The 72,089-nt window shown below is 40.5% G+C and overlaps 1 protein-coding gene across 1 annotated transcript; it reads right to left on the bottom strand.

Moving 5' to 3' along the window:
* Window positions 1-11,707: 11,707 nt before the first annotated feature.
* Window positions 11,708-67,035, bottom strand: GALNT8 (polypeptide N-acetylgalactosaminyltransferase 8; the record flags this gene model as incomplete). Its single annotated transcript, XM_081310772.1, has 11 exons — window positions 11,708-11,857; window positions 19,550-19,717; window positions 20,822-20,917; window positions 21,402-21,539; window positions 23,029-23,214; window positions 36,898-37,081; window positions 37,623-37,820; window positions 38,897-39,080; window positions 43,398-43,564; window positions 60,562-60,865; window positions 66,825-67,035. 11 exons carry the CDS (start codon window positions 67,033-67,035, stop codon window positions 11,708-11,710), a joined length of 1,986 nt encoding a protein of 661 aa, XP_081166898.1.
* Between the last annotated feature and the right edge of the window lie 5,054 nt (window positions 67,036-72,089).

Raw genomic sequence — 72,089 nt, 5'->3', positions numbered from 1 at the left:
AGATTCTCATGAAGAGCTTCCAGAAGGAAATATTGACCTGCCAATACCTTGATTTTACCCCAGTGAGATCCATTTCAGACTTCTGACCTCCAAAACTGTAAGATGATATATTTAATAAATAAATATAACTGCAAGATGATGGGCTCATTTTAAGCCACTATTCAGGGTCATTTGTAACACATGCAGTCAAACTAATCTCGGCCCTTTTAAAGGTTCCAAAGGAGACAGCTGCTGTTCATTTGTTCACATTAACTGAACGTCTGTGTGCAAAGAGCTGTGTAAGGACCTGGATAGATTCAGGGCTGCATCAGAACAAATCCTGACCTTGAGGTCTGTCTTTCCAAGGAATTGGAGTGAGGAAGTAGAGCAGTGTTGTCTATCATTAAAAGAGAGTAGAAAAAGAAGGAAGGAGCTGCATAGAAAGGAAAGAGAACTTGAACTTGTTGCTGGAAGGTCTCTCTTGACCAACAGAAGCATAGAGAAACAGTTAAGGAGGCTACTTGTCCCTCCAGTATAAGGTGCCTTTGAAGGCAGTCCATTGTGGGCTCTGGATCAGGCTGTCTGAGGAGCCCAGAGCATCTTACATATGGAAAAAAAGCTGTCCTACCGGTGACAAATCTGCAGAAGACAAGGAAATCAGGATTATGGAATTGCTAAAGTCAGAGTCACTCTTATCCAATCCCATTATTCTACAGATGAATTATCAAGGCTAAGATAGAGGAATCTCACCCTCATTTCAAAGGCCATGTCCTTGATTCAATCTCTGTGGTGGCAGTCACCACCGGTGTCATACTTAGTGTGTTTGTGGCTGCCTAATCCCATTGGACTGTCCATTTATCAAAGGCAGAGGCTAAATCTGATCCATCCTTTTACTCCCTTTAGCAGTGACAGTAATCAAAACCCGAACATTTGTTGAATGAATGGATGTAAGATCCTAATAGGAAAAATCAGATAGACTTCCCAAATTGAGGAAAGAGAGAGAAATAGCATTTTTTCCTCAGTAAATATTTATCACACAAAAGAAAGTTCAGTTTTAACAAGTTGATTCAAAGGCATGCTTTTTGTTTATTTCAAAAACCATATTTTCCTATTCTGCAACATTCCTGGAATCCCAAGTTGTGGTCCTCATCCAGTCCCTTACCACTTGTGTGACCTTGTAGTGGTATGCTAATTGTTGAGAGCTTGCTTTCTTCATTGGGAAAGTGTGGATAATAGAACCTATCTTATCAGATTGTTTGGAGGATGGCAAATAATATTTGCACAGTCCCCCAATGCCTAGCACATAGTAGATGCCCAATAAATGATAAACCTTCAGAACATCCTCCTAGGTTGGGGTTCTACCCTTTGCGCTCAGCTGGGAAGTGCTGACTCCATCAATATAGAGCTGCTCTAACCTGCCAGGTTCCCTCTGGTACATGCTGCAAAAGCAGAAATCTCCATCCACCCTCCTTCTGCTTGAAGCTGCAGCCACCTCTGCTGTCCTGACAAGCTGAGGGAGTGCCCTGATCCTCTTGAAGCCTATGCCTGATAAAAGATTCACCCAGCCATTATCTGCAGAGATAACCTAAAGTGCAGGAAACTCCTGTCTCTCAGCAGATGACTCCCCTGCATCAATATGTAGTTGAGTCACTAGTGAGGTTGGATTTTGACATAAAATGTTAAACTAAAAAGTCAAACCACTTGTTATCCCAGCAGCCAGAAGGCTGAGGCAGGAAGATCACAAGTTCCAAGCAAGCCTTAGCAACTTCAAGGTGCTATGCAACTCAGTGAGATCCTGTTTCTAAATAAAAATACAAAATAGGGCTGGGGATATGGCTCAATGGTTGAGTGCCCCTGAGTTCAATCCCTGGTAGAAAAAAAAAAAGAGCTACAACTATATATAAAGTATGCTTCTAATCTTATAAAAATGTAAATATATCCAGATACACAGGTTCAAAAGAGAAAAACAGGAAAGAAACAAATATGTAATTATTACCTCACTGTGGTAAAAGTATGTATTTTTTTGTGTGTTCTTATAAATCATTTTTTTAAATTTTTTGGTTTTTTTTTACTTTAGTTTATTTATTCATTCTTTTATTTATATATTTATTTTATGTGGTGTTGAGAATCGAACCCAGTGCCTTTTATACATGCCAGGCAAGCGCTCTACCACTGAGCCACAAACCCAGCCCTATGCATGGTTTTTACTGGTTGATTTTGTGCTTATGTATTTTGGAAATGTTTAAAATTTGCATTTTGTTAAATTTACAAAAACAAATGTAAGGAGACTTGCTTGTCTGGCTATTCCTCAGAGAGAAGGCACCATGAAAAACAGTTCAGTCGGCTGCTTTGCTTACTTACAGGCCCAACATCAGTCTCTCCTGGGGCTCACCCTGATTTCTTGCTTGGCTTTTTTTTTTCCATCCTGCCAAATTCACTTTGGCTGTCTTTGCTCCAATTCCACATATCTGTTCACTCATAGTCACCCCCTTAGAACAGTCTCAGGGCTCGCTCTTGAACAAGCAGCGCCATTTCTCCTCATTCACTTCCTCTAATCCCCTCTTCCTCAGGAGGCCTCCAAGGCCTGAGGCCTGAAATGGGAATTTTCTTCCACCCCCTGCCAACTCCATCCCTGATTCCCCCTCGTCCCACTTTTGTTTGCGTATCATTCAACTGGATTCTGCCAAAAGTGAGATAAGAAAAATGAAAATTAGGACGGTAAGTGGGAAGAGTAAAAAAAAAAAAAACAAAAGGAGGAGAGGAAACCTGTAACATTCAAAAGAAACAGGACTAAATTTGCATAACCTTGGTGTATCTAGGCCACTCTTCCAGCAACTCCAAACTCTCCGAAGGCAACAAGGCAACAAGGGGTTCTCTTTTTTTTGGCCCCTGTAGTTGGAGGCAGAAGAGTGCGCATCTGAGGGTAAACAGTCTTCAAAGAAAAACAGTGTATCCAAAGGTCCTCTCTGACAGGACCCAGCCTCAAGGCAGGCAATGATTCCCCTTTCCTGTCCCCAGAGCCACACCTCTGGTGAGCGTATTTGCCTTGGCCTTTCACATTCTCTGACTCATGGGTTTAATTAAACTTTCTGTCTATGTGTCTTTTAATACACTCTTTTTATTAATAATACCAGCTGTGGCTTTAGAACTGACTTGCACACCACCCAGAAGACTAGAGGCCCATTTATAATCTGGAACATCAGGGGCATGATGACCGTGTTAAAGGCCTTACTTATTAAAACAACATTATAAGAGAATCCCTAATTCTGTACAAGGTTTTATTTTTCAGACCTGGGATATTTGTCTCTCTCCTTGTTGCTATTTCAGGGAAAAGAGCTGCCAAATGGAGTTTTTCCGTATTGGACTTAAAAGGGGGCAGGGGCTGAAGCTGATCCTTATTTTAACATCGGTGCCAACAGCGGGCCTGAAATAAGTGTTCACAGCCAGATTTTTGAATTCCAGTAACCAGGAGCCCATTATGAAAAGACTCCTACAAATGTCTCTCCCTGAGGCCTCTGGCCAACTACAGTGGAAAGCTTTGAACTTGTCTGGAGCCAAAAAGATCTGAGATGGCATGGAGACAGACAGGGTGCTGGCCAAGAGCTCAGTGGGCTGAGCTGGTCCAAAGCGGATCTCTCTCCACAGCTGAACTTGCCAGGGTGCTCCAGTCCGGGGCTGGGGCTGCGTTTCAGAACTGTTGCCTGTTGATTGGACCACACTGCATTTAGGGGGAGGTTGGCCAACTGGTCTACTTGCCTGAAGAGGCCCAGTCCAGACAGAGTCGCTCTCCCTTGGCTGCTGTCTTAAGAACCTCCCCTCCTTGACTTTTGGAAGTAGCCCTGGAAGCCTTTTTGCTTCACCCCAAACTCCTCTGTGAATAAACAGGATGCTTGGAAAAGCTCAAGATGGCCAGGGTTGGCTACGTTGGCTATTGACTCTCACTTGGAAAACAGCAGTGGTAGGTTCTCTGAAACTGCTTCCAGAGGCTCTGGATACTGCCCAGACATCTCAGATTGCTGGAGCCAATCACTCTTGCTTTGTATCTCTCTTTTTCTCTCTCTGAATTTGAACTGGCTACCGAAGTTCATATTGGTAGAGGTGAGACAGACAAGATGCAATTTGCTTTTTTTTAAAACCATACTACTTTTATTTCTTTTTAAATTAATTTTTATTATGCATTACAATTATAATAATAGTGGGATGGGATTCAATGTGATGCGCTAATACGTGCACATAGCATAATTGAGTCTGTTTTGTTCCTTCCTCCCTTCCCTTTGTCTCCTTCCACTCCTCTTCTGGTCTCTCTTCTATTTTCATGTGGATGTTTCTTATAAGATCTTAAGATCCCTATTCCCAAAGGGATCAGAGAGAAAGGTGAGTTCTGTAAGTGGAAACCTTACTCCCTTTACAGATCTCAAGGCTGCAGTAGGACCCCAAAGAAGAATCCCCTGTTCCTGTTCATGACTGAATTTCCATTGGACACTGTGTTCATGTGTTCCCTATTGTTCCCGCTGAAAGATGCAAACAGTGGACTATCCTACTGATGAGTGCAGCAGTGCTCCCCTGGAGCTCCGTTAATCCTACACACAAAGGCCTTAACATCAGAGGAGGAGTAGGATAAGGGAAAGCTCAGGCACAGGGAGACAGCCACCAGAGCTCTCCCACAGGGAGGGGAATAAAGGTAGTGACTGCCCCAGATAGAAGCCTCCTCCCATGGCTCTTTCACAGCTTGCCTGCCTGGCTAATGCCCAGGCTTAGCTATGGCCATTTTCACACAGACCCATTCTTTGCTGCTGCCAGAGCTCCTTGAGGGTGATCTAGGGCCACAGGATCCACCCCTCCCCTTCTGTCACCCTCAGAATCTGCTACTTGTTCTGGGGCTTGCAGGTACTTTTGCTGGCCCTGCTGGTCCCCACACAGCTACACCTCCAATCACACCCATTCTTCAGTGTCCTACAGCACCCATGCTGGCTTTGCATGGCCCACTCTGTAGTCCCCAAACCAGTGCTTCTCAGTCCTCTCTGTCAACCTCCTCTATAGCCCAAGCCAAGCTGTGGAACTCAGGAGTGAAACATTCCAGTTCAGAAGAGCAAACAAGACCTGGCAGCGACCACTGCTAGGGCAGCAGCACTACCCAGGGCCAGCCACCCCACCTTTCTTGTGCACCTGATGCAGTGTAAACAAAAGAGTCCCCATGATAGTGACAGAGTCCAAATTAAGAAAGCAGAGCATCTGTGCCTACAGTGGCTGCACCTTGGAATCAGTGGCATTTGAGGCAGACAGATTCAAACACACATTGGTAACATGGCAATTACTATGCCTAAGGATGACCAACTGATGAGCTTATGACTGCTTTTCTCTTTGTATTCCTGTCCTGGTTTCTGAAAATAGTGACCTTAATCTTAAAATGCACCTGTGTCCTGATCTTGTGTTTAATTTGACTTCAATGGATTCCTTCAAACTATGTCACTTGCAAAGCTTTAAATCTCAGAAGATTATAAAGCTTTTTTCTGTTCTCCCAAATCTTCAACTGATTTTTCTTGGAATTTGGGATTTGGAAAAAGGAATTTTGTGCACATACTGGGAAGGCATTTTTATAGGGAAAGACTAGACAGGATGTGCTATAGGCCATGGCAAGGCCCCACGGGTTCTGGAGGGGAGATAAGGAGATTATAAGGAATAGTGGGACTGGGGGGACAAGGCCCCTGTGTGAACAGGACAGTCTCATCTCCTCCACGGAGCTTTGACTAGAAAATGTACTTGAAGCAGAGCCACCAGCTCAGTTCATGAAGAACTTTTAAAGAACAAAAGAAGATCAACAAGTTATTTTTCAAAGGACAAGTCCTGACCTAGCCAGTATAATCTGTTAGAAAAGGAAAACATTAGAGAATATTGGCATAACTGCTTTCACCAATTAAAGTTAAACTATACATATTTCTTGTCATAAATTTGACTCTTCTGCCTGGGATTTTCGTTGTTGTTTTAGGTACTTGTTTTCTACAGAGGACAATAGCTCTATGGTTATATTGAGCAATTTGGTTTTTTTGCTTAAGGATGATAGACTTGCAAATTGCAGTCTTCTGGCAGGGTGGGTGGTAATGGGGATTGAACCCAGAGCCCTCTGCATCCTCTGCCCTTCTTATTTTTAGATAGTCTCACTAAATTGCCAAGGATTGCCTCAAACTTGCATTTCTCCTGCCTCAGCCTCCCAAGCTGCTGGGATTACAGGTGTTTACTAATGTACCTGGCTAGCCTTTTAATCCTGAAATAAATTCACTCCTTGAAATTATATTTGTTAAAATGTTTAGAGGAGAAAAAAACTGTGATTTTGAAATTATAACTTATAGTCATGAGTTGATTTTACCTACAAATTCAGGTGATAATTAACTCACTATGGTATTATCCACCTAACTATTTTAGGGAATCTCTATAAAAGGACTTTACAAGTTTTCTTAAATCTAGGAAATTAGCTAATGCACATTTTACATTGTGGAAATGTATTATAAGTACAATAAAGGGACTCTGTAAGAGATTAAATCTGCTAGAATCTCCATTTGTTACGATTCGGCCCTCAGCCCTTCCTCCTTTAGGTCTCACATGGATGAGAAGTTGTGCACCCTGAGGTTGGGATACGTAAGCCCTGATGCAGATGATGCAAAGGATCTGAAGAAGGACAATCAGGCACATGATGGCAGTGCCTGATAGGCCTCCTTTGGAAAAGTGACAGAATCCTGGGGTGATAGCTGCTGTAATAAAGAGAATGGCAGATCCAAATTGCTTCCCTGGGGTTCCTGCTTGAAGTTGGGTTGGGAAAGAACAAAAACAGTCGCATTGTCACTTTGGTTTGGGACAGGTGGAATGAAAAAAGGAGCCACGCCTTTCAAGAAGAGAGAGCCATGTTGTAAAGTGAACTGTGGCTCCCCAAGACCTCCAGGCATAGTGTCCCCCTGCGGCCCATGAGGGAAACATGAGGCACAGGCTTCAGAAAAGCCAGAGGTAAAAGAGGATGGAGAGAAAAATGAGCATGGCAAGACACTCCAGGGATTACCACTGTCTGAGTCAGAGGGAGGGAATGGGCAGGACCACGGTTCCAGAAATCCAACTCCTAGTAACAAACACAGAAGGACTTCTCTGTGGGGATTTGGTGACCTTCTCTGTGGGGATTTGGTGACCTTTGAAGTTCCAGCGTCATCAACAAGTTTAACACCTGTCAATGTTTAGATAGCGCTAACTTATGTAGGGCTCCATCATTCTCAAAAATGAAAGGGGGTGGGGGAGAACAATTAGTGAATCAGTGAATAGGGATGATAGACTTGCAAATTGCAATCTTTTGGTGGTTACCAAGGGAACAGTTTCCTGACTGGGGTAAAGTCCATCACAGAGACAACCCTCACAAGTCCTGACCCATGAGGGCTGGAGGTAGCAGGTGACCAGAGGAACAAGTGATGGTCAGACTTTTGAGTGAAGGAAGCTATCCCACACCCTCCTCCTCATAGCTGGCCTGCTGGACCAGAGCCTCTGGAAAGTGGGGGCCTCAGGTCTGTCTGACCATCTAACTACATATGTGAGAGAATTACAGATTTCCCCTTAAGAACAAAAGACACCAACGTTGGATTAAGCTGCTATTTCTTAGATTAAGCTAACTGTATCCCCAGTTAGTGGGAAGGGATATTTAATGTACAGGAGTCCTTCCTGATCCAAGGGGGATACATTCTAAAACTCTCAAGAGATACCTGGAACCGTATTAGACATTTTTTTCCCTATATATTCCTATGGTAAAGGTTCTTCCTTACAATAGAATGCCAATTTAATAATTGTTAAAGGGATTATCAAATTAGGAAATCACAACTCGGCATGCACACAGTTAAAATTGTTTAAAACTAGTGGGTGATGAGAAATGGGAAAAGCATATATAGACATTTTTTCCCTATATATTCCTATAGTAAAGTTTAATTTTAAAACTAGGCACATGAGAAATTAGCAATAATAACTCATAACAAAATAGAAGAAGTATAACGATACAATGTAATAAAAGTTATTTCAAACTTATGAATTTTTATTTCCAGAATATTCCATTCAATACTTTTGGATCCCCATTGACCTCAGATAATTGAAACTGTAGAAAGCAAAACCGTGGATGAAGTTTTGCTTTCAACAGTTTATCTAGGTAGGCAATTTTTTGTTTGAGTTTGTTTTAAATTTAAATGTGTTTTATTTTAAAATAATGTCAGACTTAGAGAAAAGTTGTGAGTACCCAGTACAAAGAACTCCTGCATACCCTCTACTATGTTCAGCCAGTTTCACTTACCTACATTTGTTTTACCATACCCTGCTTGACCTTTCATCCACATATGTAAAATCTGATCATATCCAACCCCCAAATCCATTCAGTGATTGTTTCATAAAATCAAGGACATTTTCTTATATAGCCAGTGTACAATGAAATAACATAGATACAGTATTATTATCTCATCAACCAACCTGATTCCAATTTCAGCAATTATCTTACTGCTGTTCCTTATAACTGAAAGGGGAGAGAAATCCCCTCTGGTCCAGAACCGCACATCACATTCAGCTGCTGTGTCTCTTTCATCTCCTTTAGTCTGAAAGCCTCTCAGTACTTCTTCATCTTTCATGACTTTAACATTTTTGAAGCATACAGACTATTTCTTTTGAAGAATGTCTCTCAATTTGGGTTTAATTGAAGTTTCACAAAGATTATAAGTTCAGGCTCTGCAGGAATAGCCTAGAAGTGATGCTATGTTCTTGGCACATCATATCAAGAGGTACAAGCTGTCCATTTGTCCAGCTACTGATGTTTATGTTGACTGCTCAAGTAACATGGCATATGCCAGGTTTCTCACCCATAAAATTACTATCTTTCCACTGCTGTAATGGATAAATATCTTCTGGGAAGTTACTTTAATTATATATTTTTGTGTACATACATTTGTGGTGTATGTTTTTCCCATTTCTCATCACCCATTAGTTTTAACATCCATTGGTGAGTCTTGCCTGAAACAATTTTAACCGTGTGCGTGCCAAGTTATGATTTCCTAATTTCATAATCCCTTTAACAATTATTAAATTGGCATTTTATTGTAAGGAAGAACTTTCCCTACTCCTCATTCATTCTTTTATTCATTTGAAAGAACTCATGTATTCTTATCTTATTCTTTGGCTATTGTGATCAACATTAATTTTAATGTTCAAATTGTCCCAGATTTAGCCAGTGGAACCCCTTTCAACTTGGTTACTGTGGGTTGTAACATATCCTACCATTCTTTGAGAAGTTCCTTTCTTTCAACACAGGAAGATATTAGAGCCAGAAACTTAAAATTAGCTATTTCCCTAAGGAGTCCTAATTCTAAATATTTAGAAACGAAGGACTGAATGTCGAATGCTAGGTATGCTCGGTGTATGTGTGTAAGTGCAGAGAAGTGTTCATCTAAAGTAGAGATATATGGCTAGATTCACTTACTTTTGTTTATAATCCATTTTTGGTTTCTATATTTGATTTTTATGTATTTTTATTTTGAACATATGAAACATGATTCTAAATGTCAAATCCACAGGGAAAAAATTCTACTTATGAGAATGCCACTCCCCCCCGCATCTCTTCTATCCTGTTCCCCAGTCCTTGGCACCCTGTTCCCAACCACCACCATCCATTGTAACAATCTCAATAGTTTCTGGGTTATCCTTCTCAGGTTTTATTTTGCAGAAAAGAACAGACACATGTATATTTTCTCCTTATTTTCTACCTAAAAGATACATACTTATAGATGCTAGTTTTCTTTTTTCACTGAGCAAAATATACACGAAATCACTCCATATCAGTTCAGAGAGATGCTCCTGGTCCTTTTTACAGCCACCTAATACCCCACTGTGTAGATTTATTTAGCACCCTCTGAAGTTTGGGTACACAGTTTACCTCCAACATGTTTCACAAACACCCAGTACTGCAAAGAATTAGATATTGCCAAATACCAACTGAGATTGTGCCATTTTACGTCCTCCCATCAACACGAGACTGCCAGTTTCCACATTCCTCCCATGGAATGTGCTGTTGTGTTTTTTGTTTTGTTTTGTTTTTTTACTTTTGCCAATTTAAATGAAAAATTATCTCAGTTCACTTTTAATCTTCATTTCTCTGTTAATGAGGTCAAATGTTTTTTTATATATGTAAACCTAGTGTATCTTTTGCCTGCTTTTCTATTGCGTACATGCTTTTTTTTGAGAGAAAGAGAATTTTTAAATATTTTTTTTTTAGTTTTCAGTAGACACAACATCTTCATTTCATTTTTATGTGGTGCTGAGGATCAAACCCAGCGCCCCGCACATGCCAGGCGAGCGCACTACCGCTTGAGCCATATCCCCACCCCACGTACATGCTTTTTAAAACCTTTGCTCTCAATTTTATTTTCCCTTCAGTTTGCCAGGAAGAAACCAGAAGTAATACATTTGCTTAACATTTAATTTTTAACACAATAGGATCTTATTCACAATAATTCTTACTTGTTGATAGTCTTGTGTTTGTTCACTGTGAAGTTTTGATCAAGCTGCATACTTATGATACACTTCTAAATCTTATTTTTAAAAGTCTTAGCCAATTTAATTCTGTGCCAGATTACCAGTGTCTTTCCTGCCTAATACCTAAAGGAAACCTGATGATTCCCAGGTACCCCTGACATGGGACTAAGGAAAAAGCAGTCTTCTTAGGAAGGCAACCCAGGAGACCCATACTTCCTGGGTAAGCCCACAACACAGCACACACCTGGGTCCCCAAGATCTCACCCAAACGTGGTAGCCCTGGATAACTACAGGGAAGGATTTACCCAATGAACAGACATAAGAATCCTGGTTTAAAGTTTTTGCCTGCAAATCCCTTCTTTGTGCCCCAATAGGTGATGGCTATCTGTTCTAATCCTCATTTTCTCCATAATTTTCCAGGGCAATAGAAAGAAATAGGTGAGATCTAATCATCAGACATTATGAACAGATTCACAAGGAATTGGATTTTTCTACCATTTTCTATGAACTAGCCCTTGAAAAGCTATGATTGGGTGAGGTTCTTTCCCTCCTCTCCTCAGCCTCTGCAATCTCTTTTTCATGGGAGAGACTGGTAATTCCAATAAAGCTGCCATGGGGTAGGGGGCACACAAATGGAGGAATTTGTTAAAGTGACTGGTCTACTTGTTGTATCTTTCAGAACAGTCCAGAAAGGAGAGGGAGGTCATGCCACCTGGATGGTGGTCACACTGCCACTCACATGAGGAGGACCCAGCCTCTCACGTGGAACAGTCTGGGGAGTCTCTGAGCAGCTGAGTCGGGGAGGAGGTGTGGGACAGGTGGCGATAGTAGCTGTTGGAATGAACCTAAACAGCGTTGGTGGAAGTCAGAGATAAACTTCCATCTTCCTCCTCCACTTTCCACAGAACAAGCAGATGAGACAGGCTATTTCAAGGAGTTTCCAAGAATGGCATTTGATAGATATCACGATCTTCCAAGGGAAGCTGGGCACAAGGCATCAGTTTCTGCTCCGGTCCTCAGCCATGGTGCCCTGACACGTGCACAGGAGTCCACGTCCTGGGTCTTGCACGCTGAGATCACAGTAAACACACACACACTTTCTTTCCTTCACCCTCTCCCACATTGCGCAGCATTGGGGGTAGATGCCATTCCAATTGTGAGAATCGGTGTCCCAAATTCAGACTCTGCAGGCTCACTAGACATCGGTCTGATCCCAGTTTCTGATGACGTACTGAATTTCCCACATTTGCATGGTACACTTCTGCAGCACAAGCATGTAGGCACCAGAAGAGTACTTCCTGATCTCCAGACACCGTTTGGTGTCCCTGTTTATGATGGCTCTTCCCTGGGTGGGAGGAGGGAGAGTCAAGGTGATAGCAATAGCCCAGCATCCCACTGGGCCTGCTCTCTGTGCTGTGGTCTGCCAGGGTCCCTGGATCCTTTGCAAGTTCCCCAGCGAGAATGAGAAGCAATGTGTGGAATTCAACCCCCCAGTGCTTTCTGCACCAGCCCTGCAGCCAGCTAAGCCCGCAGTGCTGAGTTCATAAGCACCATGGGCCTCCCTGGAGACTGAAGCAGCAGGCCAACGCTGACTGGCCTAACACCATGACGTCTTGTTTTCAAATTTGTCCCTCTTTTCTGTCTCTCCAGACCTGAGCCCATGGAACCCCTCAGGCTCGCCCTTCCCTTGCCTTCCTCTCCCTCCTCAGCAGGGCTCCGTCAAGGACCTGGTGCAGAAGCCACTTGGGAGGAACTCAATTTACCTTCTCCACCATTCTGGGTGGCAACTTCCTGCCTCTTGTCATGGGGGCTTCACCAAAATTCACTACTGGGAACACTGTGGGCATCAGTGCTCAACAGTCAGGATTGATTCCCTCATATACAAACCAGGTGGCCTTGGGCACCTAACCTCCCCAAGTCTCCATTTCTTCATCTGTAAAATAGGTTTTGAGTAAATTTTAAAGTTTAAAATTTGTGTTAATATTAATTGAGCATCTGGTGCTTGACACATGAAAGATGCACAATGAATCTGAGTTCATCTTGGCCCTGTCCCTTCTCATAGGGAAAGAGGAAGAAGGGTCATCCTCCTTGTTCCTATGTTCTCCCTCTGACCCGCACCCCTCGCCCCACCTCTTTCTGAACTCCACATTTCAGCACTTGGCAATCTTGCCATCTGTCCAAGCTGAGCCTGCATCTGCTCCTAACCCTCTCACCCCCACACCCCTCTCACCCCCATGCCCGTCTCCAATCTTTGCTAGAATCACTCCCTAGTCTGTGTTAGTTCCTGGGTCAGGGGCTTCTTCCTTTACTCACCACCTTCTGCTACCATCGTCAGAGTTCATGCATTCGATGAGAGGTCCGGTGAGTCACCTGATCTCACTGTCCCTCAGATACACGGTCACCAGGGCTTTTAACAGCAAGGGCTGCAGCTCTAAGATCTCCAAACCTCTGCCTCCCTGCTTCTCACCTCTCACAATCACAAACTGCCCCCAACAACCCTTGGTCCCCCAAACCATCTGACCTATACTCCCTGGGTGCCCCACCCCATCCTCCACCCACCATTCTCAGGGCATTCATCCAGTGTCGGCCACACAGGATTCCTCTCCAGGTTCTGGAACTTCTCCACCACCCGCCACTCCCTACTCTCAGCCCCTGACCACAGAGGGCTCCTGGACAGAGTCCACCAACCCGGCTCAACAAGGCATCTACAGCAGCCTGGCCTCAGGCTTGGCTTGCCCCTCTGTGTCACTCTTCTAGGCCTCTACAGCACATTCTGTCCCTGGATCCCCACCCCGACACTTTCAGCAAATGTCAAGAAGATCACACTCCATTTATATCTTCACCTGAAAACCACCAGTGGTCCACAGGATTCTGCCTCATGGATGATCTCAAAGGAGCTGCCTGTCCCTGTCTCACCCGTCAGTAGCCTGTTTGTGCTCTGAATCAGCCACCCTTGATGCTAGCAAACATTCTTCCAGTCTAACACCCTTATTTTATTTCTCCCTCTTTGCACATTTGTTTTCTACTAGCTTTAAAGATGTCATAATGTTAGAAGAAGGGGAGGACCACAAACCCAAAGCTCTCCTGCTTAACTAATATTTAGTGGGTTTGCCCTTTTAAAAAAATAAAAGTCATCAGACTAGAGTGAGACATGCATACCTATGTTTATAGCAGCACAATTCACAATAGCCAAACTATGGAACCAGCGTAGGTATCTACCAATGGATAAAGAAAATGTGGTATCAAAGAAGACATTTGGCATTTGTTTTTTAGGGATTGGCTAGCTTCACTAAGCATAATCTGCTCTAGTGCCGTCCATTTCCCTGCAAATTCTATGATTTTGTCATTTTTTATTGCTGCATAGTACTCCATTGTGTATAGATGCCACATTTTTTTTATCCATTCATCTACTGATTGCATGGAAATGAAGGGAGACCCTCATTGCTACACAAAATTACATATAAGAGGTTGGGAGGGGAATGGGAAAATAAACAAGGAGAGCAATGAATTACAGTAGATGGGGTAGAGAGAGAAGAAGGGAGGGGAGGGGAGGGGGGATAGTAGGGGATAGGAAAGGTAGCAGAATACAACAAGTACTAATAGAGCATTATGTAAAATTGTGGATGTGTAACCGACATGATTCTGCAATCTGCATTTGGGGTAAAATTGGGGGTTCATAACCCACTTCAATCTAATGTATGAAGTATGATATGTCAAGAGCTTTGTAAAGTTGTGAACAACCAATAAAAAAAAGAAAATGTGGTATATACACACAATGGAGATTTATTCAGCCATTAAGAAGAATGAAATTCTGTCATTTGCAAGAAAGTGGATAGAACTTGAGAACACCATGTTAAGCTAAATAAATGAAACTCAGAAAGCCCAGGGCCATATATTGTCTCTCATATGTGGAAGCTAGAGAGGAAAAAGGAACAAAAAACATTGGGTGGGGGAGTCTCATGAAAAAGAGAGATCAGGAGTAGAGGAAAGGGACCACAGGGAGGGAAAGGGGAACTACTAGGGAGTGATATTGGCCAAATTCCATTGTTATATTGTGTGCATGTAGGAATACATAACAACAAGTCCCACCATTTCATACAACTATAATGCACCAATAAAAAACATGAAAAAAAGGAGAATCAAATACCTAAGCAACCAGGAAGTAACACACAGTGGTAAGATTCTCTGCTTCAGTGCTGCACAATTACTATGCTGTGTAATCTTGGGGAAACGGTTTGACTTCTCTGGGCCATAGTTTCTTCATGGTTCAGACAGAGCTAACAGTAACACTTCTCTTATAAAAGACCTTTGTCTTACAAGGACTAAATTAGATAATGTTTAGCCCAATGCCTGGCTTATAACATACACTCAATAAGTCTTGGCTATTATACTGTGATGTTTTAAACAAACTCAGTGGCCTATTTTCTATTTTCTCTCGACTTCCATGTGACTTGGGCTCTGACAGCACTCCCTACAGCACCTGGCTTCTTTTAATTGTGTTCATCTGGATCTTATGCACTTTCGCTCTTGTGTTTATTTAGGAACAGTGCGGCCAGAATTTTTAACGGATTTCTGTTTTTGTTTCATTTTCACTTTTACAAAAGGAATATATGCTTATTTTAATGGAAAAATGATATTTTTAAAAATTAGAACCACTCATGATGATATAACACTGTACTTACGGTTTTTATATGTGGTTTTTACTTCTTTTAAATTAATATTATGTATATTTTCTCCTTTCATCATTTTTAAATAACTTTTAGAATATCATTTGAATAGCTATATGATATTCACTTAAGCAACGAGCAAAAATCCCTACCACTAATGGGTATTCCATTTTTCCTAACATTTTGCTTTGAAAATATCAGGATATAGTCTACATTAATCATGGCCTTCAGTCTATATCATTTCTTAAGATATTATCCTGAAAACTAATCAGTTCCTTTAAAAAGGGTCATAGTTAGTTGTTGGTGTCAGAGCTCTTCCTATTGTGTTAGTCAACTTTCCATCACTATTGATAAAATACCCGAGGTAAACAACTCAACAGGAAGAAAGAATTGGGGCTCATGGTTTCAGAGACTTCAGTTTACGATTGCTTGACTCTGTTGTTTCTGGGCCTGGGATGAGGAAGAAGATCACAGCAGGGAGTACGTGGTGGAGGAAAGCTGCTCACCTTACAGTGGTCAGAAGGCCAAGAGAGAGGAAAGTCCAGGGATAAGATATAGTCCCCAAGGTCATGCCCCAAGGACCCACTCCTTTCAACTAGGTTCCATCTCCTAAATTTCCATAATCTCCCAATAGGTCCATCAAAGTATAACTTCATCAATGGTTTAATCCAGTAATATAATCAGAGCCCTCATGATCTAATAACTTCCCAAAAGCCCTACCTCTGAACATTGTTGCATTGAGAACCAAGACTTCAACATAAGCCTGGGGGGGGGTTGCCTTTCAGATTCAAATATAACACCTGTGTGCAGGCAAATTGCTATTGGAACCTTTTTGGTTCACTCGCCCACCAGCAAGGTGTGAGCACCCACAGGGCTCTCTTTCTTAGTGGTTTCTGGAACCTTTAGGATGGGTGTTCTCCTCCTCCTCACTACCAACTCTAGAAATCCTCTTTGTGTCATGGGCTGTCACTCTGTCTTGACCTTCACCCAAATACCCACTGTTTCAACTACATCACTACCGCCAATGCTAGGCTCCTCCCATCAAAGTCCATGTGGCTGTAAACACCCCATCTCTGAATTAGGTCCCTTCTCAGTCACTCAATTAGGCTCCCTTGTGCTTCACAGAGAGTGTAACCTCCTCTGGTTGATCTAAAACACAGAATCATGACATTGGGAGAAAACAGAGGGATTATCTAGTCTGACCACCCTCTCAATTCCAGAAAATATTTTCAGTGACTTTTTTTTTCATGCTCAGGGTTTATTTTCAAGATTCCCACTCATGAGCAAGAAATAACACAGAGATTCTGCTCATCCTTTACTTTGGTAACTTTTTAGTAGAATGGATGTGTAAGTTGTGCTACAAAGTAAATAGAGCACAAGAGAGCCCCAACATTCAGCCAAATATTGTTTTCATATCTAAAAGGATTTTGATTCAGATATAAAATGGATAGGAAGGACTAGATAGGAATTGACTCAAGAGGAACCAAAAATTTGATAATATACCAGGAACCACCTGATCACCTCCCTCTTAACTTTTGAATTTATTGGCATAATGGTCATAAAAAGGGTCCCAGCCTGGACATTGGAGCATCAGGCAGCCCATCCTTGGATGTGCTACGGAGCAGACCTCACACTCAGCCCAAATTTCCATTCTATCATCGGCCTCAGTCAGCTGAGAAGGCAACCTTCCAAATTTCTCTTAGGAAGACAACTTTTCAAATATTTGGGATGCATAATTATCTCTTTTGGATAAATAGTGAGGCTGATCTGGCTATGACACATCTGTCACCACACTGACTCAACTGATCTTGCTGAATAAGCAGATGTCCCCTTCCTCCTCTTTTCCATGCCTAGTGCATTCCTCCTAGAGCTGCATGCTCTGTTGAAGAGGACACCCTTCCCCAATAGAGGAAGACTGCTCTTTGGTCAAGGATATATGAGTAGCTGCACTCCCCTGCTAGAACCTCCAAAAGAGCTCTTAGGAATAAATGGTATTTTTAATTCCTAGGATATTTGGGATAAAGTATAGATACTAAGGGAATAAACAGGTAATATTTGCTAAATATTCTATGTGTATTTGCTATTTTTAAGAACTTGTTATATTTATGGAAAATTAGCATCTTACAAATTAACCTTTTGATAGCAATTTTAAAATGTGTAACAAATTAAATTTCTGATTGCATGTTGAGATTTCACTGACTTTATAAGCACTTTGGAAAACATTTAAGAGATTCAGGTTCACTAAATATAAAGTCAGATAATCAAAGTCCTTAAGAAAGTAAATTTAATGTTTTAAATTAATTTTATCAATTTAATGTATTATGTATTTTATGTAATTTAAATTTATAAAATATACTCTACAACAGTTAAATAAATTTATTAAATTGTTAAAAAATGCCCTATTAAAATAATTAAAACTTGCTAGGCTTAAAGTACTAAGATCATCAAAGACATCAAAAACTCACATTTAGCACACTAGGCTCACCAGATACTCAGATGTGCTGTGCTTGGTGACTACAATTGACAGAGAACTCAGCACTGTGTGAGGCAGCCTGTCCTGTTCAGGACAGCTAAGCTGCTGGGCCATCAAGAAGTCCCCCCTTTGCCATCAAGAAGTCCTGTTCAGGACAGCTAAGCTGCTGGGCCATCAAGAAGTCCCCCCTTTGCCATCAAGAAGTCCAGTTTGGGACTATTGGGAGGAGGTAGAACCTTTAAGAGAACGGGTCTAGCAGAAGGTCTTTAGGTGATTGAGGATGTGCCTTCAAGGGGGACTGCAAGACCCCAGTCTCTTCCTCTTTCTCTTTTGCTTCTTGACTTATGATATAAGTGACGTCGACTCTACCACATGCTCCCACCCTGATGCACTGCCTCACTACAGACCCAAATCAACTGGACCAATCAATCATGGACTGGAATCTTCAAAACTGTGACTCAGACTCAACCTCTCTTTATATGTTGGTCACCTCAGGTACTTGATGTAAATGACAGAACATTGACCAGCATGCTCCTTTTCCTTAGGAAAACAGCATCCTCTTTTCTCTAAGCTCAGCTCTCCTAAGTGCCAATCTTTCACTTGTTCCACAACCACTTATTGAGTGCCTGAAATGTTCCAGATGTTATAACAGATGCTAGAGAGAAAACAACAAGCAAAATCCAGACCCTGCCCTCCAGTTCTCAGATGAGTGGTGAAAAGAAACAGGAGAGCAGGCAGGTCAAAGAGATAATGAGACAAGGGGGGTCTGAGAGCACAGAAGAACCCAGCCTATACCTGCAGGGTCATGGAAGCTTCCCAGAGAGAGGCCCTGTCTGAAGCCAGGGATGCACTTTGAGGTTATTTTGGTGAAGAGGTTGGAGGAGAGGGAATTACATCTGAAATGGGCCTAAGATAGGGGGAGCATGCCTCTTGCTGCAGTGCCTGCAGTTCCATGTCATTGTAGCTTAGATGGAGGTGACAGAGACTGGGAAGGCATTACCTCTCCTCCTCCCTCTAATTGATATTGCAGGGAGACTGGAATGAAAAACCTCTCTGAAATCATAAGGAAATTTTTGCACATAGGTGCCTATACATTTAAACTGCATAGCTAGCAGCAAATCGTCACCGAGGTTATTGGCCTTAAAAAGATAGGACTTGCCGAAATAGATTGTCCATGATTTTTAAAATGCAGCACTTGAAGTTTATGCAGTACTAATCACAAACCATAACCTCCTTCCAACAGGACATCACAGACTAATGAAAGTGGCCAAAGAACACAAAAATTTTTGAAGCAGCCCCAACGTGGGGCAGGTTCACACGTAGACCGTGATCAGCCAAGTCCTTCATGTCATTGACACATGGATTCCGCTAGATTCCCGCTATCCTGTTCTTGGCCATTTAATATTGAAGTGAAAGCCAGGACTTTGCAGTAGTCCCTGTTGGATTTCAGCCTAGTCCTCTATACTTTGACAATCATTAAAAATAAAACTAATTGCAATGACTAATATTTATCAAAAACTCCTATGTGCCAGGCACCATGCCAAATGCTTCACAATCTTCTCTCATTTAATCCTCCCTATAGGCCCACAAAGTAAATACTATTATCTTGGTTTTATAGACGAGGAGACTGAGCATCAGAGATAGTCAGAAACTTGCTAAAGATGACTAAGCCAGGATTTGAGCCCAAACTCTATGAAGCTATGGCAGCTCCAGGACTTCTCCTCCTCATCCACCCCTGCCTTAGTCAAGAGACTCTGTGGTTCACACCTGATTCCCAGCTTCCAGTCTTTCCCTTACCTGCTGCCCCCAAAATTTAATCTAAAAATGTTATCAAATCAAGTAAAACCTCTCAAACTATATTAGTAAGTACCTCCCATTTAAAAGGCATGTGACTCACCTGTTTAAAATCCCAATGTATGTGTAGTCCACTTTGGGCTGCCGTAGAACATGGCTCTAAAGTAGGATTTTCCCCATGGCCAGGATCTGTGAGGCAGCGATCATCAGAGTTTGCCTCTGCAATCAGATTTCCCATGTAGAATTCCCCAGTTTGGTGGTAGTAGATGTTCTGGAAGATAGCAAGGGACCTGCCATGGGGACACTCAGCAGGGAGGCCTCAGCCATGTAGAGGCCCAAGGATGGCTCTCGTGCCCTGGCTACTCCGGGATCATGAATTTCCTGGCCACATGGAGTAACTGCACCCTTCCTCCCCTATGACAGTAGATTCCAGGGAGAAGGCCAGGCCTAGGGATGGGCACTTGGCCCACCCTCTTTCCTACAATGTCTCCAAAAGAATCATGGTGTGTGTGGATGAAGGAGCTGATCTTTGAAGAAAGCTTCTCCCAAAGCTTCTCAAGGTGAACTTGAGAAGCTGTCACTTAAATCCCAGTATGAGCCTGTTGTCAAGAAGCCTTTCAAATTCCCCATCTGATAGTGCCTTGCTCAGTGAGCTTGGACAAACAGGTTGTTTTCATGCCTCAGGTTTTTCATCTCCTAAGAGGGAATGATATCCACCAGGAATACCTCAAAACCTTCCTGTAATGGCAACATGCAAAGTAAGATGACAGATTTGAATATTTTCCATTTATAAAAAGTCCCCTGGCTGCACCCTGAACTTAGTGCCAGCCCACTTCTATGCCACAGAGGAACTTCCATTCCACCTCTCTTTTCTTGAGCCCTCTGCTTCCTTCTTTGCAAGAGAAGAACAGGTGGCTTCACCCGTCAAATTTCTGGGATGCACAGGAGAAAGGAAGATGGTGGGACAGTGGGAAGAGAGAAAAAAAGGGATTAGAGGCAATTGCCAATGAAAATATCCCCTGGAGAATGACCACAACAGAGCAAAGCCTTCTACATGTCCCTGAAACTGAGCTGTCTTGCTGTGACCTTTAGAATGAACCAGAAAGTGCTTACTTAAAGACTAGAGATATAGTTCAGTGGTACAATAATTGCCTAGCATGCAGGAGGCCTTGGGTTCCATCCCCAACAACAACAACAACAACAACAACAAAACCTACTTAAAAGTGTAGGTTTGAGTTTCACCCTTACCTGTCACCCAGAATACTCTACTCTTGTGTCCCCACCATCTAACACCAAGTTTAAATCTGACAGAGGTTACCAGGAGCTGAGCCAAAACAGACTCACCCTGTCAGGCAGGGAAGACGATGGAAGTTACCTGTGGACTGAATTCATGGCAGGGATGCATGATGGGGGTATTGCCTGGCACAGGTCCTTGATCCAGGCAGATACTCTTATCCAATGAGTTTTTCATCTGAAGGGAAAAAAACATGAATGCAGTTTTGGAAAGACAATCCCAAAGCCTCCCCAGGACCTGCATTTTCCTTAAAACACCAAGAAGCCAACAGCCAAAAGGAACAGAAACTGGGATTCTGGCAGCCACGTGCTGAGCACAGGGAAACAAACCAGAGCTTAGGTGAGGTGCAGCTGTGCTGCCCACGTTTTGGGAACATTGCCCCCTGCAGACCCTCACAGAGAACACCGAAGAACCCATCCTGCTACAGACATGAGTTGGCTAACAGTGTCAGGCAAGAGCTGCAGTTTTCAAAAGGACTAGAGGCAGCAAAAGGAAAAGAAACAGGGATTGGGGAACAAGAGGAAAGGAAGTCTCTCAAGAGCAGAGCGCTGAGGAAGGCATGGGGGCAGGAAAACCCTTGGCCGGGTAACCATATGGTTTGGGTTTCACTGTCTTCCACAAACAAGGCATTCAAAGTCTAAATCCATTTCACAGCACGTACTCTTCCATAGCCCACAATGTTGAGGGTCGGCTTCAGGAGTGGATAAACATTTTTCAGGTACCAGTCAAAAGTTTTACATTTCAATTTCTTCCGGAGTGCAATTCTGGAAGAAATGTCTCCATAATCAATTCCAGAGTTCTGAAATAAAACACCAAGATTTCTATGCTTTAGTTCATGAGACCTTCCTGACTCCACTAATAAGTATGACCTTGCATGAAGGGACTGAGGATTTTCCTTGCAGCCTAGAGGTAACCTTGATATTTTATTTTCCAGGGAATGTAGAAAAGCAACCTTGGGGACCTCTACTGGTTTTCAAAGACATTTGCAAACTCGGCATGGAGCAGGCAGGGACACCACAGTACATTTCTCATTATAGCAAGCCGAAGCAGACTGCTCCTGTTTGAGATGATATTCACATCAATAAGGTATAAAATATTCCTCACCATGGCAGAAAAGGCTTTTTAAAAGTTCTGACACCAAGATTTGGAGACTTTCTAAAAATGAATACTAACTAGAAAAAAAAAAGGCAGAAATGCAGAACCCATATGGGGTATCTGCCTTCTTTCCAGAATGTTCCTATGTGGTTCATTTCAAATCACCTTTGCAGAAGTTCATTTGTTTAGGGACAGTTTTCTTTATAGCTTGGCACAGTCACAATAGAGATAAAAGAGCTAAGGATATCCTGGAGGGTACCTATTTTCCCATCATACCTTGGCATACAGGGGCACCAGAAGAAATTTGTATGAACAATGGGCTAACTGTAGATTATTGGCACCTTGAGTTGTTAAAGGAATGATTTTCATGACTTTGAATCCTAAAGAAGGCTCGGGCTTCTCTGCCCATTTTTACGTTCTCCAGAAATAGTGCTCCCATAGTTTAACCTGACCCCCGACTCCACCTTGTCTTCAGACTTTTCATCCTAGATCTGTTCCACAGTCTCCCAACCATCCTGACCCTCTGATTTCTGGAGGTTACTTTAGGATCCACTGTGATGGAAAGAGAGTCTTCCCCTTCTCTCTGTGCCAAACACAGCTAACCATGCTTAAACTCAAAGCCAGCGCTTAGGGACAGAAGACAGCATATCACACCAACCTCAGGTGGCCAGGGCAAAAGATGCAGGCTCAGCCAAGGTTGTCCTCATGTATGTGCATCTAACAAGATAAAAGGACCTCCTCTCACCACCCCATGTATCACTTGCTATGTTTATGTCCTCTTAACCAATATATGATATCCAATTTTACTCTGCAAGGACTGCCCCAGTATAGAAGACGGATGTAGAACACAGAATCTAAAAGCCAGATTTTCTTGCTTTGAGTCTTATGTGGTCTAATTACTGTATGTTCCTGTGTTAAACAAGTTTCTTCTAATTCTCTGCGCCTTGGCTTCCTCATCTGTGAAACATATCCCATAGGTGGTTCTGATGGTTAATGGGTCAGTATATAAAACACTATCTAGAACATGATATAGTCACACAAACGTTAAGTGTCAACTATTATTATACCTTGGGAACTAACTCTAATTCTTTATGACACAACAGCATATTTTTTCTGTCCCTTCTCATTCTTCACTGCCACCACCACTTCCTGCTGCTAGCTTTCCCCCTGATGCTGTTCAGTCCATGACAAACCTGGAGAGGTATGTTCCAGGCCAGGTACACCATGTGTTTGTATTCATCCATCCAGATTTCAGCCACTCGCAGAGCATTGCGCTTCAAGAAAATGCTTAGATCCAACGCGTAGGGCTTGTGGTATCTCTCTAGATGAGCCACCCGGGAGCAGGGTAAGATCTCAATCTTCCCTCCACACTGCCACACCTGCAAGAAAAGGAACAATCTCCTGCATAGACTGGGCCCTGAGGTCAATGAATTGCATGGCTTGATGACTCACAAGAAGGCCCCATTTGGGGACCATTTTTTAAAGACTCTAAGTTTGGTCTTCCTACCCCAGACTTTTTATTCAAATCGTCCCTTCTTAGAGTCTACCAGACCACTCCCCCTCTGTTGTCAAACAGTCCTGGAACTGAACTCCTACTTCCTTCACAAAGTCCTCCTGAAAGGACAAAAGAGGCTGCCTCTGCTCCCTTATCACCAAGGAAAGTGGCCAAGTCCCGAGAGGCACCATACCCTCTCACTAGACTTAGCTTCCCATGACCCTTCTCTGTCTCAAGCCAGACACAGGGCAACAGGCAGACAGATGCTGAGGTGGCTTCTATGATTCTTCTTCTTGGTGCTCACCCTTTACCTAATCTCCTCCCCTTGAGTGTGGCCTCCCACCTTTTTCTTTCTTCCTTCCTTCCTTCCTTCCTTCCTTCCTTTTTTTATTTTTTATTTTTATTTATTTATATACTGTACCAGGAATTGAATTCAGGGATGCCTGACCACTGAGCCACATCCCCAGCTCTTTTTTATTTTTTATTTTGAGACAGGTTCTCACTAAGTTGCTTAGGACTTCACTAACTTGCTGAGGCTGGCTTTGAACTTGAGATCCCCCTGCCTCAGCCTCCTGAGCTGCTAGGATTATAAGTATGCACCACCACACCCAGCCTTTTTCTGTCTGATAGAACATGGTAGGGGTTACAGGATGTACTTGATTATGTGTATTTGATTACATGACTTAAGACTGTAGCACCCATCTTGTTAGGATATGCTCTCTTTTTCATTGACTTTGAAGAAGCAAGCTGCCATGTTTTGAGCTATCATGTGGGAAGATACAGTTGCCAAGAAACTAAGGGTGGCTTCCAACTGGTTGCCAGTGTAAACTCTGAATGCTTCCTTAGTCTTTAAGACTTTAGGGAACCAGATGGAATCACAATCATGTGAGCTTGGAAGCAGATCCTTCTCTAGCCAAGTTTATATGAGAACCCAATCCTGGTGCACACCTTGAATGCATTCTTGAAGAGGGCCCAGCTAAGCTGTACCTACAAACCTGATTCCTAGAAACTGTGAGGAAAAGAATACATCTTGCGTAAGACCCTAGATTTGGTCAATTCAGGTACTTCTTGACCAAAAGCTACCATGATGTATGCTCCAGTTCTAAATGTTTTTCTTTACTACCCTCATGAGTACAAACATGCTTATCAGAACATGCCTTCTAATATTTAACACAGAAAATATGATTTTCATTCCGAACATGGATAATAGAACTACCTACTCAGATTGGATTGGTATCAGGTCTCCAGAATCTCCTCTTCATAGTTGCCTAAGTGAGTTGCAGTTTCTGAGAGCTAATAAGCCCATCTGGTAGTGGTTAACAACCTATTGTGGAGAGTGGTTAATGAGAATAGGAGCACAGTGACTGAGATCGGGGATCTCCCATGACCTCATGGCTGTGGCGGGTCTGGTGCCTGGGAAAGTTTCTGTGCGTGGGCATAGGATGCCTAGCTGCTATGGTAAAGCCCTGCCTGAGGATGCTCCATGAAGGAGTCTTATGAGCTTCAACCTTGATCTAAGGCACATAACTCTCAGGTATAGAGGAACTCTCATGCTAGACAATCATAATGTTTCTCCAGCTCTGCCACTCCTGAGACTTCTTGCTTAACAGTAACTTTAATCAATAGACCTCCTTGAGTGCTACCAAAGTTCCTAACATTGCACATTGCAACTGTGGAAAAGCTGCATAGATGTTTTAGTTCTATAACTTTTCTGAGTACAAAGAATAATGCTTGCATAGTCTTTAACCTGATAATAAAACATATATAAATAAAGATGGCTGGTGTAACTCTTTAGATCTGCTTCTCCATCAGAGAGCCGCACTCCACCTGATCCCAGCTTTATCTTCAAAATCTGTGTGAGTCTTTTATTTTCTAATCCCTCATCGCCCCTCCCAGGGATGTGAGTTTGGCCCTGCAGGATGCCATGACCTACCACACTTGTGCCAAAGGAGTCCCAGAGACAAGGCTGGGCACATTGGGCCCTGATGGTTTGATTAATTGACATTTCAAGAGTGTCCACCTGAGGAGTCAGTTCCACTGTGAGACCTTCATTTTTTTAAATTCCTTTCTTTACTTCTTACTGCACAGATCCTCTTCCTAGCATCCCACACCCCAGGATAGTAAAGTGAAAAAAAAAAGGCAGGCTTTGATGTCACACTGATTTGTGCTCAAATCCTGATTCCGTCACTGCATGCCTAGCAGCCAGGCACAAAACACCCTCCCTCCATGAGCCTTGACTTACTCTTCTGCAAAAAGGGCACACCCACCCTTTGGGTTGTCAGGAGTCATCAACGACATAACAATTCCTTCACCTCAGCAGCCTCCAAGTTGCCCTGAAATACGTCTTTCCTCTAATATCTTCTTCGTCAGTCCTCAAACTAATCATGTAGGGGTTCCATCCAGCTTGTTTTTCTTCCAGCCAAGTATTTAAAAATATAAATACAACTGTATTTCAATTTTGTAGTTGATGGAGGTTTCCAACCCACAAAAATTTAGGGGGAAATCTTAAATTCAAATTAAGGATTGCTATTTATGAAATAATGTTATTGATTATCCTTACCCAACAGTTTTCAAATTTTACCGTCCAATTTATTCTTACTTGCCAAACTTCATTCATCTCTCTCTCTCTCTCTCTTCTCTCTCTCTCTCTCTCTCTCTCTCTCTCTCTCTCTCTCTCTCTCCCCCCCCAACCCCCCCATACACACAGACTTGAAGCTTCTGCGTATAATAATAATAGATAGCCTCATGTCTCACACCATTCTAGTACTCTTTGTGAATTTAACTTTCACCATGCAGGTATTACTGTTACCCTCATGTCAGTAATTTGCCCACACTTGCCAGTTAATATGACAGAACTGGATTCTGAACTCAGGCAGTTCCCATGTTAATCTCTGGCACAGTGCCTACATGTAGGTTTTCAACCCATACTAGCTGTCCTTTTTTACCCATCATCTCTGTTTACACACACCCACGAACACCATCATGACCATGGTCACTAGAGGTCAGGAAAAAGCACTTCATGAGCTCTAACCTTCTCTAATATCTGTGATTAGAGAAAGAACCTAACAAGTGCTTAGAAGAAAATGCTTAGCATCAATAACCATCAGGGAAATGCAAATCAAAACATAAGAAGACATCACCTCTCCTCACTTAGAATACTTATTATCAAAAAGACAAAGGATTTCTCTGATAAGGATTGAAAGAAGGGAAAGTTTAACACACTTGGTAGGATGTAAATTAATAAAGTCCTTAAAGTTTCCTCAAAAAGTTAAAATAGAACTACCATGTGATCCAACAATCCCACTACTGGGTGTATATCCACAGGAAATAAAATCATGATATCAGAGAGATACCTGTACTTCTGTGTTTATTGTAGCATTGTTCACAATAGCTAAGAAATGGAATTCACCAAGGTGTCTCTCATTGGATGAGTGGATGAAAGAAAATGTGGTACATATACACAATGAAATACTATTCATCCATAAAGAAGGATGAAATCCTTTTAATTGTGGTAACACGAATGAACCTGGAGGACATGATTTTAAATAAAACAAGTCAGGCACAGAAGGTCAATAGAAATTTGTGGAGGGGAGATTTATTGTTCGCAGAGGAAACACAGCTTACTCATGTGCAATCTTAAAAAAAAAAAAAAGTCATTATCATAGAACTTCAGAGTATCTTGGTGGTTACCAGAAACTGAGTGGAGTAGGGGAGGAAATAGGGAGATGTTGGTCAATGGGCCCACATTACTGCTGCACAGAAGCCTGAGGTCTGGTGTTCTGTGGCACATTAGGATGCACGTGGCTAAGAGTAATGCATTACATAACCCAACAACTAGAAAGAGGATTTTGAATGTCCTCACCATAAATGATAAAAGTTAAAGATGACAGAGACTGGAAGATGGCAGAAGAGAGTGAGGCCACACGTCCTCAACAACTCAGAAAGGAGGCAGCCAAGGAAAAGCAGAATTGAGAGGTATGACAAAATAAATGCTCTAAGATGCAGTTTTACAAAGTCTGAAACCTGGAGGGACTGGAAGATAGGTCACCAGAGTAGAATACAGAGTGCCCTAACCCCAAACTTGAAGCTGAGGGGTGGTCAACAGAGAGAAAGGGGGGGGGGGAGCAGAAAAGTTCCTCAGCTCAGCCACTTAAAAGCATTTTGAAAGACAGATAAAATTTAAAGAGCCACCATAACAGAAGGATCCTTAAAATAGCATTAATAGCATAAAACCAAATTGTGAAAAGCAAACAAGCCGAGGTCCACAGCCATCTTGTGGAGTCCTCTGCCCTGGTGGAGTCACTCCCTTAAATACACACAGCATCTTCCCATGCCCAGACAGCTGCAAATTAAACCAGGAGGAAGTCCCCTGCACTGGGAACTCGTAAGAATCTAGCCAGAAAGAACTTCTAGAAGGATCACTACTGGAGGTAAAACTCTGAAGCCTTCTGTTCCTCCCACTCCCTGTAAACAAGCAGACCGGATTGAGCTCCTGAATCCCTGTGCCAGGGAAGTGCACCTAACCCTGCGCAGCCCCTGTGGCATAGACAAGGATGGAAAGCTCTGCCCAGTACCCACTCCATCAACTCAGACAGAGTCAGCTACGAAGTAGCTTTGGTCCTAAACAGAGGAAAGCCAATTCACCAAGAGCCAACCACTGACACTATGGGGAGGCACTGTGGGAAGACTAAAGACAGCCTCTGGGATTGCAGGGCTCCACCAGAGGGAAGCTGCCTGAATATCCAGTGACACTGAGATCAGCAGAGTCTACATAGCAGAAAGGGGCTAATCCCAACATTACCTAGTACACAGCCTGACCTGTGATCACAACTGGCAAGTGACAGGGTGCTGTCTCCATACTTGTGGGACCTTGCATCAGGCTTAGAAAACATCATTCACAACCTGGGACAGTGGGAACTAGAATACAAGTGAATCACCTGAGACTCTTCACTACAGTACCTCAGAGAGTGGCTTCAGCCAGGGAATACGTTGCACCATAGGACACCACCAAAAATGTACAACCAGAGTTCCTGTGCTCACAGGCAGCCACCATGATTTTCACTACTTTAAGAGTATCCCTGTTGAGAAAACTGGAAATCCATATGCAACAAAATGAAACTGAATCCCTTTCTCTCGCCATGCACAAAAGTTAACTCAAAATGGATCAAGGAGCTTGATATCAAATCAGAGACTCTGTGTCTGATAGAAGAAAAAGTTGGCTCCAATCTACAGATTGTGGGGACGGGCTCAAAATTCCTTAATAGGACACCCATAGCACAAGAGTTAATAACAAGAATCAACAAATGGGGCTTTCTTAAACTAAAAAGTTTTTTCTCAGCAAGAGAAACAATAAGAGAGGTAAATAGGGAGCCTACATCCTGGGAACAAATCTTTACTCCTCACACTTCAGATAGAGCCCTAATATCCAGAGTATACAAAGAACTCAAAAAATTAGACAATAAGATAACAAATAACCCAATCAACAAATGGGCCAAGGACCTGAACAGACACTTCTCAGAGGAGGATATACAATCAATCAACAAGTACATGAAAAAATGCTCTCCATCTCTAGCAGTCAGAGAAATGCAAATCAAAACCACCCTAAGATACCATCTCACTCCAGTAAGATTGGCAGCCACTATGAAGTCAAACAACAACAAGTGCTGGCGAGGATGTGGAGAAAAGGGTACACTTGTACATTGCTGGTGGGACTGCAAATTGGTGCGGCCAATTTGGAAAGCAGTTTGGAGATTCCTGGGAAAGCTGGGAATGGAACCACCATTTGACCCTGCTATTGCCCTTCTCGGACTATTCCCTGAAGACCTGAAAAGAGCATGCTACAGGGATACTGCCACATCCATGTTCATAGCAGCACAATTCACAATAGCTAGACTGTGGAACCAACCCAGATGCCCTTCAATAGATGAATGCATAAAAAAAAAATGTGGCATCTATACACAATGGAGTACTATGCAGCAATAAAAAATGACAAAATCATAGAATTTGCAGGGAAATGGATGGCACTAGAGCAGATTATGCTTAGTGAAGCTAGCCAATCCCTAAAAAACAAATACCAAATGTCTTCCTTGATATAATGAGAGCAACTATGAACAGAGCAGGGAGGAAGAGCAGGAAGAAAAGATTAACATTAAACAGAGACATGAGATGGGAGGGAAAGGGAGAGAAAAGGGAAATTGCATGGAAATGAAAGGAGACCCTCATTGCTATACAAAATTACATATAAGAGGTTGTGAGGGGAATGGGAAAATAAACAAGGAGAGAAATGAATTACAGTAGATGGGGTAGAGAGAGAAGATGGGAGGGGAGGGGAGGGGGGATAGTAGGGGATAGGAAAGGTAGCAGAATACAACAATTACTAATAGGGCATTATGTAAAATTGTGGATGTGTAACCGACGTGATTCTGCAATCTGCATTTGGGGTAAAATTGGGGGTTCATAACCCACTTTAATCTAATGTATGAAATATGATATGTCAAGAGCTTTGTAATGTTGTGAACAACCAATAAAAAAAATTTAAAAAAAGAGTATCCCTGTTGAGATAAAATCACAGGGACAATCCAAAGCCTGCATCCTTGAGTCCTGCACACAATAGAAAAAAAAAAAAAAAAAAAAAAAAAACAAGCCACAACACTGTACCCCCTGAATGGTCAGCTACAGGCCCTTGAGCCGACAAACTAGAAGCTCCCGGCAGAAGGTACATAGCAACTAGTGAATTGTCTCCTGTACCTCTGCAACTTAGGAGAGATCCACAGCCAAAGATTGATGAACATCTGCTAAACTTCCAAACCCCAATGAAATACAAACCAAGATTCAACAAGAATGTTCTTCACCTTGACATGGTATACTACAAACAATTCTAATGTCAACTTGGCAAACCAAGTACAAAAACACATTAAAATGATAGGGCACCATGATCATTGGGTTTCATTCCAAGCATGCAAGGTTGGTTCAACCTATAGAAATAATAAATGTAGTTCACCACATAAAGAGAATTAAGTACAAGAATCATACGATTATCTCAATAGATGCATACAAAGCATTTGACAAAGTACAGCACTCATTTATGTTTAAAAATTCTAGAAAAACTAGGGATTGAAGGAACTTACCTCAACATTATAAAGGCTATATATTACAAATTCAAGGCCAACATTATCCTAAATGGACAAAAACTAAAGCGTTTTCTCTAAAAAATAGGAACAAGACAAGGATTTCCATTTTTCACCAATACTATTCAACATAGTCCTTGAAACTCTAGCCAGAACAATCAGGCAAGAGAAGGAAATTAAAAGGATATGAATAGGAGAAGAAGAGTTCAAATTATCTCTTTGATGATGACATGATCCTATATTTAGAAGATCCAAAAACTCCACCAGAAGATTTCTGGAACTCATAAATGAATTCAGCAAAGTCGCAGGATATAAGATCAACAACCATAAATCAATCATTTTCTTATACTCCAATAATGAATCTGCTGAAAAAGAAATTAGAAAAACTATCCCACTCACAATAGCCTCAAAAAATAAAACACTTGGGAATCAATCTAACAAAGAAGTTGAAGGATCTGTACAATGAAAACTACAGAAGAAGAAGAAAATTGAAGAAGGAAATTGAAGAACTTAGAAGACAGAAACATCTCCCATGTTCTTGGATAGGCAGAAATAATATTATCAAAATGGCCATACTATCAAAAGCACTATACAGACTCAGTTCCATTCCCCTCAAAATTTCAATGACACTCATAACAGAACAAGGGAAAAGCAGTTATGAAATTCATTTGGAAAAATAAGAGACCCATAATAGCTAAAGCAATCCTCATCCAGAAAAGTGAAACAGGAAGCATCACCATACCATACAGAGATATAGTAACAAAAATAACATGGTACAGGCACCAAAACCAGCATGAAGACCAATGGAACAGAATGGAAGACACAGAAACAAACTCACACACAGTTATCTCATACTATACAAAGGTGCCAAAAACTTATGTTGGAGAAAAGATAGCCTTTTTTAACAAATGGGTGCTGTGAAAACTAGAAATCCATATGTAGCAGAATGAAATTTAAACCCTCTCTCTCACCCTGCACAAAACTCAACTCAAAGTGGATCAAAAGTATTAGACCTAGGAATTAGACCAGAAACTCTGCAACTGCTAGGAGAAAATGTAGGCCCAACACTCCAACATATCAGTACAGGAACCAAATTTCTCAACAAGATTCCTAAAGTGCAAGAAGAAAAATTAAAAAAAAAAAAACAATAAGTGGAATGGCATCAAATTAAAAAGCTTCTGCACAGCAAAGAGAATAATCAAGAGCATGAAGAGAGAACCAACCGAATGGGAGAAAATCTTTGCCACCTGCTCCTCAGATAGGGCATTAATAACCAGGATACACAAAGAACTCAAAAAACTTTAACACCAAAAAACAAATAACCCAATAAATAAATGGGTAAAGGAAATAAACATACATTTCTCAAAAAGATAAATTCAAATGATAAACAAATGTATGAAAAAAAATAGTCAACATCTCTAGCAAGTAGGGAAATTTAAATTAATACTATACTGAGATTTCATCTAACTCCAGTCAGAATGGCAATTATTAAGAATACAAGCAATAATAAGTGTGAGGAGAGAGGTAGAATCATACATTATTGGTGGGATAATAATGGGATTGCAAGTTAGTACAACCACTCTGGAAAGCAGTATGCAGATTCCTCAAAAAACTAGGGATGGAACCACAATATGCCCCAGATATGCTGCTCCTTGGTACATATCCAAAAGATTTAAAATCAGCATTCTACAGTGATGAAGCCACATCAATGTTTATAGCACTACAATTCACAATAGCCAAGCTATGGAGCCGACACAGGTGCCCTTCAACAGATGAATGGATAAAGAAAATATAGTATATAGACCATGGAGTATTTTCATCCATAAAGAAGAAAGGACTTTATGGCATTTTCAAGTAAAAAGAGGGAGCTGGAGACTATCATGCTAAGTGAAATAATCCAGTGCCAAAAAGCCAAAGTTCAGATGTTTTCTCTGACATGCAGAAGCCAATCCAAAATGGGGAGAGGTGGGGAGACATAAAAAAAAATCAGTGGATTAGACAAAGGGGAATGAAGGGAGGAGGGATGGAATAAAGACAGTGGAATGAGTGTGAACTAACTTTCCTATATATATATATATATATATATATATATATATATATATATAGTACACCACAGTGAATCAATCTCACCATCATGTACATCCACAAGACACTAATTTAAAAATTTCTATAAGTAAATAACAGAAAAATCAGTAGAGGTAAGGGAACATGGGGAGGGAGGAGAGGAGGGAAGGGGGAAACTGAGGACTGAATTAGAGTAAATTATATTCCATGCTTTTATAATTGTGTCAACATGAATCCTATCACTATGTATAACTTAAAAGAATCAATAAAAAAAATTTTAAAATCTTAAATAAAAATATGTACAATAAAAAATATAATGGATATGCATGCCAACTACCCTGATGTGATCATTACATAATTTATATCTGAATTAAAACATCATATTGGACTCCATGAATATGTATAATTATTATGTATTCATTAACAAAGTAAAAAATAAAGCAAAAAATGAGTTAAAAACGGAAACAAAACAAAAATTAACCACACAATAGGCAAATAAGCTTGATGCAGTGGCGCATGCCTGTAATCCCAGTGACTCTAGAGGCTGAGACAGGAGGATCACAAGTTGGAAGTCAGCCTCAATAATGTAGCAAGACCCTGTTGAAACCAGAGTTTGAGACACAGCTCAATTCTCTGCTTCAGCTGAGAGGTGGGACCAGTGTAAGTTGCAGGCCAACTGCAGCCTACTGGCAGCCCCTCTTGGGGTTTTAGCCAACAAAGCTGAATTCTTCTCCACTACTATCAAGTGGTGTGTTGCAGCTCTACATGGTGGATTATCCTCTCCAGTGTTGCAACAGAACCCAGCAGCTCATCCCCACACTTTCCCAGATTCTTATCTCACAAATCCCAAGAATAAAATTTACAGAACAACAGAAAGCAAGAGTGAGAGGAGTAGGATTTATTCAAGTGTGAAGACCAGAAACAACTCTCACAGGGACAAGAGAGACCCCAATAGGGGGTGTCTCCTGAATGTGCTAGTCAAGGGGTTTGTACAGCACTTAGTACTTGGGTCAATGCTGATGGTCTAAACTTAGCTAATTAGGGTTTGGAAAAGTACCAACAGTTTGGTCAAGATTTATGCTAACCAGAATTTGGAAAAATACCAACACTATTGGTGAGCCCTGCAATCCCATTCAGGTCTGCCCCACTTCCATTTTCCCACCAGGAGATTGAGTTGTTGGATGGTGAATGCTGGGGGGTTCCAGCTGTGGTGTTGTGTGTAGTGGGCATCTTCATAGGCCTGGGGTGACAGGTGGGCTCATCCTGGCTCCCCTTAGCCCTGGCCACACCACAGGCCCAAGCCGGCCTGTGGACTCCATGTGGTTGGAGCCCTTGCTTGCTGCCCACTCTCCAGCCTGCCCAGGCAGCCACTTCATGGCTTGGGGACAAGAACTTGGCTTCACTTATCAAACATAAAAATAAAAAAATACTAGAAATGTAGTCTAGTGATAAAGCATCCTTAAGTTCAATTCCCAGTACCTAAATAAATAAATAAGTACATAGACAAATAGTCACACACATAGAAACCAAGGAATTGTTTTATCCAATAAAAGGAAAGAGTGATCCTTCTCTTGATAATATCTATGTTTTCATCAAAATTTATTTTTAAAAGCCAAGTGTTAAAAGAAATAGGATTTCTTATAGAAACTGAAATGTCAGAGTTCTACATGTGGGGGTGGGAGAATGGAAACAGAGCCAGTATTACAAACAGAAATAATGAATGTTTCCAGTCTCCAGCCAAATTCATCCATCCAAAGCTTTGGTAGGTAGGAAATACCTGGTCACCATGGAATTGGGGTCATCTTTAGGGTTTTGCTAATTATGTTTGCAATAATTATTTTTCATTTGTATTTTTTTGCATTACATTTTAATTGTTGAGATCTATTCCTATATCTATAGTTATAGAGAGAATAACTAGGCATGTGACAACTAGCTGGTCCACATTTCCCAGAGTCCTTTGCACACATGACTAGGTAGCAGCCAATGGAATGAGATTAAGCAATATATCCAACGTTCAGACACCACCCTCAAAACAAAGAGCATTCTCTCTCTTTATGTCCTTTCCCTATTGTGCAGAATACAGAGGTGGTGTTGAGTGTGTCAAAATAGAAGGCTCTTGTCCCTGGAGCTGCCATATCAGTCCTAAATTGCTTATGTTCAAAGAGTTATGAGAAAGAGAATTGATTTCTGTCTTATTTAAGTCTTTGTCATTTTGGCCTCCATCACAGAAGCTGAATGACATTCTAATTAATATCTTTACAAAACCATTGTAAAATTATTACATTTTAATTGCACCATCATTCTTAGGAGGTATATATATGCTTCTCTTCATTTCATAAATGGGAAAACTGATCAAGACCCCCAAACAAAAATATTAACTTTTTCTGCCAAAGCAATTGTGGATTAAGGTAAGATCCAGACTAGATTCAAAGTTCATTTGCTAACATAAATATGGGATCCTGAATCAGTCCTAGTTGGGCCCAACATCTGTCTGTGGTCATCCATTTCAATTAGAAAGAAATTAAAGCAGGTGAAACTGAATAAATTGTAAACAGGAAATTATCTTGTTCCTCCAAATACAGCAATGGACCAGAGACCATCTGGTCTAAGGTACAGAATTTCAGTGGGGAGGAGAGAAAAAAAAAGTCATTTTCTAGAAGTTCAGTCCATAATGATATGGCAGAGCCAGGATTAGAAACTACATCCAGCATTTTTTTTTTACAATGCTACCCCAACATTCTTCTTATTATTATTTTTATCACCAACCATTTGTTGAGTTTATAGTATGTGTCACTCCCCACTTTAGGTATTTGACAGAGCAGGTATGACATAGAGACCTTCATATTGTTCAACAAATCCAAGGTCAGGACCTTCTAACAAGGCCCTGTAGACTGTACAGAAGAGGAAAAAGGATACTGTGGTAGGACTATACTTATGCACAAAACCTGCTCTAAATAAATTGTGATGTGTTGAATTTATTGGCTTCAACCCTTCGTGCTACTTTGAGCTTGGCCCTGTGACTTACTTGGAAAGAGCCACATGGTTCCACCTGCCCAGTAGTGTGCCATGAGAACAGCTTTCTTTCCCCACATAGCTGCTATTCCATCAGCTGAGCTACAGAATAAACCTCTGTGGAACAAAGTCAATTCCACCCAAGCCCAGCAGAACAGGCAGATCTGTGAGAATCAATAATTATTGCTTTAAATCACCAAGTTTGGGATAGTTTGTTATACAGCATTTTTGGCAATAGCTAACGGATACACTGATGTAATATGAACCTGCATTTGGAATTCCTCTGGTTGTTTTGGTTTGCACTTGGTTTGAATTCCTTTATAGAGCCCCAAATTCAGGTTGTATATCTGACCTAAATAAGTAGGGAAAGTTTTCAGGAGCTGGCAGGAGGAAACACTGCTGAGGGGTGAAGCTAGGATCACTGCAGACACAGAGAAACTGGGAAGAACTCGTGCTGAACTGAGGATGCCAATGCTGTACCCATTCCTGGATATTTCTCCTAGATTATACAACACCTCAGCACAGGCACAGGTCATAATGTCCACTGTTCCACTTGCCCATGCAGAAGCAGGCAGGCTGCCCACTCAACCACTTTCCCTAGTCCCTCTACCCACTCCAGTTTTCTCGGTCTTTGGACTCCTTATTTTATCCAGGAGATGCTTGTAAATACCTAGACTCCTCAGGGAAAAAAAGGAACAACATCTGCTTAACCTTAGCTCTACCCCTTCCAACTATACCTCCCAGATTATATAGGCCAATACCAGAAAGCTGCACTACGCCTAGATTCTTGCCTGGCTCTCTATGGCCTGGTGACCTGGAAACATAAGAATGTGTCTACCTCTTAAGCCAATAACATTCAGCCTTGCCTAGGATTCCAGAGATCTTGCTACCTTCCTATTGTTTCCATATGGTTTGGATTTTTTATTAGTTCATTACAATTATACATAATAATGGGTTTCATTGTAACATATTCATATATACATCTAACATAATTTGCTCTATTTCATTACCCATTTTCCCTCTCCTCTGCCCTCCCCCAATCATAAGTGTCCCCCCAAAATCATGTTGCAGCTCTTCAGAGAGGTGATAGAACTGTTAAGGGGTAGAGTTGAGTGGGAGGAAATTAGGTCTTTGTGTGTGTGCCCTTGAAAGGGATGGTGGGACCCTGCCACTTTCTCTGTCTTTGCTTCCAGGGTTCCATGAGGTGAGAGGTTTTCTCCACCATGTGCTCCATGCCATGACCTGATGTTCTACTGCCTTGCCCTAGGCCCAAAGGCAACAGGGTCAAGCAACCATGGACTGAAACTGTAAGCCAAAATAAACATGTCCTCTTTTCAAGTTGTTTACCTCAACTATTTTGTCACAGCAATGGAAAGCTGACTAACACATTCCTCTTTGACATTGTCCCATAAAGAGAAGGGAAATGTACGCACCCTCAGGCTAAGTTCCACGTTCTCTCCTCCATAGACCAGCATCCCACCATCCAGAGCCCCAATCTCTCCCAGGAACAGTCTGTTGGCAGCCAGGATGCCCATGATGGAAGGACTCCTGTAGAACACACAGCAAGAGAGTCACTCATCTCTCTACAAGGAATAGGTCAGGATGTAGGTAAGAGGTAGGAAGCCCAATGATGGTTTTGTCTTCAGAACTCTACCTAAGCCTCCCCTTATCCTGAAGCCTGCCTGAAATCCTCAGACTAGACTAAGTGCATGGAAGTTTCCCCCAGCCACTGTGCTCTCAAAACACTTCTCAAATTACATTAAAATTACAGCTTTTTCATCTTGATATCCCTACCTCATAGTTGATAATGCTTGAAGTGGACCAAGTGTTTTCTAAAACATTAAATAATTGGCTTGATTCTTCTGTGAAAGCCCTAAATAGCCAAAAATGTCTATGCATTCTCACCTGGAGTCAGCTCATCATGTTTTTCTCCCTCTCTCTTTTATCCCTTATCCTTCACTCCAGACCCTCCACTCTTCCATTCCACTTCCATTACTAGCACCAAAAAAAAAAAAAAAAAAAAAAAAACCACCATTCACTACTGCCTTCCCATGTTCTCATCAAATCCCCTGAGCCTACTCAGACTTACTTCACTGGAGCAGTGACATCATTCAGATCAATCCAGGCTTGTGGCAGTGCATCATACCGGCACCATAGTTCCCAGTTAAACCCATGCACTGCCAGTCCATACTTTTCCAGTTGTAAAGTATCAAAACAAATTTTGTCAAACACAGGAGACACAATCACGGTGCGGTCTTCCTGAATCCTAGCCAAGATGGGCTCTGCCCTAGAAGAAGAATTTATAATCAGCCAGCGTGGATGTAAGGGCAAGCAGCAAGAGTGAGCTGACAAACCTGCTCACACATTGCCCTGACACTGTCTTCTCATTTAGACTGAGCTGGCTGACAGTAGAACTCTCTTGAGTCCAGAGAATTTCTGCAGATTTCAAGGTATCCAGGCCTACTAACTGCTGACCCATGTCAAGAGAAGATTTGAAATTGGTACCTCAATATCACCCCCAGGTCATTGTGAACCAGGACTATCAGTATTCTGCCAGAATTTACATGATCTCATAGGCTCACTGTGTCCAAAATGCTATTTCCTGTGTGACTGTGATTCTCCATGTAATCTTTTTTTTTTTTGGTGGGGGGAGGTAACCAGGGATCGAACTCAAGAATGCATAACCACTGAGCACATCCCCAGCCCTTTTTATTTTTTATTTTGAGACGGGGTCTTGCTAAGTTGCTTAGGATCTTGCTAAGTTATGGCTGGCTTTAAACTCATGATCCTCCTGCCTCCAGAGGCATGAGCCACTGCACGGGGCTCTATGTATTCTTTATATCATATACTTTCAGGGCTGGGAAAAGCTATTTGATTTCCATCATAGCTTTCCATACTTCCAGTCCATTTTTTTTCTTTAACAGAGCATCACATTTTTTAGCCAACCAGAATTCCTGAGTCTTTGGAGCATCCCTTTTTTTTCAAGTTCTTTTTTTAATTGCTTTTATTTTTTAATTACATGACAGCAGAATGCATCACAACTCTTATTACACATATAGAGCATAATTTTTCATATCTCTGTATATAAAGTATATTCACACCAATTCATCTCTTCATACATGTACTTTGGATAATGATGTCCATCACATTCCACCATCATTACTAACCCCCTGCCCCCTCCCATCCCCTCCCACCCCGCTGCCCCATTAGAGTTCATCTATTCCTCCCATGGAGCATCCCTTTGTTTAAAGACTGGTATTGACTTTCCTATTTTTACAATATCCTGTCTTGTATTCTGAACATGTGTGATGTCTCTGATCTGTCCTTTCTCAGGGAAAAGAAAAAACACTCCTGGAACCTTACCACCCAATGTTCACTTCAATATGAGCATCCAAGATGGCAACCACATCAGCAGTGGCAGCTGCCCAGCCCGTGTTGCGTGCTTGAGCAAGACCTCTTCTCTTACTATGCCGTATCATTTTCAACAATCCAGGATTCTTCTGGTTGTAAAGCTTAATCTTCTCATTCAAGGATACCTTTAATTCTTCTGCCAACCAAACACACACCCACAGAAACACTGAGTGCAATAATCAATGTGGTACAGAAATTTGATACTATTTTATAATAGTGGTTGGATTACCATTGTAGGATAAGCAATTCTTCAACCTTGACCTATACCATAGGTAATGTTTTCCTGCACATCATTCTTTTCTTTCTTCCATTTTAATCTTATTATTCTTAATTTCCTTTACCTCACAATTAAATTGACAAACCTACTTAGTAGGCACCAGCCACTGTTAGAAGTGCATTTTATACATTGAGAAATTCTTATGAGGATGGTAGGACAGACCTGGCCTTATGAAATTGGAGATGGTGATGGACAATTTTGCAGAGATAGCCTGGAACATCTTCTTCACAGCTAAACTCACAGGACTTTCTGAAAAACCCATAAACAACTGAGACTGATTTGTTTTGCATATTCCTGGTTGGCCTGCTGAAGGACTAACTGGGACAGAATGTGTAGACTAATCTTTTGCCAACTTCTTGCTAAAGAGTTTACTCCCCAAATTATGCAAACAAGATTCACTATTCCCAGACTGTTTATAAGTTTTTTCTTCCCTCCCCCTCCTTCCTTTTTATAAAGCCTGTCTGTACCTTTATTCTTTGACTCAGCCTAACAGCTGCTTTCTTTACATGTATGAAAACAACTAGCATGCAAATCACTAAGCCATGTGGAAAACACCTAACCAAATGTCTCTGAGGTATTGACTGATGTTAACTCACTTAATTCTCAAAGAATTCTATAAGATAGGCACTAGATTACAGATTAAGGAAACGAGAAAAAGAAAGGGTCACACTTCCAGTAAGTGGCATGCCTTGGCTATGAACCCATGCTTTCTTTAACCACCACGTCACACCATCTCAAGGACTGGGGGTACCTGGTGGAGTTTATCAAGTCCTCTCCCCATCTCCTCTCCCCCACAGCCCAGGAATGAGATTATTGCTGGTTGTTTTCTCAAAAGATGAATATACTTATGAGGCCTGGCATGGGCAGGACCTGGGATCAATATATACCTGAATATGACACTAGAATTTGTCCCATTTTAGAACTCTCCCAGTTACACTCAAAATTAATTGATTGAATTATTGAAGGTGTAAAAAAAGAGCCAATGAGTCTAAGTCCACACCTGGAGGTATCCTTCCACAGGTGTGTCTTGCCTTACCAATTCAGATGGGACTTCTTGCAATCTCTTACAGCTTCTTCTATGGGTGTCAAACTCTAGTTGGATCACTATCTGATTCCATGCCACTTCCTATTTGGGGACGGTTTCTTCAACTTGGAAATAGCAGGTAATCTATCAAGACCTTTCCAACTCCAAAACTCTAATGAGCCACAGATTCTGAGTCACCCTCTCAGAAGAGCAAATTTGAAATGAGTAGCTAAGTATCACCCCCCAGGCCATTGTGAACCAAGATGATCAGATTCTTCCAGAATTTACGTGATCTCTTGGGTATTCCAGTTTCCAAAATGGTATCTTTTTCCTGTGTGATTCTCCACATTCTCTATATAATAATCTTTATATATTGCATATAGTCCAGCATGAGAATTGAAGATTTATTCCAGGGTGCTTTTGGCTTCTGTGTCTTTGCTCACACCATTCTTTTCTCTGACTACCTATCCCCTCCTCATCCTAGCCCCTGAGTCATTCTTACTTTCTCTGCATTTTCAAAACCTAGCAAGTTTTCAAATCCCAGTGTAAGCCCCACTCCTCAGGAAAGCCTCCCTACATGACCCCATCTCCCTCTCTGGGCTTCCTCATACTGACTGATAGTTCACTTAATTTGACAGAATTCTTCATACATTGAGGTACCCTTCCACAGATGTGCCTTTCCTGGCCAATTAAGATGGGAACATCTTGAAATTTCTGACAGCTTCTTCCATATATAGTGCTTAGCACATGGTAGAAACACAATAGCTGTTGATTGGAGAATGTGTCTAAAATTTGGAGAAAATTCAGGATTGTGCCTACATTGATATAATTTCCAAAAACTCTTAGATTAGCTCTGATGATGCTTAAGGCATTTGATTGATGCAAATAAAGTTTCACATCTAGAGGAAGGAAGAAAGAAAGGAAGGAAGGAAGGAAGGAAGGAAGGAAGGAAGGAAGGAAGGAAGGAAGGAGGAAGGAAGAAACTTCTAATACAGTGAGCCTGTTCTGAGCACTTTACATATATTATTTAGTCCCCCACGTGGTCCTAGAAGGTAAACACCATTTATTTCCCCAGTGTTACAGATGTGGAAACTGAGGTATGAAGTACTTGAGTGACTTGTTTCCAAATTCACATGGATAGTAAATTTCCTTGTAGCATGCACAGTACAGACTTCCTATTATTTTCCTCAGCAGATTTCTAGGATATGCTCATTGAATGTCAGTGTAGCTGGTATTTCCATGGTTAATGAGAAGTTAACTCCTGCTTCATTGACCAGTCAAGGAATGACTAACAGCTCCTCTTTCTGTGCCATTTCAAACAAATTATCTTTATGAAAACAAAAATGGTTCCAAACCCAATCTAGAAGGATGGATTATTACGGTAATGCATCTTACAACATTGGGACCTTTGTTTGACTTGTCGTTAAATGTGTCTGCCCTATGTTGATAATAGTGTATAATCCATTTTATTGTTTCATAGGAAAAAGTCTTGAATGAAGTCTTAGCCACTCCCCATGGAGCATGGAATTATGTAACCATTATAGGGTTCTTTCTCCACAAAAAAAAAAAAAAAAAGTTTTAGTGGTCTTCTAGCTTAATGCTTGCATTTGCCCCATGACAAAGCAGAGTCCCAGAGGTAAAAGGACTTAGCTAAAATCATCTCAGGCTGCAAAAGACTTCAGCTGTCTTCAGCTATCATGGACAAATAACTGAAGATCCTACTTCTCGTTAGAAAGTCGGGTGAACAACTTGGTATCAGGCTTCACATCTGGAAATGACTGAAACCAGTCATGCTGTTTTCTTTGGTTTTCAGTGGAATTTTGCTCTAGAAAATGTACCTTTTTATATCTTATTTACTTACATTGGAATGACAAGAGCGGGAGGCATATAATGGAAGAAAATAAATATTTTTCAGTGTCTGGAAACCCCAAAGAGAAAGTTTTAAGTTGTCATTTTGTGTGTGTCTCTCTCCTCAGGGAAATCTTGAAGGAACAATAACCCACCTGTACTTAAAGATGCCCAGGAAAGAGCCAAATCCTTCCTCTGAAGGGTCACTACTACATAGCCTACACAGTTAATCCATCCTTATCACTAGCCCAACTTTACAACTTAATTCTAATTTGTTTTATTTGGTGCCCAAAATTAATAAAACTAGAGCTAACTGGACATAATCAATGTATTATATCAGTGAAAATAGTGGTTAGAACAAGGGCTCTGAACTCAAGTTCACGGTCAAAACTTAATTCTATCACCAGCCATGCGAAGTTCAGCAAGCTCTTTGATTAGTCTGTGCCATAATTTTTTATATCCATGTAAATGGTAAAAATACAAAAGTGGTTCCTTCCTCATATTGTTATTATCATGATTAAAACTGTTAACACACATAAAGTGTTTGGAACAAATAATGTTAGCTGCTCTAATTTTCTCATTTAATTCTCACTCTAATTCACGATATGATTATCAACATCCATGTTTCCATGTAAGGAAACCAGAGCGTGGAGAAGTTCAGTTACCTGAGGACATAGTGCTCAGAAGGAAGGAGCAGGGACTATGAATTTAGAAGCAAGGATTCAGCAAGGTTTACTGTCTGCCACTTCCCCACACGTCCTCCTTGACTGAGCTGGACCTCAGGAGATTCATCCTGTGGGCAAGAATCGTTGCCACTTCAGAGAGGTTTCAGCACCCAATGCTCTTTTACTCCAGACTTCATCACCAGTAGAGATTGGGTTGATATCTTTTCTTTTTAAGGTAGCTCTGAATCCCTTCCTGGTGTCTGAGGTCTTTTTGAGACCCCCACCCTCCTCACATCATCAAGTCCCCTTCATGGTGCACAGAAAGGGCACAGATGGCTTTGGAGTCACACAGTCCCAGGACTGACCCCAGTTCCATACTGACTTTCCATGCAATTTTGGCACACTACGTGATCTTTCTGTGTCTTAGTGGTCTCATCTATGCAACTGAGAAAAATGATCTTTTCTTGGCTTTATGAAAATTAAACATGGTAGCCCAAATAGCTCCTCAATAAATTTTCCTTTTCTTTTTCCTACATGAGAAGCCCAAGGTATCCCAAACCTTAAGCTACAACCCCTTTCCAGCCAAGCACAGATGACAAATGGTAACTCTTATGATTATTCCTTGCTCAAGTTGCTCACCATTTGAGCTGAAATCATCCACCAAGATGATCTCTTTCAGCAACCGAGGTGGGGTCCGGCTGATGACACTGGTGATGGCCCGTTGTATAATGGACAGAGATTCATCCATGAATATGAGGATGACACCAAGGGATGGGAGTAGGGAAGGGTATGACTTCTGAACACATCTATAAGAAACCATTTTGATAACCATGTTATTGATACTCAATTTTCCCTTTTACTACATATGATTTTTATATCAACCCATCAAACCCCCAACTCATTAGAGAGGGAAACAATTGTTTATCACATTAGCAAGGAGATTTTATATTTATTTATCCAAAATTATTCTGCAACATGGATAAAATCCATTGTGTGTGTGTGTGTGTGTGTGTGTGTGTGTGTGTGTGTGTGTGTATTACCGGGGATTGAACCTCTAGCCCTGAGCTGTGTTCCCAGCCCTGTTCATTTTTGTTTTGTTTTGTTTTTGTGGTGCTAGAGATTGAACCCATGGCCTTGTGCATGTGAGGCAAGCACTCTACCAGCTGAGCTATATCCCCAGCCCTCTTTCATTTTTTATTTTGAGATGGCCCAATACTTTTTAAATCAGTCTTCAGTCGACATTTCTACTCGAATACTCATTATGTCCCCAAAGGAATTCCCATTCCTCTCCCATGCCCAAGTAAGCTTCCATGTCAGTAGCCTTCTTTCTGTCATTGTCACCACCCTTTCCCCATGTTCTCAGACCTCTAATCACCTTTAACACAACCCTCTACTTCTTCACTATAGACAGGAGGCAAACTTTCCAGAGAACTGTGCTTAATTCCTTTTTAAGTTATACACTGCATTTATGGAATGCCTACCATATGCTAGACACTAGTTTACCCTTATTTTTATAGCTTGATTGAAGTGTGATTGATACACTAAAAACATCACACATTTAATGCATACAAATTTGATGGGTTTGGAAAGATGCATGAACCTATGATACCATCAAATCCCCTTCATGGTGCATGGAAAGGGCACAGGTGGCTTTGGAGTCACACAGTCCCGGGACTGACCCCAGCTCCATATTGACTAAACATTTCCACCACAAAAATTTCCTTATATTCCTTTGCTTTGTGTGCATATCTAAGAACACAATATAAAATCTATCCTCTTGACAAATATTTAAGTATATAAAGCTGTATTATAAACTATAGGCACCATGTTGTACAGCAGGTGTCTAGCATTTACTCATCTTGTATAAATGTAATTTTGTACCCATTGAGCAAGTCCTTGTTTTTAAACACAACTGTTGAGATACAATTTACAAACAATAAAATTCACACATTTAAAAGTGAATCATCCAATGCTTTTTGTAATAGTCACAAAGTTGAATAACTGTCAGCACTACCTGATTTTAAAATAATTTCATCACATTAAAAGAAACCCTGTAACATTAACAATCACTCTCCATTTCTCCCCAACCCATTCCACCTCTGTCCCCTCAGCCATAGGCATCCATGAATCTCACTTCTATTTCTACAAAATTACCTATTCTGTACCTTTCATGTAAGTAGAATTGCCTAATGGTCTTTTGTGTCTAGCTTATTTTCTCAGCTTATCAGTGTTGTAATCGGTTTCGGTACTTCATTCCTGTTATTGTCAAATAATATTCCATTGTATAAATATGTCACATACTGTTTATCCATTTACCAATAAATGGACATTTCGGATATTTCCACTTTGGGGCTATTATGAATAATGATGCTCTATGAACATTCTTGAACACGTGTTTGTATTTGTACATGTTTTCATTTCTGATACAAAGTCATGACAGTGTGCCTGATGACAATGTTTCTATTGGTGACAGACCACATATACCACAGTGTTTCCATAAGATTAAATTGCCAAGTGACATCATAGCTGTTTTTGTTTCTGCAAGTATACTGTATGATGTTCACACAGTGATGGGGTCACTTGACCAGGCATTTCTCAGAACTTACCCACCATTCAGTGATGCATATTGTAGTCAAAGTCCCAAAAGAAAAGTGAGAAAGTTGAGGAGCGGTTAAGTATGGAGATTTTAAAAACATATTTTGAAGAAATAATGACCAAAGCATCATTACGCAGCACATGACCTTATTTTATTTTTAATCCTGGCATCCTCAGAGATGCCCCTGGGTCACAGTAGCTTATGGTTCAAACAGTGTGCAGAGGTTGGGCTTATGTCCCTAGTGCTATTGAAATTTCAGCTGTTTGTCAATGGATCTGTGTGCAGGTTGATCAATGGTTAAAAGTCTTTCCTTTTTCTTACTCTGGTTCCTGGGTGGGTTTGGCCCAGTGCTTGCACAAAACCTTGTAGATCACCCAGGGATGGGTGTGATCCCAGGACAGCTATGCTTGGCTGTCTCTTTCCATGGTGTTGTCTGTTAAATTTCTGCATGTTCCCCCATCTTACTACTCATATTGTGGGGCTATGAGTGTCCTCCTAAATGTTCTCCACCAAGAATTTCATTGGTTCAGACAACACCATTAGGCATGGACTTCTTCATGCTCTGTTCTGAATAAGGTCAATCCCTTAAACCGGGATAGGAGGTTTTCACCCTGTCTTTCCTTCTACGCTGGACTTTGGCAGCAGTGCACAAGAGCTGGGGGTGGGAACAGGATCTCACTTTTGGAATGACACCCTGCTCTGCAGGAAGACACTGAGGAGAGGGAGTTTGGGAGTTTGGGAGTGGAGGCAGCAGCCCCTGGATTTCTTAGCTTTTCCATTCTAGTGCGGAACATCCACTGTGCAAACAAGTTGGGAAGAAGAAAACAGAACCCAGCATTCTTGGCCAGACTCAGCAACAGTTGAAATTCTACCTTAGGAGTAGGAAGTAGGGCAAGGTGGAGGGGAGGAGTCACAGTAGACTCCACTAGGAACAGAATTTTTGCATCACAAGAATGGGGAAGATGTGAAATATGGTTGGCCTGCCCTTCCCAGTGTGAAACCACTGCCCTGAGCTGGGAGCTGCAGGGAAGAGCAGCCCTCTATCTCTTGGCCATACCCACTCAGAGCAAAGAAATTTAGGTAGAGTTTCTCAAAGCTAGAACTGGGGGTGGTGTGGAGGGAGCAAGTGGGGGGCGAGGGGGTCATTCATATGCCACAGATTCCCACTGATCTTAATGATACATTCCTATGAGAATGTTTCTGCATTTGCTCTGTGCCCTCAAGATAAATTCTGAAAACACTGAGGGATTCTTTTTTATAATTCTCTCCAGTCGGATGGTTGTTTTACTAGGGAGGAAAGATGCTGCACTCAACATTCTGCCATTCTGGAAGGAAGTCTCAATCCTTACTTTTATTTAAAGTAGTTGCCAATATTCTTGTTTTAAATCCAGATTTCTGGCGTCTCTGACAAGCAGACATTTGTCTCACTGAAACCTCCTTCCCAGAGGATAACACCTCCTCTGATCAGAGTCAAGAGTTGTTAGAAATGCTCACAGCACATTCTCCCTGGTCACCTCAGGCCCCACCCAAACCTCTCTTTGCATCATGGATGTCTGTCGGTATTTAGTTGCAGCCCCTGAGATTTCAGTGCATTTTAAGCCCAGACCACAGGCAGCTGGATGAATGCACAGAGTGTTAAAAGCACACATATTATTTGAAGAACTGTGTTGTTTAGTAGTCATGGCCAGAGGTGGGACTGCACACACCAGCAAGGAACAGGCCACAAAGGCTAACAAGATTGGACTGTATCCTAGAGGTACTCATGGAATTTAAACAAAGAATGGGTATGGTCGAATTAATGTTTTTAAAAAGTTCTTTCAGCCACCATGAACACAGCAGTTTGGATCTTAAATGTCTCACTAAGGCCCATGTGTTAAAGGCTTGATCTCTGTGTCACTATTGGGAGGTGGTAGAAGCTGTAAAATATGGGAAATGATAGAAGTTCTTCAGAGCATTGGGGGACAAGATTCAAAGCAGAGGGACCACAGTGCCTTCCTCTTCCTTCCTTTCATATCCCAGCCAGGAAGTGGGCAGCTCTGCTCCACCTGTGCTCCCACCATGGTGTGCTGCCTCCCCACAGGCGCCAAAGCAACAGAATCAACCAACCATGGACTGGGCCTCCAAAGCTGTGAGTCAAAATAAACCTTTTACCTTTGTAAGTTGATTTCTCTGGTATCTGTTCCTAGTGACAGAAAGCTGACTATAGCAGAAAGCAATTAGCCACAGGGGGTTTCCATAATACAGGTGGAGGATCTTTCTCCTAAGATCCTCCCTGGAGAAAGAAAGGAGTGAAAAGAGTTTCTTTCTCAAACTCTAAGGTGCACACACACACCACCTGGTTCAGCAGGTCTGGGTGGAGCCTGAGATCCAGAGTTTCTATCAGGCTCCCAGGTGACAACAATGCTGTAAGATTGGCATTCCTCCAAGTCAGCTCTGTCATTTTCTATGGGCATGATCTCTTGTACCTCCCTTTCCTTATCTGTAAAACGGTAGTAGCAGTAATAATAATAATAATGCTCATATCACAATATTATTATGAGATTCAAATGTGGTCACATGCATAAATTGCTTGTAATCAAAGAAGTTCAATAAATGTTAGTTGTTATTCTCGCTACTTTGGTAGTTCTTGTTATTTTTGTAATTCTCCCTTGGACAACAGCATCCTTTATTAAGCCAGGAGAAATAAGAGAAGAAAAAGAAATTGACACATTTAGAAATTGGCCACATTGAGTGTGGGGGTGCCCCTGAGTCACATCATGGATTTTCTAGCAGGTCATTGTATATATGGTTCCAGGATCTCAGCAGAACAGTTTGAATTAGAGATGTGTAGATTTAGGAGGCATCACCACGAAGGTGTTGGTTGAATTCCCCATTGGGTAAAATCACCTGAGTTATAAACAGGAAGGAGCCTCATGTTAAAGCCTGAAGCTTATGAATATTTAAAGCACAGGTAGAAGAACCTGACAGAGAACTTTAAATTCTTTAAAGCATAGAGGCAGTTCTTAGTGTCAGGAACAGAATGGTTATATAATAAATATGTATGTAATTGAGAGTAAGAATAGGTAATTATGTTAAATTGAAGGCTGATTAAAATTCAGTTCCACTTCTTTTCCCTCTAATTCACATAATTGCATCATCAAACTTTTAGATTTTCTTTTTCTCCACAATGCCTCCCATGCTTCTTTTTTAATTTTTTCATGGAAATATTCTAAATGCTTTCACAACACTTTTCTTATCCACACCCCCACCTTCTCTTCCCCACTTTATATCAAGAAAGGCAGAAAATAAGGTTCCTATCATTCCAAAAAGCATGATTTCCTCCTCTATGCTTCCCTAGCAGCTGACCTGGAATGTACCGCAGTACTCTTCTAATGGAATTTTGTGTTCCAATGTTCTATGTCTGTGCTGCACTTTGTGACAACCACCAGCTTCATGTGGCTGTTGAGAACTTTTAATATGATTAATGTAAACAATAAACTAAAAATTGAATTTATGTTCATCAGCTTAAATTTTAATAACAAGACTACATTAAATGATGCTAGAACAAATATTTTTTAAATAATTGTTCATTGAAGGACATCTAGAGGAACCAATCTTTAGCAACTCCTCCCAATATAGTCATGATTATGATAACACACACAGACAAGCACCTGTCTATGTGTGTTATCACAGAAATAATAAGGTAAGTTCTAAGTGTTAGTGGTAAAAAGATAAATTTAAAGGATATCACAATTTCACCCAAAACTACTGTAGTATAGAACAGACAAACTGATTTGTGCACAAGCAAACAGGTTTTCACCCTTACACAGGGATTTCCTCAGGCAAATTACACCAGCCCCACCGCCAGCTCTGTAGGCAATGCAGCCTATACAGTCACACACAGAAACCACACTTAGAGGGACTCCTCACTTGATTTAATGCTTTACCATCATCATTTGAAATTTTTATTTTAATTATTTGTTTACTTTGGTACTGGGGATTGAGCCCAGGGATGCTTTACTACTGAGCTACATCCCCAGTCTTTTTACTTTTACTATTCTAAGTTGCTTAGGGCCTCCACTAAATTGCTGAGGCTGGCCTTAAACTTATCCTCCTGCCTCAGTCTCCTGAGTAATTTGTGTGACAGGCATTACCATTGCATCCAGAAGAATTCTTAATTATTTTCTAAACAAAAGGATTTTGCAATTGTATTGTACTCTGGGCCCTGTGAATTATGTAGCTGGTCCTGTCCACAGCATTTTGGTAGACTCTGTCCAACAGTTTGTTGATGTTAGTATCTACCCAAACTCAATAAAGTCACAGACCAATTCCACACAACAGTCTCTCAAGCAGCTTTTATCATCTCTGGAAGGTAAAGAGGACATGACCACATAAGAACTGTGACATCTTTCTAGTATCAGACAGCTATTTAGAAAACTGCCAAAACCTAGCAACTACAGTCACTTTGCATGTCTTTTGGCAGGAAGTTAGAGTAAAGGGCACATCTCTACTAAATTTAAGATGTAATGATAACTCTCATTTATTTACTAAGTTACGACCTTCTCAAAGAAAGTCATTGATGCTGGGCACACACTCCCAGCAGCTTGGGAGGCTGAGGCAGGAAGATCACAGTTTGAAGTCAGCCTCAGCAAATGAGCAAGGCCATAAGCAACTTAATAAGACCCTGTCTTAAAGTAAAAACTAAAAAGTGCTGAGGATGTAGCTCAATCTGGTAAAGCACTTCCAGTACAATTCTCAGTACCTTTCTACCAGAAAAAGGAAATCAGTGGAGTGGCCTTGCCTGTAGTTCTCAAACCATACAGGTTTCTACGATGCTTTAATTCTGAAATTCTTAGGCATCTGAGTTACATATTTTTTTAATGAATAGCAGGAAAGAAGAGTATTCAATTGGTTTATAAGTATCCAGTATAATTCAAATGATATTCAGGTACAGAATATTTCATTCATAAATATTTTTCAACCACAGTAATACTTTCTGACAAGCAGTTTCATGAGTTAATTCCTATGGAATTAAACCTGAATGCTCCAAAATTAAATTTGGATAAGACAGCTTCAATCACCAATAGCTCCCAACATATCATTCTCATACCTAAAGCCCCAAATTATGCAATGGACTCAAGAGAAAATTTGTCAGGTTCTACTTGACTCCCATCTCGCAAGGAGCAAATAGTAAAACATGTGCTACCTTCTCCTCCTTCCTTGCTCATGTCAGACATTGCCAATAGATCATAGTACTCATGCACTTGACCCTATGGACTCAAAAGTCTTCTCAACATAAAACACTTCAGGTAGTCACTACCAGTCACTAAGAGTTCTCATGAACAAAGAAAACTTTTTTTTTTTTATCATCCTTTCACAAGCTAATAAGACAGAAAGGTTTCTCTAAATATGTTAACTGCAGAACATCCCAGGTAAGGTAATCTATCCCAGACAAAGTTCATCTTGAAATAAGGAGGCCTTAGTGGAGAAGTAGCTTCCCCACTCACCCGCTAAGGCTCACCTTTGCCTTCTCATTCAGAGAAACAGGATTCTAGGAAATCTCTTCCTGGTGATATGGTGGAAAATACCAATTCGTCATCTGTCAGGCCATGGTTTGGGCCTCTGCCATGCAAAACATGAGTTAAAGATCAGCTGTTTGGTGTTTTGGGGTTTTTTTTTGTTTGTTTGTTTGTTTGTTTGTTTTTGTAGAACCTCTATCTCCCTATTGAGGTGATCTTTTGCTTCTTGGATTTGTTTATGTAGCTCCTTGTTGAAGTGATCTTTCACTGCTTGTATTTGCTCTCTTATATCTTCCTTAAGTACACAGAACATTTTAACCATGTATATCCTGAACTCTTTCTCATCGTTTTTTTCTGCAGTGGTGTCTTGATTTGTTTGTGGCACTTTCTTCCCTTGTCTTTTCATGTTGCTCATGTGTCTTCCTTTCCAGCTGTGTGGGTCTGGGGTGTTATTACTCTATAGGTTTGTAGTGCTCTTGTAGGGTTCCAAGATCCCTCCTTTATGGGGAAGGACAATATTAACTGATCCCAATATCCACAATATATCATCTATGAACAATCTGTTGTTATAAAGACATTTACAATTTAGTCTCAATGTACAGAAATGTGGGATGCAATTATTATCTAAAATATAATCAGTAGTTTCGTAAGAAGGTTTACAGTTTCTGATGGTGGACAATGAACTGGGGGTGAGGAGTAGGACAATATGCTGAAGGGGGAAAGATGTGAGGGTATAGAGTTAGTAAACCTTAGGAAATGTGAAAGAGAAATCTAATGAAGAGGGTTAGTAGCAAGAAAATAGACAGGAGGTAATTTGGGGTAGGCAAGTATGTGGGAAGACAGTAGAGTACATAAAACAAACACACATATGTATTTAGAAAAATACAAGATGTAAAAATAGTAAAATTTGGAGGGGGAAAGAAAAATGAAACAAGGAAAAAAGGGGCATATACAACACCTCTAAATTATATTATTCAGATGACTCAGTCCTCAAAATCCTATTTCATACAAAGTTCTTGGTTTCACATATGTGGGTATGTGAGGGCTGGAGGATAGAGGGGTAGAAAAGAAAGAGGAAAAAATATATAACTTGAAAGAAGAAACCAGGGTTGTTGCTAGTTTTAGAGATCCGTTTTTGTTGTTGTTGTTGTTGGTGGTGGTGGTGGTTGGTTGGTTGGTTTCTGTTTCTCGTCCAATAGGTGAGAAGAGAAGTTTTAAGCTGGTGTCTCTGTCCTCAGGATGGTGTAGGTAACCAGGGAGGGAGGACTGATCCCCACCCGTGTAGGGCATCTGGAAGTGGAGAGTGCCACCTGCCAGTCTCTGCAGGAAGACTGCACCTCACAGGTCTCTTTTTGGAACCACTTGTCTGACTTGAGCACCTAGTATTGTCTCCCTCTCTTGCCTGGAGATTTCCCAGCTCCTGATCTCTCTGTTAGGCTCCAAAATTTAGTTCCATCCCCTGTCAATTAGCGGTTCTCACCTGTGGGACCTCTCATAGCAAGGCTCACGCCAGGTGAGCAGCACCCTGGTCGCACTGCACACCTGCCCAACTGGGAGCTGTTTTTGTGTTGAGTGGTCACTGTACTGAGGTCGCCGCTGGGGTGGGTGTGGGGGAAGAGTTGGATACCTGGTACCTGGCCAGATGGAGATCCGATCTGAGAGCTGAGAGCTGCCCCCACCAAATATGGTGAGAAAGGTTACTCAAGATGGAGTCGGTCTGCTTCCAGAACCGGGGTGTCTGGTAGGGTGGGGGAGCCAGGTGATGGCCTTGTGCTGTGGGTAGGTAGTCCCCAAGTGACCAGCATGGGAGCGGGGCGCAATCTGGAGTTCTGCAGAGGTGCTGGATAGGTGATTCTGCTAAGTTGCTTGAGAGCCGAGGGTGAGCTACAACTGCGGGCTTTGGGTTTCGGGCGCTGGGGATTCAGAGTCCTGCTCCAATGCTAAGGCTCTGAGCCCTGTGCAGGGGGCCACAGCACTGATGATTTCTGAGGAAATTAGCTATATAGGGGTCCTCTTACACTCTCTTAAGATGCATTATTCCGACTAGGTGAGACCTGGATCATGGAGCAACACAGGGTGCTGCCTGCCTCTGACCTGCCGTCTTGGAATCCTCAAGATCAGCTCTCAAATGAGAACTATGATTGACAATATAAAGAGAAAGAAATTTTTAAATTGCTCACAATTCATTGTTCATTTACCATCTCCCCAGTACGGTGCTACAAGACTCTCACTTAGAAGCCACGACTTATGATTTCATAACCCCTAAAGAAATACTAATAATACTTATAAACTTCCAAGACACATTCAGGAAGCTCAATGAACTCCAAGTAGGGTACATGAAGAGATACCCACCAAGATATATCATAATCCTAATGCTGGAAACCAGAGATTAAACAGAAAAACTTGAAAGAAGCAAAAGAAAAATGACATCACATACAAGAGAACGCCAATAAGGATAGTTGGCATCTTATAAAAATCAGTGGAGGCCAGAAGGCAGAGGGATGACATTTTTAAGATACCAAATAAAAGTATTAAACAAGCATATTTTATCTTATATATTTCAAATATGAAGGCAAAATAAAGATGCTGGAAAATTAACAAATGCTGAGATAGTTTGTTGCCACCCTGCAAGAAATACTAAGTTCTTTAAGCTGAAAGCAAGTCATCCAGTATAGTAATTCAAATGCGCGCACACACACACACAACACACACAGCAAAAGAAATACCGGCAAAAGTAATTATAGAATTATTAAATAAATAGTATAAATTTCTTTTAATTGTAATTTAAAAGAAATTGTATAAAACAATGTGGGGATATATATATATATATATCCATACATACATAAATTTTATATATACTTATTTATATTTTATACACATATACTCGTATTGTTGGGTCCATAACACAGAGAAATACAATGTATTTGACAATAAGAGCACAAGGGAGGTAGGTGGAAGTAGAGCCATGTCAAAGTAAAAAAATGACACCAGATAATAAATTGATCCAAAGGAACCAATATGCAGAATCAGACACAGTAAAAAGAAGGTAAATACAACAAAGTCTGCAATTTATGCTTTCTTTCATTTTTTTCATCTTTTTAATTAGAAAAAAATTATACCATTATAACAGTATGGGGGCATTTGTACCATACTTAAATGTAATATGTGTTAGAAAAACAGCAAAAAAATAAAAGAGTAATAGAGCAACATAGAAATGGCCTCTCTATATCTCAGTAAAATTAAGTATAAATCTAAGACAATTCTGATCAGTTAAGATGTATGTGATAAGCCCTATAGAAACCACTAAGAAAAAAACTAAAAATAGTGGAAATCAGGGAAATGATTTTACTGTGATATTAGAAAGCACTTGTTTAATGAAAAAAGATAAGCAGTAAAGGAGGAATGATAGGAAAAGACAAAAAAATAGAAAAAGGAAATAAAATAGCAGGTATATCAATGAAAACATGAATGAGGTGACCCAGTTAAAAAAAGTAGAAACCACCATGTTGTTGTTTTAAAAAGTCCAACTACACACAATTACAGGAAATATTGAAAGCTACAAAGAGGTTGAAATGAAAGGAGAGAAAATGACGTGCCCCATAAACAGCAAGCATAGGAAGCTGGCACGGCTACACTAACATCAGACAAAATAGATGTTAAAACAAAAATGCTCCTAGTGATACCAGGGGGACTTTCTGGTGGCAAACTGATTAATCCATAAATAAGATGAAACAATTACAAATATATTGCTAACAACAGAATCCCAAGACACACGTGAATGAAAACTGACATAATTGAAGGGATAGACAATTCAACAATGATAGCTGGGGATTCAGTACTCCCCTTGCAACTGTGCGCAGAATATCCAGACAGAACAAGGAAATGGAAGACTGAAGCACTATCACCAGTTAAAGTGACCTGACTGACAACTACATAATGCTCCACCCAACAAGAGTAAATACACATTCCTCTCAAAACCACAGAAATGACATTCTTGGGGACAGACCATATGCTATCATGAAAGAGTCCTCCGTAAATTTAAAAGGATTGAATTCACACGAAATGTGATTCTCTGATCACAATGGAATTTAAACACGTTCTTAAAGAATTAATGGGCCAAAGAAGAAATCACAAGGGAAATTAGAACATGCCTTAAGAAAAGATAATTGGAAACAAGAACACAACATACCAAAATTTATGAGATATAGCTGCAGAAAAGCTATGTTAAAAAGGAGAAGAGAGATCTCCATTCAATAATCTAAGCTTCCATTGTAACCAACTATAAAAAAAAAGAGCTGGGAAATTCTCTTTCTATTTTAAAATACAAAGCAAGGAGAGGGAAGGAAAATAATAAAGATGAGAATAGAAATATGTAAGTTAGAGAATAGATACACAGTAACAGAGAAAGCAGATGAAAAAATGGTTTATTGAGAAGATCAACAAAATTTTCACTCATTAGCAAGACTGAATAAGACAAAAATAAAAAATCCTCAAATTACCAAAATAGTAATAAAATTGGTCCATCATCATACTCCTTACAGATATTTAAAAGATTATAAAAGGGCTGGGGATGTGGCTCAGCGGTAGCGCGCTCGCCTGGCATGCGTGCGGCCCGGGTTCGATCCTCCGCACCACATACCAACAAAGATGTGTGTCCGCCTAGAACTAAAATAAATAAATAAATAAATTCTCTCTCTCTCTCTCTCTCTCTCTCTCTCTCTCCCCCTTTCCTCTCTCTTTAAAAAAAAAAAAAAAGATTATAAAAGAATACTTTAAACAACTGTCTGCCAACAAATTAGGTAACTTAAATGAAATGAAAAAGTTACTGGAAAGACAGAAAACTAGCTCAAGAAGAACTAGAAATCTTCATAGAACCAAATCAGGCAAAGAGATTAAATTACTAATAAAAATATTACTACAAGGCTGGAGATGTTGCTCAGTGGGAAAGTGCTTGCCTGGCATGCATGAAGCCCTGGGTTCCATCTCCAGTACCACCGCATCCCGCCAAAAAAAAAAAAAAAAAAAAAAATTTCTCATTACAAAAGGACCAGGTCCAGATGCTTTTACGCCTCCAAAACATAGAAGAGGAAGAAAAACTTCCAAATTATGAGACCTGTCTTATCCAGATACCAAAATCAGATAAAAAATATCCTGAATAAACAAAATTAAAAACCAGTGTGTCTTATGAATACAGACACACACCAAAAAAAAATGTTTTTAAAATAGGAGCAAACCAAATTCAGCAACATGGAGAAAAGATTATACACTGTGACCACATGGGATTTAATGCCAAGAATTTGAAATTGGTTTGACATCCTAAAACCATATAAATAAATTTTAATGTAATATATCATATGAATAGCTAGTGAACAAAAACCTCACGGACATCTTAATAGACACATAAAAAGACACAACATTTAATGCTCCTTTATGGTAAAAGAGAGAGAAAACACTAAACAAACTAGTCATAGAATGAAATTTCTAGTAAGAGGCATGTATAAAAAAACCCACAGCTTTTTGTGAAATAGTGCTTTCCCGCCCATAATGATGAATAATACAAGGAAATCACTTCTCACTAATTATGTTCAGCATCACAATAGAGGTTCCAACCAGGCAATTAGAAGGAAAATGAAATGAAAGGCTTTATGTGGGAAAGGAAGCAATACAACTATCTTTTTTGCAGATGGCATAATTTTATATATAGAAAAGCCCTTAAAACCCACTAAAAAGCTATTAAAATACATTAGTTCAGTGAGGTTGTACAAAAATCAATTGTGTTTTTATAGGCTTACAATGAACAGATTGAAAAAGAAATTGAAAAAACAATCTACCAGATTCCTCAAAAACTAAGAATGGAACCACCATATGACCCAGCTATCCCACTCATTTGTATTTATCCCAAGGAACTAAAATCAGCATACTCTAGTGACACAGTCCCTTCAGTGTTTATAGAAGCCTAATTCACAGTAGACAAATTATGGAATCAGTCCAAATGCCCCTCAATAGATGAATGGATCAAGAACATGTGATATATATATACACAATGGAGTTTTACTCAGCCTTAAAAAGAACTAAATATTGGCATTTGCTGGTAAATGAACAGATATGAAGAACATCATGCTAAGTGAAATAAGCCAGACTCAGAATATCAAGGGTTGAATGTTTTCTCTCATATGTGGAAATTATAGCAAAGTGGGGAAGGCAGTAGGGGAAGGGATTGGATATTATAAACATATAAGCAAATTTTTTTGCCATATGCACATCTGATAGAGCACTAATCTTCAGGATATATAAAGAATTCAAAAAACTTAACACCAAAAAAAAAAAACCCAATCAATAAATGGACTAAGGAGCTGAACGACACTTCTTAAAAGGTGATATACAATCAAAAGAAATGCAAAATTCATATTTTGAAAACTCAAAACATTGTTGAAATAAATTTTAAAAGACCTAAATAAATGGAAATATTTCCCATGTTCATGAACTGGAATATTGGTTAAGATATTCTATAAATTGATCTACTGATTCAAGGCAATCCCTATCAAAATCCTGATTTTTTTTTCAGAAATTAATAAGTGAATCCTAAAATTCATAGAAATTCATGTACCTAAATAGACAAAACAATCTTAAAAAAGAAGAAATGTTGAAAACTCACTTTATTACATTTTGAAACTTGCCACAAAACCAGTGTTACCACAGTGGTCTGTCATTTATCATAAGGGTCAAGTAAACATGAGGCAAAGAGAATTGATACCTAGAAACAAACCTTTGTGATTCTGCCCAATTGATTTCAACAAGAGTACCAAGAGAACACATGTGGCAAAACTTATCTCTTCACTGGAGGGTGGTGGGACAGCAGGATAATGACCAGACCACATCCAAAAGAATAAAATTGGACTCCTATACCACATACACATTGCTGTATATAAAAATTCACATAAAATGGCCCCCAAATTTTAAAACTGAAACTACAGAACTCTTGGAAGAAAACGTAGGTATAAATCTTCGTTACCTTGCCTTCAGCAATAGTCTCTTATATATGACACCGAAAATACAAGTAACCAAAGAGAAAATGGATAAATTGGACATCATCAAAATTTAAAACATTTGTGCCTCAAAGAAGACCACCAGGACAGTGAATAGACAACCCACATACTAGGAGAAAATATTTGCATGTTTCTAATAGGAATTTATATTTAGGATATATAATGAATAATGGCAAATAAACCAATTTTGAAAAGGAGGCATCTCTGAATTTCTCCAAGGAAAACATACAGATGGTAAATAAACACATGAAAAGATGGCCATCATCATTAGGCCTTCAAGAAATTGAAAACAAAATCACAATGTGATATCATTTCACACTCATCAGAATGACTAACTAAAATTTAACACAAATAATGCCAGATGTGGCAGCACATGCCTATAATTTCAGCGGCTCAGGAGGCTGAGGCAGAAGGATCAAGAGTTCAAAGCCAGTCTCAGCAAAAGCAAGGCACTAAGCAACTCAATGAGACCCTGTCTCTAAATAAAATACAAAACAGGGCTGGGGATGTGGTTCAGTTGTCCAGTGCCCCTGAGTTCAATCCATGATACTAAAAAAAAAAGAAAAAAAGGAAAGAAAGAAAGAAAGAAAGAGAGAGAGAGACACAAATAATAACAAATGTGGGTGATAATGTGGAAAAATCAAGACTCTTATACATGGATGGTTGGAATATAAAATCATGCAGTCACTTTGGAAAATAGTCTGACAGTTTAATGTGATTATCATATGACCCACGAATTCAACTTTTAGACTGCACCCAAGAAACACAAAGTTATTGGTCAATACAAACACTTGCTGTCTTCATAGCAACACTATTCATAATAGTCCAAAGTAGAAACAATACAATGTGTATCAACTGATGAATAAATAAAATATGGTACTTCAGACAAAGTAACCTCATTCGACAATATCATGTTAAGTGAAATAAGCCAATCCCAAAAAAACCAATGAATAAATAAAATATGGTACTTCAGACAAAGTAACCTCATTCGACAATATCATGTTAAGTGAAATAAGCCAATCCCAAAAAAACCAAAGATCAGTGTTCTCTCTGATTATGTAGATACTGACTCACAATAAGCTGGGCAAAGGGAGGAGTGGAGGTTTACTGACTTGGACAGGGGGGAATAGAAGGAAGGGAGGGGAAATGGGAATAGGAAAAATAGTAGAATTAATCAGATGTAGCTTTCCTATGTTCATATATGAAGACACCACTAGTGTAACTTCACATCATGTACAACCACAAGAAGTTATTCTAGTTAATCAAGATAGTAAAGTTAATATAATGTATACAGTTTTACTTAACATACTAATAAATTATATTTCAAAGTCATAGTTAAAATATAAAATATCCAACCTAGTTGCCCTTCAACAGATGAATGAGTAAAGAAAATGTTGAAATATTAATAGAGTATTAATCAGCCATAAAAAAGAATGACTTTATGATATTTGCCAACAAATGGATGGATCTGGAGACTATCATGCTAAGTGAAATAACTGATCCCCCCAAAAAACAAAGGTTAAATGTTTTGTCTGATATGTGGAAGCTAATCCACAATAGCGGGGAGGTGAGGGGGAGATAGAAGTTCAGTAGATTAGACAATGGAGAATGGAGGGAAAGGTGGGGGGATACAAGAGGGAAAGGCAGTAGAATGAATCTCATGTAATTTCCCATAATTTTTTGTATGTATTTGAAAACAATACAGTGAATCCCATTATCATGTATCATGAGAATGGGAACCTAACTAGAATAAGATATATTCCATGCTTGTATAATTATATCAAAATGGATTCTGTTGTCATTGATATTTAAACAGAACCAATAAAAATATACAATTTTGTTATTTCTATTTTAAAAAGGAATGAAGTATCAATACATGCTGTAACACTTGAAAATATGATGATAGTTTTTTAAAAAACAGTCACAAAAGACCTTATATTATATGATCCCATTTACGAGAAAGATCCAAAATAGGCAAATTCATAGAGACAGAAAGTACTTTAATGCTCTCCAGGGGAGTAAGAAGTTGTGGAGAAATGGAAAGTGGCTGACACTGATATGGGGTTTCTTTTTTTAGTGAAGAAAAAGATTTAAAATTGATTGTGGGGATGGTGCACAACTCTGAACATACTAAAATCACTTAAATTGCATACTTCAAATGGGTGAATTGGATGATATATGAATCGTGCCTCAACAAAGATGTTACTTTTTAAAAAAATTATGAAGAAAGATGGGCAAGGCAGAAAAGAAAAAAACAATGAGGAATAAAAAGAGAAAGTCTCTAAAAATTATATTTAAAAACAAAGAATTCAAGCAGAGAATTGGAGGAAAGTACGAAAGGAGGAAATAGAGCTGCTAACTTTGGGGTGACATGCACAAGTCTTTGTTCAGCCCTGGCATCCTCATCTGTAAAATCATTGGTTAGACCCATTGTATCAGAATTCCCAAGGATCACCATTTCTCTGTTACCTCTGTTTATCTCCAATGTTCACCAAGCTGCTGTTGCAAAAGGGATTAAAAACAAGAACTCTCCTTATCCCCTTCTCCAGCAATCCCTCACTCCCCCAACCCTCTTTCCAACCCTGGACTTTTATGGCTTCCAAAACTCAGACCAAATCAGACCAAGATCCCTAGAACCTCCCACCAACCCTCATCCTTCCCACCTGAAATCTCGTGTGTCCATGAGGGTGCGATTGTGAGGCAACTGGTTGCTGAGGTAGGCGTTGTAACCAAACTTCTGGAACAGGTCCTCGGCCTCTTTCTGCTGGGCTTCAGAAAGCTTGTCACCCCACTGCTTGAAGAGCGGAGAGTTCGGGAAGAGTTTCTTTGGGGGTCTGTTCTGCTGCTTCTGTGTCTCCCTCTCAGGGGTTTCCACTGCCTTTCGAGCAGGGTGAACTTCATCTTCTATCCTCTTTTGTGTGTGGTCCTTGTTTTCTTGTTGCTTCATAACCAGTTGCATACCATCTTCTGCAGATGAAGAGGACGGGGTAGGAGAGTGCAGATGAAACAGTTTACTAGATCCTAATTATCTAGGCATTGCTTTCCTTCCTAATTTATGTAAAACAGTTTTCTCTTTGCTATAAATTTGGATCCTAAATAAGCCAAACAACCTGTGTGTAGCGGCTTGGTGGAGCCTTTAAGAAGTGAGGCCCAGTTGGAAGCTTCCAGTCATGTGGGGCTGTGCCTTCAAGGGGGATACTGAGACCCTGACACTCCCACCCCACCCCACCCCCGTCTCTCTCTCTCTCTCTTCTTCTTCTCTCACAGGAATGGCAAACTAACACACTCTGCAGATTTTTAATTTATGGCTCTTGTCCCAGAGAATGTGATGGGTCAAGTGAACTTGTCAGGGCCGTGCAAGGCTGTCCTGGCAAAGCATACGCTAGGTCCATCTCTCTCTGTAGCTTCAACAAAACTTGTCTGTCCATTTAAGGCTACTCGAATTGCTGCCATTGACCTGAGAAATAAATAGATAATCAAATAATGTATTATCAGAATTAAGCCTAAGAAACATTTACATCAGAATCATCAACTGTGATTAATTTTAAAAGTAGATATCCAAGCCTGTGTTCAAATCTACTAAATCGGAATCTTGGGGCCAGGGGAAGTTACCAGAGTTTGCATTTTAACAAAATCAAGAAGTAATTCCTCTGTACAGTGAAATGTGGAGTCACATTATACTACACTTCTAGTAGCTGACAAAGGCAAATCTACTCTAACCAGCACCGCCGTTGTCCACCTCCCCTTTCCCTTCTCATTTGATTCACCAAGAACTTTTAGGCAGGAAATGTCCAATGTGGTTGGCACAGGAAAGACTTCAACAGCTTGTTAAAAAATACAGAATCCCAGGACTTCCCTGAAGATGCTTACTCCAGATAGCACTAATGTTCATATTCATTTGAGGAACACAGACTTAACTCAAAAGAACAAACAGAGTGACAGACCCAGGCAGAGGACTTCTCATACAGAAGAGGTCTTTCAGGATCTATAGTACCAATAGTAAAAATGATGCTTTGTGTTTGGAAAATGGCCTACAAACTTCAAAGCTCTTTCCCATCCATCATTTATCTCACCTTTATAACAACCCTATAAGATTTGTGCTGGAGAGTCTGAACATATATGTACGTTGAGCTCAATCTACAAATGCAGCAGAAAAAGAATGCAAAAGTAATGAGTCCAATGCTTAGTGATCGTGACACTCCGGGGCATTAAACATCGAGTAACCAAAGGTCTTGGCTACAGGACCACTTAGCTCCCACTAATCCCCCCCTAAACCCCCCATTAAATTTCAACTAGACTGAGGGATTAACTTCAGCCCATCCAGCATCTTTCTGAACATTAGAAGGGAATGCCCTCTTTTCCTGAATAATTGCTACCCGGAGTCACCAGGATGGTTCCACTGTGTGAAATTTTTCTGGGTAAACGCAATCCCATGCCACAGAACAAGGCTTAGTGACAAGATTTGGGCTGTATTTCAGATCCATCTATAGCCCTTCCAAGGGAAAACAGGGAAGTCCAAAACTGGGAAGAAAATGTTTAAGAAGATGACAGAAGTTTGGCCCTGGAGAAAGGAAAAGGAGAAGAAGAATCAATTAAAGTGCCCAAGGCAAAAAGAGAATGGTTGAAGCAAACTTGGGAAGAGATCTAAATGGCAAGGTCTGCCAAAGAAGAGCTGTGGAAATACCATGAATATTTGCTCAGGTGGGAAATAAAAGCATAATGTTTCAAGTGTTCCAATTGAGTAGTATTATTATTCATACATTTCTCTGTTAAGCACATAGGGGTCACAGGGTGGTACTGAGTTCTTCTTGCCTCAAACGAAACTCCCCTACTTTCCTCTTTGGGGTGACACCTGATTTTTTTTTTCTTTCATTCACTACTGTCAGTGGGAACTGAAAGTCTAGAGTCAATTTGAAAATTGCAGACATTCTGGCAAGATGAATACAGTGCCACTAGACCATTCCCATGATTGACATGAAAATGTTTACGGCACAAAGGAGACACACCCAATGATATTGTTCTGGTGGGGCTTTTAAGAGCCCCAAGAAAGGGTCCAACAAACTGGTTTAGAGTCACTTGTCCCTCTGCCAACAGGGATATGATTATCATCATGTGTTTGCTTTTACTCTTGATGACTTACCTATAATTGAAGATTTACCTAAATGTTCCTATTGACTTATGGTTTTCTTCAACCTTTCCGGAGCCCTGAAGGCAGTGAGCAACCAGGATGTTAGGCAAGAGCTGTAAATTTAAAATCTGGAGCATGTGTTAACTTGCCATTCCTGTGACAAATAATTAGTTTATAAAGAGAAAAGGATTAATTGATAAAGAGATTATTAGATAATTAGTTTATAAAGAGAAAAGTTTCATTTTGGCTCACAGTTTTGGAGGTTTCAGTCCATGGTTACTTGGCCTGTTGCTTTGGGGCCTATGGTGAGATAGGGGAGGGTACAGTGGAGGGAGCTACTCAGATCATGGCAGCTGGTAAGTGAACAGAGAGAGGGAGTGGGGAGGGGTCAGGGTCTCAGTACCTCACTTGAGGGCACAGCCCCACATGACTGGAAGCTTCCAACTGGGCCTCACTTCTTAAAGATTTTCCATTACAGGATGAACTGTGGGACAGAAGAGCATTTGTGATCTGGAAACAGGTCCCAGAAGACACTGGAAGGTTCAGCTCTGCTGGGAAGGGTCTCTGACACTACGGTCACTTTAGACTGAAAAAAATCATGGCATCAACAAGATGAGATAGAAAGATAGAAGTGGTCATTGCAAACAAATAAAAGAAAGTAAGTTGGTGGCTCTGGATGGCTCCTCAGGGCATGTCATGTCTCTGCTGAGGAAAGACTCCTGCCATGCTAAGGTTCAGGGGAAGGGGGTGACTGCAGTAGAAGGAACTAAGGGTCACATGGGAGAGTGTTGGTGTGGTCTAGGTCTCCTACAAGGAGTGGCAGTGGCTCCAGGGTCACCAGCCTGGGTCTACAAGCTCCTAGTGAAGCCTGCTGCATAGATTGGCACATGCAGTGTTCCACCCAACTGGAGAAGCCAGGGCTTCTGAACCAACAGTCTTCCCTCTGTTTCACCCACACTCTAGCCTGTCTCACTCTTCCCTTCATCCCTGTCCACCTGTACTTTTCTCTCTCCTGCTTACACTCACTTGTTCACTTATTCATTGAGGTAATTTCCATGTGTGAATAGAAATGAATGGGGAATGCACAGCTACATCCATGGAATGACCCCCCACGGGACCTGCTTTCCAGAAAATTGCATCACAGCAAAATGTACTGAGTGTAGAGGGTGTGGAGGGCGCTGTGGGTGTTTCGTGCCCCACCTTCTTTTATCCTCTTCCCCACCCCTTCTCCCTTTCCCTTTTTTCCTCTTGTCTCCACAAGTTCTCAACCTCTCTCCCTAATTCCCACTTATTTTTTCCTTCTCTTCCATCCTCATCACTTTTCTCCTGTCTTGCCCCACTTCCCTCTCTCTGACTTTCCCTGATTTATTCCCTCCCTTTCTTTTTCTCTTCCCGTCTTTCCTCCTTCCATCCCTCTGCCTGAGCCTTGGTAATATTCATTTCCCATTTAAAAAGACCTTGCCCAGCTCCAACACCAAATGCATCCCTGCTCACACATTCAACGCCTCCCTTAAGGGTTCAAGCCCTTGATCTCTGTTACCTGGGGAGCAGGGAAAATTGTCACTTCTCTCACTGAAGTCAGATGCACAGGTACATATAATTCAAAGGAGTTAGCCAGTCTTACAAACCAAGCCCAGGATGTGTTGGAATCCTACCCAGAACGTTAAATGAAGAGGTTAAAACTGGACATATATCACTTTCTGCATGTTCCCAACCCTGTGAAGTCAGGCAGCTCTCTATCATTATCGTTTTCATTATCATTGTCTCCATGTACAGATTCAAAGTCTGAAGCTGAGAGAGATAAGCACTTACTCAAAGTCACACCACCATAGCAGCCATATCAAGATTTGACCTTCGGCCCTCTAACAATGCCTCCATGCATTCATGATAGGAGCTCCCAGGAAATTGGAAGCACCCTTTACCCTAGACACAGCCACCTCTCATTAACAGCCCTGTCACACATAGGCCTAAAGATAGGGCTGATTCTTGAGCCTAGATTCCTAGATTTCTGAGTCTTTTGGGGTCCTTATTCTGAGCTGCAGTCTCTCTGCCTGCATGTATGCAGATGTGATCATGCCAGATTGAGACAGGAAGACACACACAATTTAAACAGACCAATAACAATAGAAGAAATAGAAGAAGCCATCAAAAGACTACCAACTAAGAAAAGCCCTGGACCAGATGGCTATACAGCGGAGTTCTACAAAACCTTCAAAGAAGAATTAATACCAATACTTTTCAAGCTATTTCAAGAAATAGAAAAAGAAGGAGCTCTTCCGAATTCATTCTATGAGGCCAACATCACTTTGATCCCAAAACCAGACAAAGATACTTCAAAGAAAGAAAACTACAGACCAATATCTCTAATGAACTTGGATGCAAAAATTCTCAATAAAATTCTGGCGAATCGAATACAAAAACATATCAGAAAACTTGTGCACCATGATCAAGTAGGATTCATTCCTGGGATGCAAGGATGGTTCAATATACGGAAATCAATAAATGCTATTCACCACATCAATAGACTTAAAGACAAGAACCACATGATCATCTCGATGGATGCAGAAAAAGCATTTGACAAAGTACAGCATCCCTTTATGTTCAAAACACTAGAAAAACTAGGGATAACAGGAACTTACCTCAACATTGTAAAAGCTGTATATGCTAAACCTCAGGCTAGCATCATCCTAAACGGAGAAAAACTGAAGGCATTTCCTCTAAAATCTGGAACAAGGCAGGGATGCCCTCTATCACCACTTCTATTCAATTTAGTTCTCGAAGTACTAGCCAGAGCAATTAGACAGACAAAAGAAATTAAAGGCATAAAAATAGGAAAAGAAGAAATTAAACTATCGCTATTTGCGGATGACATGATAATATACTTAACAGACCCAAAAGAGTCTACAAAGAAGCTGCTAGAGTTAATAAATGAATTCAGCAAAGTGGCAGGGTATAAAATCAACACGCATAAATCAAAGGCATTCCTGTATATCAGCAACAAAACCTCGGAAATGGAAATAAGGAAAACCACTCCATTCACAATATCCTCAAAGAAAATAAGATACTTGGGAATCAACCTAACAAAAGAGGTGAAGGATTTATACAATGAAAACTACAGAACCATAAAGAGAGAGATAGAAGAAGATCTCAGAAGATGGAAAAATGTACCCTGTTCATGGATAGGCAGAACTAACATCGTCAAAATGGCAATATTACCCAAACTTCTCTACAGATTTAATGCGATGCCAATCAAAATCCCAATGGCATTTCTTGTAGAAATAGACAAAGCAATCATGAAATTCATATGGAAAAACAAAAGACCCAGAATAGCAAAAGCAATTCTAAGCAGGAAGTGTGAATCTGGAGGCATAGCGATACCAGAGGTCAAACTGTACTACAAAGCAATAGTAACAAAAACAGCATGGTACTGGTACCAAAACAGGTGGGTAGACCAATGGTACAGAATAGAAGACATATGCACAAATATATACACACACCCCACTTCCATACACACTCTGCTGTCCTCCCTCAAATCATCTTCTCTAAACTCCCACTCCTACCACCTATTTCTCAATGCATCCCATCAGACTCTGATGCCTGAAAGGGCAAATGAGAGATGAGAATGTGGCTTCTCACCCATTTTCCTCCATACCCTATTTTTAACTAAGTGTCCCTAAGTATACACTCACATGCATACTCACACCCACACATACTTGCATGCACCACACACACACACACACACACACACACACACACACACACACACACATCCCCTCCAAATTAGCATGCTGAACTTACTCAGATGCTGCAGATCCATTTCCAAGCGAGAGAGTCTCTTGATCATGGCTCCGTCCCACTCTGGTGGGGGCAAATGAAACTCCTTGTGTAGATGCCCCAGAATCAAGTTTTGTAAAGTCTCCTTGGTATAAAATACCAGAAGGATGTTGACAGCAATGACCAGAATCAGCCCAATGCAGAAGCCTCTGGGGAAGTTTCTCCTGAGGATCATCTTGTGCCTGTGGCTCTTCCACTCCCTGCAGGGCTGAGCAGTCACTGCCCAGTGGAGCTAAGGATCCTAATGCACCAAGCTTTGTCTCTGGTGACTGCACGAATGGCAACCTGCCTGCTGAGCCAGATTTTCTCTGGCTGGGAAAACTGTCACAAGCTGCCTGGCTTTCCCCTGAGCAGTGTCAGGTGTGAGGAGTGTGTCAAGGCAGTTGCCCAGTGACTGGTAGGTGACCTAGGCACACCTTTATCTGCTTCAGAAGTGAGGTGATTACACTTTCCTGGCACAAGCTCAGGCTGCTAGGGTGAGAGGCTAATCTTTATCTGTCTGTGTTTGGTTTTAATGTTCTCTCTCCTTAGCAAAGTGACCTAGGAAGTTCTTTGCTAGAATCTTTAAGGTCTGGTCCTGTGGATATCAAAGGGGATAAATAGGATGGAAAAGGAATCTGCAAAGTGGGAAGTTGGACTGTATACTGTTGTTGGGGTTTTTTTCTCTTTGCATTCATATTTTTATTTTATTTTTCAAGATATAGAATTTATTGTGGGATAAAATTTTTTTAAATAAATGACAGCAGAATGCATTACAATTCTTATTACACATATACAGCACAATTTTTCATATCTCTGGTTGTATATAAAGTATGTTGACACCAACTTGTGTCTTCATACATGTACTTTGGATAATGATGTCCATCACATTCCACCATCCTTGCTAACCCCTTGCCTCCTCCCTTTCCCTCCCACCCCTCTGTCCTATCTAGAGTTCCTCTATTCCTCCCATGTTCCCCCTCCCTACCCCACTATGAATCAGCCTCCTTTTCTCAGAGAAAACATTGGGCATTTGTTTTTTTGGGGGGAGGGGGATTGGCTAAGTTCACTTAGCATTATCTTCTCCAGTGCCATCCATTTATCTGCAAATGCCATGATTTTATTCTCTTTTATTGCTGAATAAAATTCAATTGTTTAGCTATTGTGAATTGTGCTGCTATAAACATTGATGTGGCTGTGTCCCTGTAGTATGCTGATTTTTAAGTCCTTTGGGTATAGACCGAGGAGAGGGATAGCTGAGTCAAATGGTGTTTCCATTCCCAGATTTCCAAGGAATCTCCGTAACGCTTTCCATATTGGCTGTGCCAATTTGCAGTTGAGAGCAAAAAATCTCAGGAGTTTTTCTACAGGCTTGTGAACATAGTAGATAGGCAGCAAATATACCTTCAACTAACTAGAGACACTTCCCTACTGGTTGCTGGAGCCTCCTGCCTGGCAGCAGGTAGAGGTGAGCTGGAGGCAGCCCTTAGGGGTGAGCCTCAGGGAAGACCGCACTTCACGAGTCTCTATCCTCTGTTTGTCCTCTACCCAGCTCTGCACTCTGGAATTCTACCCTGCCTCAGTAGGGTGCACATTCTAGTAACTTCTTTACTATTCTACTCCACACCTCCTGTATGTTTTGGGAAAAAAATCATCTAATTTTAATCATTGTGTATTAACTACCTTTTTTTCCCCCTAAAGCCAGAAGTTTAAAGTTCTCAGTGTTGGGTCTGGCCCCATTCATAATCACATCTGCCACCCTGTCCTAGCTCCTGGATCTACTTACTAGGACCCCAAACTCAGCATCTACAGACATAATTGAAGCAGGCATGTGAAGTTAAGAAGTATGGATTTAGGAAAAATTTTTAAAAATTTCTTTTAAATTTAAAAAATTTTAAAGAAAAATTAAAAGCAATCAATTACTTTGTTTTCATTAATAATCTTTCCCTGGCTCCCACCTGCAGATTTGAGTCTAAACCAATATAAATGCTTGATCTCTTCCATTCCTGGGAGGATATGGAGAGGATGCATTGGTGTTTAGACATTTCCACTAAAGGCAACTAAAAATTCTAGATATTATCTATTAAGAAAAAAAAAACAGGAAGACTCTGGAAGGTGGAAAGAAGAAAGCAGGCTGGCTAGAGATCTTGGGACCCAGGGCAGAACACAGATACCAATTCCACAGGCATCCTTTTTCTTTTGGCCTAATATATCCAATACAATAAACAAAGTTTTTTAAGTCACTGGATGAGCTTCAACCTTCAACAGCAGGTTAAAGAGGACAGAGAAAAGAATCAGTGAATTTGAAGGTAAAGCAATAGAAATCACCCAATCTGAACAATGGAGAGAAAATACGACTGAAAAAAATAACAGAGCCTCAGAGATCCCTGAGACTATAACAAAAGATTTAACATCCTTGTTACTTTCATTGTATTGGAGCATAAGAAGGAAAAGGGGAAAATGTAAAACTAAATAGGAATTTTAAGCAATAAAGGCTGAAAATTTCCCAAAGTTAGCAGAAGACATAAACTTACACAGTGAAGCAGCTAAATAAACCCCAAATAGATCATCTGAAAGAAATCCAAGCCAAAAAGCATCATAATCAATCTTCTGGAAACTAAAAGAAAAATCTCTGAAAGTAGCAAGAGACATATGACAATTTCCACAAAGGAGTTCTCATCAGAGGTCACAAAGACTCGAAAGAAGAAAAGAACATTTTTCAAGCACTGAAGAAATCTACCATCAACCCAGACTCCCATGTCCAACAAAAATATCCTTTAGGGATGAAGAGAAGACATTCTCAGAGAAAAAAAAATCTCAGAGGATTTGAAGCCAGTGGACCTACTATAAAGGAATGAATACAGAACTTTTCTAAATGAAGAAATAATAAAAAGAAGGAAACTTAGAACGTGAGGAGGAAAGGATGACCAATAAAGACAGTAAAAATATGAATAGAAAGGCCTTCCTTTCTCCTCTTGAGTTTTCTAAATTATATTTGGTAGATGGGACAAAAATCACAATGTTGACTGATGTCATTCTCAAAATACATAGAAGAGATATTAATACAATTGTATTATATATGGGAATGGGTAACGGAATTTAAAATAAGGTTTCTACATGTGATTTGAATTGATAAAATTATGTCCCTAGTATTCCGTGATAAGTTATGCATGTGGAGTGCTGATGGAATTGTTATGAAGTATCTTGATTGTAGAGTTGCTTGCAAGAATCTATATGTTATAAAGCAGTCTGGAAATATATATGCAAAATACCAATGTCAATTTTCTTGTTTTACTGTGCATTATTACTATAAAACATATATATTCATTGAAAAAAACTAGATGAAAGTTCCATGAACTGTTTTGTACTATTTTTTTCAAATTTTTGTGAATCTATAATTATCTCAAATTTAGTTTTTTTTAACCCTGGTCCCAACCCTTCACAAACTGACAGCTTATGTATATCACTTTCAGAAATTAAACCACTTTATTTGAAATTCAGAAAAAAATAGTGGCTACCTCTGGAGGTGGCAGAAACTGGAGAACTAAGGTATAGACACGGGGAAAATACTTGCTTTTTCTTGTATAACTCTTTGTACTTTTTAAATTTTGTATCATGCTACACCAATTATCTATTAAAAATAAATAAAAAATATGATTAAAATTATACCAGAATCTATGTCCCTTTAATGCTATCTGGAATAGGACAGAAATTCACCCATCTAGAAAGACCAGTAGGAGTTCCTTTCTCTATTTTCCTTGCACCTGTCCTTCTCCACAAAGAAGGTGGTGAAACTCTTCAGGAAAGGGTACTTATGAATGTTCTTCTGGGAATACTAGGTGACTGCTATTGAATTTATGTCATCACTGCTCAGAAGCCTAGAGTCCTATTCCTCCAATGTCCAGTTTATAAAAATCACCTGGGTAGCTTGGCAAAAATGCAATTTCCAGGTTTTAAGCTCAAATAGTATAACTCTAAAGGTCTCTTATGGGAACTGGACATCTCCATTTTAACTAAAGCCAATCGCCTTACATCTCCACCCCCAGGGAGCTCACAAATCCACAGGGGAGCTGGACCTTTCTACATAAATCTGTGTGCTTACCACCCTGTAGTGGGCACCAATGTGGACCACTATTCACCTCATTGTTATATATAATAGCAGATTATTATTACTATTATTATTATTATTATTATTATTCATCTGACCTAAATGTCCCAACTACAGAAGGACTATTAAATAATTTGTGGTGCATAAAAGCCAATAAACTATGGTACCTCCACTCCATTGAATATTAGAATACTATGGGCACTGAAATGAGACTACTGGAGAAAGTAGGGAATTCAGAGTGAGATAGTGATTGCACTACTCACTAGCTAGGGAAGATCAGGCAAGTTAGTTCCCCTCTCTGAACCTAATTTTTTCTTATCTGCAAAAGGACTACGTAACACTCCCCTTTACAGAATCGTTGAGACATGAGATACCCTTGTGAAGCCCATGGCATACTTAATAAAATAAGACTTAATCATTGCTGTGGAGTTTGTTTTCAAAATGTCTTGAGAGTCATACTTTGACATGCAGAACTACTTGTAAAAAATTCTAAGTGGGAAAAAAAAACGACTAGAAAATTATTTAAGACACCTGAGTTTCCTACACAGAATCTTAGAGGAGTTCTAAATAGTGCCACAGTGCCAATAATAGCCTAAATTTATTTAACCTTACCAAATCTGCTGTTACAGGATCCCAGGCCTCTGTAAAATCTTCTTAAGTATTTCTAAAAGTCCCCAAAGGGTCTCAGAAATAGTCCAGTCAGGCTCCAGGTGGCATATTACAGTTTCCCTCTCCTATAACACCACCTAGATGGTCTTTCCACCAACTCTGCAGCCTCGCGGCCCACACTACTATGTTCTGTGGGATACCCAGGTCCACAGAATACCCAGAACACCTGGGACTCTGAATTATTTACCTGAGCAAATTGAGTGTTGGTGACACCCAAAAATGGAGGGAGAGAACAAAAGGGAAGAGCAGATTTGGGGCTAGACCAGGAGGTCACATAGGTGTGACTCATTGGAAGTTTTGTAACAGCAGGTTAAGTCTAGTAAACAAACAGAAATTTGAGTCTCAAGCTCTGAGAAGAGAGATCAATGGCCAAAAAATCTCTCAGAGAAAATGAATAGTGTGTTTTTTTTTTAAATTTTTATTGTTGGTTGATGAATAGTGTTTTTAAAAATAGAAATGTATGGGAACTAAAC

The sequence above is a fragment of the Spermophilus citellus genome, assembly GCF_964194105.1.
Source record: "Spermophilus citellus genome assembly, chromosome: 10".
NCBI lineage: Eukaryota > Metazoa > Chordata > Mammalia > Rodentia > Sciuridae > Spermophilus > Spermophilus citellus.
The sequence above is the reverse complement of the archived record's forward strand: the minus strand, read 5'-3'. Positions and strand labels throughout refer to the sequence as shown.